Raw genomic sequence first — 71,047 nt, forward strand, 5'->3', positions numbered from 1 at the left:
GGCGCATGCTGGTGGTGAAGGGCGTGTCGACGGCGGAGATGGCCCCGGAGGCGTCCAATCCAGATGACCGGCAGCGGTGGCGGCCTGTGACATCTCTGGTCAGTAGACCGCGGGCTTCGGGAGGCGCGATGCTCACCGGCTGGGGGTGGTGCTCGCTGGCTGGGACGGCGCGCACCGGTGGTGGCGCCGCTGCAGGTGGGGCGGCGCGTGGCCGCGGGAGTAGGCGGGATCCGGCGAGGGGGCGGCATTGGGATGCGGAGCCAGGGAAGAGGCCATGGCGGAGCGGGAGATCAGCGGGGATGGGATCTAGGGAAGTTGGCGAACGGGGGCTGGTGGTGGTTGTTCGGGAGTTCGGCAAGATCCCATCGGGCCCTGTATAGGCGCGGTGTGATCCAAATAATTATTCTATGATTAGAATAGTGTTGTCCTATATACCCCCTTCTTCCATCTATATAGAGTTTAATGTGTTTTTTAAGACCGTCTTTGACTATTGACAAGATTAATAGTACATGACATGCATAATGTAAAAATAATATCCTTGAAAGCTCCTTTTACACACGAATTTAACGGTGTGCTTTGTGTAAGTTGCATGTCATATATTATTGCTCTAATATTTGGTCAAAGTTAGCCTCAAAAAACACGATGGAAGGAGGGAGTACATAATATATATATATAGTGTTACTATTCATCACCCAAGGTGCAGAATAAGTTATTTTCACCCCGAGGTAATCTTACGATCATTTCATAATTAAATTACGTTTGGAATTCAAATAGTTACATTCCTATTGATTCACTACGTAAAATTTGACATAAGAAAATAAAAATATAGGTCCTAAGACAAGAAAATTTGCAGTTTATGTGTATTTTAAACTATGTTTTTACGTTTGTAATTTTACATAATATAAAATATTTTTTACGGCGATTATATATTTTCTTACGGTCTCTTTTTGCGTCAGAAATAAGACAAAACTTATGGAACGTAAAATTACGGTGCATTGATGGTAAAATAGAAGGGGGTGAAGAATAACTATTCCTCACCCAGGGTGACGAATAGCGCGACCCTATATGTATATATATACAATTTCGTCAGACACCAATTTTCATCATGCATTTAAATTCCTCAATATCTTATGATCATGCATGATTGGATTCCAAAATATAGGGGAGATCTCCACAATTCCAACATGCCATGTGCATTTGCAATTCAAAGCAAATTCTTCATATGCACATCTTCAGGGGGAGTTTCTCAATATCTTATAACCAATTTCTTCATACTCAGTACTTACACTTTCATTATTTACTCCCATTGAAAACCTAACCAATTTGTCATTAATCACCAAAAAAGGGAAGACTGTAAGTGCATCAAGTTCCCCCTTAGTGGTTTTGGAGTATTGAAGACAAATGGGTTGAGAGACTAATGTGTTTGTGAGTATACATAGGAGTTAAAGTCCCTGAAGATTTGTTTTAACCCATGGAAGACAACCCCCAAAAATGTATTTCTTCAAATGAAGAACTTGGTGATGAAACTCGTACGACCTTTGAGGAAATTGACGTGAAGACTGAAGCTTGAAGACTTTTGTTTTCGTAGTTTCTTTCTTCTTATTTTGAGTCATAGGAAAAACAATATTGTTAAAGGGGGTCTAGGTGAATCATATTCACATTTCCAAAGTGTTGATCAAACTTATACATACACAAGCTGCTTCGAGTGAAGCCTTTGAAAATCTCCGGAACAACTCACGAATACTCACGAATTTGTTAGCGACAGTGACGAAGTTCATCTAGTCGTTGACGAATTTGGTCAGGCTGAGGAGTTAGGATGTCGCCACTGCGATATGCCTATCATGAGGAAATTGAGTGCCCCGGCGAAATTGAGAGTTCAATTTTCCGACTATTGCTGCGCCGCGTGCCAACTGTCGAGTGGATCCTTATCCTCACAGTGGCCATGTTTGAGAAGGGCATTTATGACAATTCATGTCGGGTTGCCCCTGGCTATAAATAGCCGCCCACCACAACCACTTGTTGGTTTGCTACTCTAGAGAGAACTTTACACTTGTCATTTGAGAGCAACCCATCCTCTGACGACTTTGAGAGAATCCTAAACGAGAGAAAACCTAACTAGAGACAAAGTGATTGAGCATCACTGAAGAGATTGATCTATGTGATCCGACGCCTGTTACCTTTGAAGATTGTCATTCTTCCAGATGATTAGGCGTCGTGTTCTTAGCACCCAAGAGTCATTGTGGTGTGCCGGTGAACAAGTCTGTGAAGGTTTTGGAAGTCTACCTTGAAGACTTACCACGAGTGATTTGGCGAGGTCTAAGCGACCTTGACTCAAGAGGAATACAGTAAGGACTAATTGTCCTCTGAGTTCGTCTCAGCCGCCTCAACCAGACGTACAGTTGATACAACAACTGGAACTGGTCTACCAAATTGTTGTGTCTTCACGGAGCCTACCTGCTTTCAAATTCCTCATCCCTACCCTTATTTATTCCGCTGCTGAAGAATTTGTGATCTACCCTCTGACGAATTTGAACTGAAGACTTTCATCATGCTACCTTTCATTTCTTCAATTCATCCTCTTCATGCTTGTATGCTCATATGATTGCATGTTATTCACCTATATGTATCTTGTATGCATGCTTTCCGCTTCTGTGATGAACTAGTAGCCTTGTGTTTCTATTTCTTCACACTCTGTTCTTTGTCAAATTCTTCAGAGTTTAACGAATTTCTAAAAATCTCCCATTCACCCCACTCCGGGAGCAAACCCGCGCTTTCACAACCTAAGCTCTTTCCACACTCGGTGTCACCAACTGAAACTGTTCAAAAATTCTGAACGAACTTCAGTAGGCAACAGAAGGTTGGCAAGTTGTAGCCTATTGAGAGACTTGCATTGATTGAGGGCCTCCCATACGAGCAATGTTCGATCGATCAAGTCTCACATCAATCACTCGGGTTCAGTAATTCAAAGGGCTCGCTCAGGTTCAGTAATGCAAAGGGATCGCTCGAACACACGCAAACCACCCCTACATTGCTCGGGACCAACCACCCACCGTATACCCCACGAGGCGGAGAAATCCCCCAAAAATTCTTGCCGCCACTTCTACCATGATTTTTTACGTCATGGAAGGCCTAAAGAACTCCATGTAGGTGCGCCACCAGCCCGCCCAAGACGAAAAGCCCATTTTCTGTCATAGTTTTTAGTCATAGAAGTAGGTGCCCACCACATCAATGATGATACATGTTCTTGTCACTATTATCGTCATGGAAGTGTCACTTCCATGACAAAAAGTATTTTCTTTCGGACCAAAATGTCATAGACGTGTCTTTTTCTTGTAGTGTATACTTCCACATCCAACTTGGAGAGTGCTACAATAACTCACAACACTTGGGGATTATCAGTACCGTATAGGCATTGTTCTGGACCCATAGTCCAAAGAAAACCACTCACAAGTGATCATGGCAGTATAAAGGTTGATGTAGATGACGACCATGATGAATTTCCCCTCCAACAGAGTATCGGTGACCTCCAGATTGGATCGCGGTGGAACATAGAGGCACGGCGGAGGAAAAATTCCTTGATAATTAATATAGGGTTATCGAAGCAATATAAAGACGTAGGAAGAAAGAGGCGGTGGAATGGAGTCCACTAGGGCCCATGCAGACACACCTGGCTATGCCGGCTAGCCACGATGGGCCCTCATGCCCCCCCCAAGCAGTGCCAGGTGCCCTAGGATGATTCCCGACTCATTTTTTGCATTCTCTCGATTCTATAGCTCCGTAGAATTGATTTTTCTGAAAAGTCCAAAAACATCATAAAACAACAATTGACATTTGGCACTAAATTAATAGGCTAGTCCACAAAAAAATAAAAATTGGTACCAAGACTATGCTAAAGTAATATAATTATAGCACGAAACAAGCAAATTATACGCTATAACGTATCACATGAACCTAAGGCAGGCCTTGCATGCCCATGAACACGTCCCGCTAAGAGTACACATCTGGACGAGTAAGTACCCCAAACAGGTAACCCTAAAAAACTATAGGAAAGGACGACACTTGGATTTCTATGCAAGGCAAAGTCCAAGACGTGCGGAACCAAGAGATCGAGGCAAAGGAAGGTCAAACCGACCAAGACTAGCTATAAATACCAAAATGACCAAGACGGCTGAATCGAAGCCCTAGTTTTGCCTAGAATAGATTCGATCTATGATGCTCTGTATAGTTCGAGCACCTCGAAACCCAGCGACTCCATATCGAAGTCCCCAGATCCACACTTTGCAATCATTGTTTTATTGTTCCTTGATATAACTGTAGACAACCAGGACTGGAGTGGTTACTTGCATCGCATGGGCTCGAACATGGGTAAAATCACTCCACTTTATCTATCCGATAACCTAAGATTACATCCTATTCTCGTACAAATCCACATACATTATTATAGTATTGTTTGGGTACTTGCAAAAGACCTTCCATAGGACCAGCTAGAGGTGGAGGTGAAGGTCGATGCCGAGGAAGAGGAGGTTGTGGCACAGAATACTGCAATTGCCGTTGACGAGGCCCGTCGGAGGGAGCTTGACACCATCCTTGTCGAGCTAGAGGCTAAGATTGTCGAGGAGGAGGCTACCAAGACCACTAAGAGGAGCAATAACATCACGGTAATTTCCTCCCTCGACTTCCACAATGACGAGAAACCCCAATAATCCATGGATGATCCCCCACAGAGTTCGTAGGGAGGAAGTTTATACCATGGAAACCCCAATAATCCATGGATGATCCCCCACAGAGTTCGTAGGGAGGAAGTTTATACCATGGAAACCCCAATAATCCATGGATGATCCCCCACAGAGTTCGTAGGGAGGAAGTTTATACCATGGAAACTATGAAGAAGCGCAAGAGACACCTCGTCGTGTTCTAGATGAATAAGTATAAGAAGTAGCAGTTTATGTTTAATTATGAGTTCCACAATGACGAGAAACCCCAATAATCCATGGATGATCCCCCACAGAGTTCGTAGGGAGGAAGTTTATACCATGGAAACTATGAAGAAGCGCAAGAGACACCTCATCGTGTTCTAGATGAATAAGTATAAGAAGTAGCAGTTTATGTTTAATTATGAGTTTATCGAGTCGTCAGATTATGTACAGTACTATGACATTGAATAAGTTAATGGAGTTTATGCCATGTTTGTGTTTGAAATGAAGTTCACATTGTAAAACAAGTTTTGAGAGTTAAGATTGAAGCTGGGTTAGATACCATCCTCCAATGCCTCAGATTTTTTGGGAGTTCAATTTTAGTTGTGTGTTATTAGGAGTTGCCAAATTAAGTGATGAATTAGACTTGTGAAAGTGCCAGTTTACACCCGAGCTCATATGCTCTTGCTATGAACAATCCAAAAGTTATTATTTCTGTTTTTTTGTCAAGAAACATTGGTTAGTTTCCTACATACATGCAAATTTCATGATGGTACCAACATTTGTAATGATTTGGACAAAAAAATCAGTGCTAAAAAATGCTTACAAAACCACTTTTGGAGCATCGATTTTTTTATTTTTCACCTAGAGCACCACGATTGTTTTCTTCTCACAAAACTTTGCACATAGATAAAACAGTGAACAATGTTTGCTGACAGTAATTTTTTTCAGTTTTTTTGACTTCTTTTGATGATTTTTTGAATTTTATTATTCATCCAAGTACATCTAAACCCGAGAGCTGAAAATCCATGTCGTTAGACATGCTTTTAAGGCGGGAGATTGGTGTCGCAGAATAGATCGTTCCCCGCAACAGCCGCAAAGTCTCAAAACTAAGGTCGGGCAACAGTAGTAAATAGCCTTTACGCTCAGTGATTCCCGCATCTCGCCCGCCCGGGCCCAGGAGCAGCGCCGAATCGCCACCGTTTGGATCCGAGCCGGGCAGGCAATTACGAGCCCACGACGTAGAAGCCGAAGGCTCTGAAACCTGTCTGCTTGGGCTGGTTTGGTGGTACGCGATGCGGCACCAGGTTTGGTGAGGTGTGAAGGCTACAGGTGTCGCTACACGCCACCAACCGAGTGACCGACCATGCATGCGGCAGGCTATAAGAGAGGGCCCACCGGCTCGGTCGGACCGCACAATGCGATCTCTCTCTCTCTTGCAGCGACGCCCCTGCTTGCTCTTTTCGTTTCCCTCCCTTTCTGTCCCTTGCTCACCTCTCTCTCTCCCCCGCACCGCACAGATCCGGGGTGGAGAGGAGGGGACTGGGACCCTAGGAGGAAGCGACGCTCCGTACTTCTCACCAAAGGTCTCTGCACGAGCACCGACGCGGGGGGACGCGCATCGCGAGGTCGTACATGGCCGATCTGCTCTGGCTCCACCAGTGAAGTAAGTGCACATCGCCTGCGGGCTTGGTTTCCTTTTGTGTTTTGCTCTTTCGTTCACTTGTTTCCATTTCACAGTTTTTATGTTATTATTAGGGTGGATTGTCGGATGCATCCAGCTCCGTAGGACGGCAGGAGACTGCAGAGCTTGCAGGATTGGGTCTGGTTTGGCTCGGAGGTGTAAGAAACAGGTAATGCTACAATTTTAGTGACGGGTTAATGCTTTGTGATCCAGCGCATGCTTATAAGATTATTGCCATGTTTATGCCCATTTACTCCTGGAGATAATAGTCTGTGGCCGTGACCATGTTTTGATAGCCGATCAGATGCTTTGGTACGTTGCTTTCGCCCAAGCGCGTCTTTGACGAAATCATTAGCTAGTCCCCTGAGAGGATGATGTTCCATCCCCATGGAGCAGTGGCGAATCCAGGACGAAATTGGAGGATGGGCTCAAAGTTAACGGCGAAAAAAACCGAAACAATCGCTTGAAGAAAAACAACATCATCTCGTAATTCCCTTTTTCAAATAAGCTAAGATTTTCCCAGATTTCTACTAGAGACATGTAGTGTTCACTGGGATTTTTGTGGAATTTATGAAAAAGAATTATAGTTTGAACCAAATTTTGAATCTGCCTAGCTAAATAGCCTTGGGACAATGTTACGGTAGTATTATGGAAAATTTCAGTAAAGACTACAATTTCCTTGTCCAAATATGCTCAAACTTTCACAGAATACTACTAAAAACATGTAATAGTATTTACTGGAAATTTTCTGCAACGTGGTCCGCCGCCGGCCGCCCCAACGTCGACCAACGCTAGGTCTGGAGCCCTGGACCTGGAGCGTGAGCAGTGCGTGTGGCGTGTCCAGAAGCCTGGATGCGTGCATTATGTGCTTCGTTGCTTTGGTTGGGCAGTCCTGCGTGTGGGCTGTTGCCTATTGTTTCGCTGATAGGCTAAGCAGAGAAGAGTAGTAGTATAGTAAAAAAAATTGGAGGGTAGGCTAGAGCCCTATGAAGCTCACCTACTAGACTCGCCACTGCCATGGAGATACCAATTTTTATGGGTTGAAATGGGACATATTTTCTTCCTCAAAACTTAGCCTCGAGTCTATCTCTTTAGGCTCGAGTCTATCTCCTTATCACACGCGGCAAACATACCGAAGCGAGAGTTGAAGAAGGCGCCATGCGATACCACGTGTTTCCTAAAAAACTTAGTGTTTAAGCAAAGCCGCGTTATACGACGCTTACTAACCGAATAGCCGGGACATGGCGTGTGGGCGGTGCCATATGTTGCTACCGTTTTTGAAAAATAAGCACACAAATGGATCGCGATACCAAGCGATGAGTGAAACAGTCACGGGCTATAAGGTTCTTCCACAAAGAGCTTAGCCTCGAAGCAATGTCGCCATGCGGTATCACAAGTTTCCTCAAAAACTTACTGTTTAAGCAAAGCTGCACTATGCGACATATTACTAACCGTATAGACGGGACATGGCGTGTGGGTGGTGCCATATGTTGCTAGCATTTCTAAAAAACAAGCACACATGGATCACAATGCCGAGCAATGAGACACGGGTTATAAGGCGCTTCCACAAAAAGCTTAACGTTGAAACAATGTCGCCACACGGCACCACATTTATATATGCTAAAAAAACTTAGTGTTTAAGCAAAATCGCGCCACGCGACGCGTTACTAACCGTATTGCTGGCATGGCATGTGGGTGGTGCCATATGTTGCTAGCGTTTCTAAAAAACAAGTATACACGTGGATCGCAATGCCGAGCAGTGAGTAAAAAGTTATAAGATGCTTTCACAAAAAGCTTAACGTCGAAGCAATGTCGCCACACAAACCTCATGCCCCTAAGTGAATAATGGCTCTAGGCATGCCAACATTGACATTTTTCACCAAGCGTTTCTTGAATGCTTAACACTAAAGCAAGTCCTCTTCACACTTTTTCCTCGAAAAGGAGGATAGATCTCCAGCCTCTGCATAAACGCTTAACCAATGTCGCCAAGCGTTTCTTGAAGGCGACAACTTACTCTCGAATCTATCTACTTGGCACATGTGATAAACATGCCGAGGCGAGAGTTGAAGAAGGCGCCACATGGTTAGTCATGAAGCCACCGCCAGGGGTGAGGGGAGCCCCCCTCCCTGGTTGAAATTGTTTTACATATACCCTTGAGATTTCCTTAAAAAATTACATATATACCCTTTAAATTTATATTTGCCCCCCTAAAGCTTGGTAAATTGTGTTTGCCCCCCCCCCCCCCTTCTTGGATCCTGGCTCTGTCCCTGCAGACAGTACCATGCGTTTCCTAAAAAAACTTAGTGTTTAAGCAAAGCCGTGCTATGGACGTGTTATTAACCGAATAGTCAGAACATGGCATGTGGGTGGTGCCATATGTTGTTAGCATGTCTAAAAACAAGCACACACATGGATCACGATACCAACCAATGAGTGAAATAGGCATGGGTTATAAGGTGCTTCCACAATAAGCTGAGCATCAAATCAATGCCGCCACACAAGCCTCATGCCCTAAGCGAGTAATGGCACTAGGCATGCCAACACTTAACTTGGTGCCGAGTGTTTCTTGAATGCTTAACACTAAAGCAAAGTCCTCTTTGCAGTTCTTTTCCCGAAAAGGAGGATAGACCTCCGACCTATTCATAAAGGCTTACCCAATGTTGCCAAGCGTTTTTGAAGGCGAAAACTTAGACTCAAATCTACGTCCTTAGCACACGTTGCAAACATGTCGAGGTGAGAGTTGAAGATGGTACCACGTGATACCATGTACTTTCATTGGCTTTGGAATAATAGGGTAATTCAAAATAGCGGCCAAAACCTTGGGAACATCTAAGTGTTTAAGCAAAGCCACGCTATGGGACACACGTTAATAACTGGATAGTTGGAATATTTCATTGGCTTTGGAATAATAGAGTAATTTGGATAGCAGCCAAAACATTGGGAACATCTAAGTTAATGACCAATAGGTTTGGATGGCATGCGGGTAGTGCCATATGTTGCTAGCATTTCTAACAAAAGAAGCACACACATGGATCACGATGCCGAGCGAGAGTGAAAAAGTCACGTGTTATATGATGCTTCCACAAAAAGCTTAACGTCGAAGCAATGTCGTCACACAAGCTTGTATTGTTCCATCCCATTGAAATCTTTGCTAGTCCTTGAGAAGATCATGTTCCATCCCATTGAAATACTCCCTCCGTCCCAAAATTCTTGTCTTAAATTTGTCTAAATACGGATGTATCAAGTCACGTTTTAGTATCAGATACACCATATTTAGACAAATTTAAGACAAGAATTTTAGGACGGAGGGAGAACCAACTTTGATGGTTTGAAATGGGACATATATTTCCTAAATAAGAAGGTTGAAGGAGATAAGATGAAAATGCTGAGTTACTCTCGAATCTATGTCCTTAGTACACGCAGAAAACATGCCGATGCGAGAGTTGAAGAAGTTACCACGTAGTACTACGTGTTTCCGCAAAAACTTAGTGTTTAAGCAAAGCCGCACGATCATTGTACTGTTTACTTACACTGCGATCATTGCTCTTTTGGACATTATATAACCTTTTTGCATGGTGTCTTTGTAAATCTTTTTTACAGATGAACACTAAGTTTTTGAGGAAAAAATAGCTAGCATGGACGAGGGCAAGTTTCAGGCATCTCAGATGAATTCACCCATTGAGCTGGGGACAAACAATGAAGCTGGTCCGGCTGAAGGTACTGGCTTCAGTAGAAAAGAAGACAAAATACCTAAGAGGAAAAAGCACAGGCCCAAGGTAGTCAAAGAGAAAAAAATAACCAAAATACAGAAGTATACAACTGCAAAGCCTGCCAAGGAGAAGGAGACTCGCTCAACTGGCAAGAGGAAATATGTCCGCAAAAAGGGACTAAACGCAACAACGAACCAACCTCCAGCAGAAGATTCTGATATGCAGAACAGAGCTGAAAAAATAAAAGCAAGGAGAAGCTTGAAGTTCAATGAGGATGATCGGCGAAAAAATGCTGATCTAGCATCACAAGCCCAGGTTACTGAAGCGTCTTTCAATCCAGAGGATCCTCGGTCATCAATATATGCAGCTAAAAGAACTCATGCGCGGGTGGCATGTCATTGGGGGGGCACCAGCAGCTCAATAAATGCCAACCCCAAAGCTTTTACAAGAGAAGCTGTGACAATGGACGGATTTTCTGTGCAGGGCGATGGTTCGAGCTTTGCTACCAATCAGAACAACCATAATGAAGCTTCTTTTGGTCTTCATAATTCTTACGATTTTCCCCATATTCCTGCACCAGTAGGTAATCAGAGAGAGCATAGTGCTGTCAATGGCCCTATGGTTTCTTTAGACACAAGCTTTGTGCACTCAAATAGTTCAAGGACAATCCATAATGACCCCCATTCCAGCAGTTCTCGAGGATCTTATCTTACTGAAACTTGCCAACAGATGAGACCAGAGTCTCAAAAGAATCAGCAGTTTGGAGCTGTGGGCGAGTTTTCTTCCTCGTCAGCGCATCTTCCCAGTAAGTGGAATACAAATGAAGTTTCAGCAACAAACTCTGGAGCTTTTACCTTGGCTGATGTCCAGAGGTCGTTGGCCCTTGATAAATCACGATGTCACCAACGAATGATTAGCTCTGGGATCTCTGAACTCATCAGGGTCCAACAACATAACCAACCTACCCTGTCCCTGTGTGACACCAGTGACACAGTTTTTGTTGCTTCGCCTGACAAACAGTCCAGATACATAAATTCTCTTGGAGGAAACAATGTACTACCAAATACGTAATATCCAGACGATGGGAAGCCATCAACTTCAGACTTTGGAAGTCGAACCTACTCTGCATTACTCCATTGACGAAGATTGTAGTATTGCTTTACCTGGCAAACAGCCAAGATACTCGACTGCAGAGCACACACAATTGCCCAGTGGTACTGAGAATCCATTTATAGAAAATTATATCCCCAGTGGTGGTATTCATCAACTCCAGTACTTCGAAAAACGCATGGTTAACGGGCCAGAATCAGTTCCAGAAACACATGGCGCGTCTGCTTATGATGATGCTGTGAACAACTACTGCATTGCTATTCATGGCGAGCAGATCACACACACAGGAATTGAAGCTGTTGGGAAACCAGTAAGTAAATCAACAAGAGCTAAACGCCGTTTGCTAGATGCTTCTGGAGAAAACAAAGAAGCAAACCCTACCAAAAAGCCAAAGAGCGGCCGTCCAAGAAAGGAAGAAAGCAATGGGAAGCCAAAAGGCAGAGGCACAAGGAAAGAAACTGTTCGTCCTGCAAAACGTTTATCGTCAAAAGGCAAATGCACCGACAATGAGCCTATTTCTTGTGGCTCTGAACTTTCTGCAGGAACTACTACTAAGGCGGCAACGTCGGAGTCTAAAAGAAGTATGGAGAGACCAAGCATTTTGGAGATCTCTGACCGTGATAATTATAGAAGCATCGGTTCCGAGCATATTGATGGAGCCATTACTGAACTTATAGCACTATCAGCTGATCCTTTAGACGCCGAAATTGAAATTTTCAACCTTTTATACATTAGCAAATCAGATAAAGTTATGGCAGCTGCTTGTAATAAAGGCACATCTGATGCGCTCGTACCATTTCAGAGAAATGGAAATAAAAAACGTTCTCGACCCAGGGTGGACATCGATCCAGTAACCTCTTTGATGTGGAACTTACTAATTGCACCAAATATGAGTGATGATGCTGGAGGCATGGACAAGGATAAAGAGAAGTTGCTTGATGAGGAAAGAAGAGTGTTCCGGGGGAGAATCGATGCATTTATTGCTCGCATGCACCTAGTTCAGGGTATGAATTCTGTTTCAACATCAAATTTGTAGTGCGTTCTCTTTGGTATATACTACTCCCTATGGTCACATAAAAGTTCGTTACCTCCTTGAGCATGCAACTTGTTTTTATTTAGGTCCTAAAATATTTAGATTGATCTCATCTCATCATAGCATAGTTTTTTCGTAGAAAGTAACACGCGACAGATATGTGTTTATATCGTGATAATGGTCTAAATTGCATTTGTGAGACTGATCCTGAAAAAAAAATGAAGTAGTTAGGGTTTGCATCCGAAAAGAAGATCAGTTGATTGCATTTGAACAGTGCTTCTGAATTTTAGTTAAGAAAACAATGCTTCAGAATGTTACATGGACCACCATCATGCACCATCCCAATATATGAATGGAAGAGATGGCTCTTTCTTATTGTTACAAGACTATGGTTACATGTGTGTTAGGTTACAGTTCAGATGCGTTTTTGGCTTGCACAATAAACTTCAATACTGGATCTCTTTACAGGGGATAGACGATTCTCTCCTTGGAAAGGATCAGTTGTTGACTCGGTTGTGGGTGTATATCTTACTCAGAATGTTGCCGACCATCTTTCTAGGTGAAAGCAAACTTCTAGCCTATTTAATTTATTGAGAATTAAATTCTAGCCTATCTGGAATAAGTATACTGCTTCTAATTCGCATGTTATTGTTTCAACATTAGTCTAACTGCCATTATTTAAAAAAAATCCAGTTCTGCTTTCATGGCGGTTGCTGCGAAATTTCCAGTCAAACCAGAAGGCCCGGAGGGATCTACAGCAGAGATGTCTCTGTTAGAGTTATAATATAAGTCATGTACCCCTTTGTATTTATCTCGTTGTATGAGGGGTTTCCTGCATATGTTCCACACATGTACATGTATATATATATCGGCCTATGGCCTCATGGGAATACAAGTTGCATATTCCTAACATGGTATTAGAGCTAGGTTAATTTTTTCGCACGCTGCAACTCGTGCATTCGATCCCTCCTCTCCAGATCTTTGCTGCCGCTCTCGATCGAAGCAGAGTGCCTAGCCAGATCGAAGCAGCCGGCCGCAGGGGGCGATCTCCCTCCTCTCCCGATCGGACTCCATCGATCTCCCGCGGACGCCCGTCGCTTCCAGCCGACTGGTTCCGCTCGTGACCGAGCCAGCTGCCAAGATCCTGTAGCCGGGTCCCGATCGACGGGCCGGCCTCGATCTCCCTCCGCTCCCTCTCCCGCAGACGCCCGTCGCTCGCGTCCTCTCCAGCGGACGCCCGATCCGGCGCCGGCCCGCTCAGGTCGCTGGTGGTCTCGCCTCGCTCGCCCCCGCCCGCCTCTCTCTCCCACTCGCAGCTGCTCCATAGCCAGCGCCTGATCCGCCGGCCTCGATCTCCCAGCAGCGCTGCTCTCCCACTCGAAAGCTGCTCCATAGCCAGCGCCTGATCCTGATCTGGTTGTTCTCATCGGATCTACAAAAAAAAATGTCTGCTGCATCGGGTTTTGTTGCTGTCCCTCGCTGTCCGGTGATCTTTGATGGTACTAACTACACCGAGTTCACTGGCTTCATGCGCATTCACATGCGTGGCATTCGTCTTTGGGGTGTTCTTTCTGGCGAGGTCTGCTGTCCGCCACGTCCAGTTCCTCCGGTGGCCCCTACTCCGCCAACTCCATCGGTTCTTCCTACGGATGCTAATCAGGCCGCCAAGGATGCGGCTAAGGTTGCTGATGAGGCTGCTGATCGTGCTTATGATGAGAGGGTTTTGGCTTATGAGGAGGCTCTTCAGTTGTATCATGGTGCTCTGTCTGCTTACACCCAGTGGCTTGATGATGATGCTCGTGCTGCAGCTGTTCTCACTGCTAGTGTTCTGCCTCAGTTTGCTTCTGAATTTCTGGGTCTTTCTACTGTCTTTGAGATGTGGATCCGTCTTCGTGAGCGCTATCAGCCCTCTGGTGATGCCCTATACCTCTCTGTGATCCGTCAGGAGCATGCTCTTCAGCAGGGTGACTCTACTGTTGATGACTTCTATGCACAGAGTTCTGCTATCTGGCGTCAGCTTGATTCTCTCCGTAGTGCTGGGTGTCGTACCTGCCCCTGTTGCCAGGCTGTCCAGGCCAATTTGGAGTTTCATCGCGTCTATGAGTTCTTGTCTCGGCTCCGTAAGGAGTTTGAGCCCCGGCGTGCTCAGTTGTTTGCTCGTGGCCGTATTTCTCTCATGGAGGCGCTTTCTGAGATTCGTGTAGAGGAGACTCGCTTACGTGGTGCTGGTTTGCTGGAGGTTCCCTCTGTGCTTGCTACTCGTGCTCCATCGACCACTTCTCGCTCTAGTGCTCCGCCGCTCTTGCCCACTCCTTCTGGAGGCTCAGGTCGCCCCCGTCCACACTGCGCCTATTGCAACAATGATGGTCATCTTGAGTCTCAGTGCTACACGAAGAAGAAACACCTGCGCAAGGCTCAATCATCATCTTCAGGGACTTCGTCGTCTACCTCGACAGCTTCAGCCATTGCTTTGACTGAGCAGGATATTCTGAGACTTAAGCGTCTGCTCGCGGCTTCAGGTTCTTCCTCGACGGGTACTGCCGGTTCTGTGACTGATGCTTCCCGCACTGAGCAATCACCCTCTACACAGTCAGGTACATCCCCATGGGTTCTGGACTCTGGAGCTTCTTTTCATATGTCTTCTCATTCCTCCACTTTGTCCTCTCTTCGATCACTGGATTCTCCTATTCATGTCTTCACTGCTGATGGTACTCCACTTTCTGTTGCTAGTAGAGGCAATCTTACTACTCCTTCTTATTTTGTTCCTGATGTTGCTCATGTTCCTCGACTTACCATGAATTTGTTTTCTGCTGGTCAACTTACGGATTCTGGTTGTCGCGTCATCCTCGACGTTGACTCTTGTTCTGTCCAGGACCGTCACACGCACACTCTGGTTGGGGCTGGCCCTCGCCGCCGTGATTCTCAGGGTCTTTGGGAGTTGGACTGGCTTCATGTTCCTTCTGCTGCCACCACCATTGCCAGTTCTTCCGCTTCTGTTGCCTCCGTCACTAGTTCCTTCCAGCAGTGGCATCATCGACTTGGTCATCTGTGTGGTTCTCGGTTGTCTTCTTTAGTTCGTCGAGGCCTTCTGGGGTCTGTCTCAGGAGATGTCTCTTTAGAGTGTCAGGGTTGTCGTCTTGGCAAGCAGATTCAGTTACCATATTCACATAGTGAGTCAGTGTCTAAGCGTCCTTTCGATTTAGTCCATTCTGATGTATGGGGTCCGGCCCCTTTCGCTTCGAAAGGTGTTCATAAATACTATATTATTTTCATAGATGATTTCTCTCGTTACACATGGCTTTATTTCATGACTTCTCGTTCTGAGGTGTTGTCTATTTATAAGCGTTTTGCTGCCATGGTTCATACTCAGTTCTCTTCACCCATTCGTGTTTTTCGTGCTGACTCCGCTGGCGAGTATATCTCTAAGATGTTGCGTGGTGTTCTTGCTGAGCACGGGACTCTCTCTCAATTCTCTTGTCCTGGTGCTCATGCTCAGAATGGTGTGGCTGAGCGAAAGCATCGACATCTTCTTGAGACGGCTCGTGCATTGATGATTGCTGCCTCTCTCCCGCCTCATTTTTGGGCTGAGGCCGTCTCCACATCCACCTATCTTATCAATCTACAGCCTTCCGCTGCTCTACAGGGTGGTGTTCCTTTCGAGCGACTTTTTGATCGTTCTCCCGATTATTCGATGCTTCGCTTGTTTGGTTGTGTTTGCTATGTTCTTCTTGCCCCTCGCGAACGCACCAAACTGACCGCTCAGTCTGTTGAGTGTGTTTTCTTAGGCTACAGTGATGAGCATAAGGGCTATCGTTGTTGGGATCCTATTGGTCGTCGGATGCGTATCTCTCGAGATGTGACTTTTGAAGAGTCTCGTCCCTTCTACCCACGCCCATCTTCCTCGACTTTTTCAGTGCAGGATATCTCTTTCCTCACTTTTCCTGACTCACCTATCACCCCCGCCGACACTGTACCTCTCCGTTCCACTTCCTCTCCTTCTCCACATCTTGTTGACTTGCAGCCACCATCCTCCCCGGTCTCCTCGCCTCGCATGTCGCCGGATTCTCCACCTTCATCTCCGGTGACTTCCTCTCCCAGTTTGTCACCGGATTCTACACCTTCATCTCCGGTGACTTCTTCGTCGTCACCCCCTGATTCTACCTTGCCGATTCCTTCTTCTATTATTCCATCTCTTCCTCAGCATTACACTCGTCGTCCACGACCAGTTGATGTCTCTGTGGATGGGTCGTCATCTTCCTCTCAGCCTACTTATGGCTTGCGTTCTCGTCCTCGTCCGCCTGTTGATCGCTTTGGATTTCCCACCGCTGGTGCTGCTGTTCTTGAGCCGACTTCTTACCGTCAGGCTGTTGTTCATCCTGAATGGCAGTTTGCGATGGCAGAGGAGATTGCTGCTCTTGAACGCACTGGTACTTGGGATCTTGTTTCTCTTCCTCCCGGAGTCCGTCCGATCACTTGTAAGTGGGTCTACAAGGTTAAGACTCGCTCTGATGGTTCTCTTGAGCGTCACAAAGCTCGTCTTGTGGCTCGTGGTTTTCAGCAGGAGCATGGTCGTGATTATGATGAGACTTTTGCTCCTGTGGCTCATATGACCACTGTTCGTACCCTTCTTGCCGTTGCCTCTGCACGCCACTGGTCTGTATCTCAGCTTGATGTTAAGAATGCCTTTCTTAATGGTGAGCTGCGTGAGGAGGTGTACATGCAGCCACCACCTGGGTATTCTGTTCCTGATGGCATGGTATGTCGTCTTCGTCGCTCTCTCTATGGCCTTAAGCAAGCCCCCCGCGCCTGGTTTGAGCGCTTTGCCTCTGTGATCACTGCTGCTGGTTTTTTAGCAAGTGCTCATGATCCCGCATTGTTTATTCACCTTTCTCCTCGTGGTCGGACTCTTCTTCTTCTTTATGTTGATGACATGATCATCACGGGGGATGACCCCGAGTATATTGCCTTTGTCAAGGCCCGTCTTAGTGAGCAGTTTCTTATGTCTGATCTTGGACCTCTTCGCTACTTTCTTGGGATTGAAGTCTCTTCTACCTCTGATGGCTTTTTTATATCCCAGGAAAAGTATATCCAGGATCTTCTTGCTCGTGCTGCTCTTACTGACGAGCGCGTTGTTGAGACTCCTATGGAGCTCAATGTTCACCTCCGTGCTACTGATGGTGATCCTCTTCCTGATCCGACGCGTTATCGTCATCTTGTTGGCAGTCTTGTCTATCTAGCTGTCACTCGTCCGGACATCTCTTATCCGGTTCATATTCTGAGTCAGTTTGTCTCTGCCCCCACCTCGGTTCACTATAGTCATCTCCTTCGTGTTCTTCGATATCTTCGAGGCACGATCTCTCACCGTCTATTCTTTCCTCGCTCCAGTTCTTTACAGCTCCAGGCCTATTCGGATGCTACGTGGGCTAGTGATCCTTCCGATCGCCGTTCACTTTCTGCTTACTGTGTTTTTCTTGGTGGTTCTCTCATTGCCTGGAAGACGAAGAAACAGCTTGCAGTTTCCCGTTCGAGTGCCGAGGCTGAGTTGCGAGCAATGGCTCTTTTGACGGCAGAGGTGACTTGGTTACGGTGGTTACTTCAGGATTTTGGTGTTTCTGTCACTACACCGACTCTGCTTCTATCTGACAGTACAGGTGCTATCAGCATTGCACGCGATCCTGTGAAGCATGAGCTCACCAAGCATATTGGTGTTGATGCTTTCTATGTGCGCGCTGCTGTGCAGGATCAGGTTATTGCTCTTCAGTATGTGCCTTCCGAGTTACAGTTGGTGGATTTCCTGACAAAGGCTCAGACTAGAGCACAACATGGCTTTTATCTCTCCAAACTCAGTGTTGTTCATCCACCATGAGTTTGAGGGGGGGTGTTAGAGTTATAATATAAGTCATGTACCCCTTTGTATTTATCTCGTTGTATGAGGGGTTTCCTGCATATGTTCCACACCTGTACATGTATATATATATCGGCCTATGGCCTCATGGGAATACAAGTTGCATATTCCTAACAGTCTCATATGCCTCCTGGACAGAATGATAGCTGTTCTGGACTATTTGGTGATTCTTTCAAGCTGAAAGGGAAGTTCTCTGTTGAAGAGATACTTAATACCGAGTTTCATGAAGGAAGTAACAGTAACGAATTGATTGGAAGTTTTTCTGGAGATGGATTCAACTTTGCAGCAGGAGAATGTTCTGTTCCATATAGGGAGTCCCTAATTGACCTCCATGAAAATAGGCAATCAAAATTTGTTGTCCCAGAAAGTGGCATTGCAAGCGTGATAGAAGCTGAAGTACCAATGGAGGATGCTATTTCTTCACAAAATTCTTCTGTTTCTTCTCAACATTCGCCAGATTACCCTTTTCACAGAACTGATCCAATGGGGTTCAGTTTGTTGCCATACTTCCCAGAAAAGGACCACATGGTGATAAATTTACCCAATAGGATGACAAGTTCAACTGGACATGCAGAGCATCCACCAATGCAAGATTTCCAGAACATGCATAATGATATGGTCGGATCATCAGAATATGGAGTTAATCTTCTTCCAGTCCCAGGTGTGAATAAAGATGTGTTGTTTGATCTAAACAGAACTTATCAGGCTTACGCCTCCTATCTCCAGAATGGCCATGTGGATTCGACGAGTGTTCCTTTTGTCAGCCATCTGGACAATTCATTCTGCACAGGCCTTGATAGCATGTTTCATCCAAATATTACACAACCTGAGGATAGTTTTTATCAGTTACCATCTGCTTCTAGCATGTCCAACAGAAATAAAACCAGAGAGGCTGATTGTTCAAGCAATGTTCTATATTGTATGGACGAGTCACTAGTCCAGCAGAAGTCCCATTTTCCTACCGAGCCTTCGCAAAATGAGAATTTTTCACCAATAATGAAACAAAACTTTCAGCCATTAATTAGTTCAGTGGATGAGTCACTTTCTAAAGAACAGTTATTTTGTGAATACAAATTTTCAAGCAAGGACATTGAAGTTCCATTTGCGCAACAGCAAGAGTGTTCAAATTCGCAAGAGGTATACAGAACAAGGGCAAAGCAAATGGACGGTCAGTCAGGATGCAGCCAACCCCAACTGGAAAACATTATCAGACTTCAGGCAGAAACATGTGAAAATTATTGTTCTTCAAACTTGTGTGAAAACCTGAATGCTCATTCACAGGTCTCACAGGGAGTTGCAGATCCCATAAGGAAATCAAAAGTTAGTCAAAAAGGTTCATCGGAAGTTCCTACAGATGAATCAAAAGGAAAGACGGTGTGTGGGCCTACAGAGAAAACTTATGATTGGGAAAAAATACGAAAAGAATTGTTCGCCAATAATGGAGATAAACCAAGAAGTCCTAATGCAAAAGATTCGGTTGATTGGGAAGCAGTACGGCAAGCAGATGTGAAAGCCATATCTGAAACCATTAGAGAGCGAGGACTGAACAATATGCTAGCAGGCCGAATAAAAGTAAGTCTGGTATAAGGAAGCTTTTTGACAAAATGACAGGGCTGAAAACTCTAGCCAGTCAAACATGTCCACATTTCAACTGTGGTACATGTTTGATTTACAATATTAAATTTGCCCATTTTAATCTTGGTCATTCGCTGTGCAGGAATTTCTAAATCGATTGGTGAGAGACCATGGAAGCATTGATCTTGAATGGCTGAGAGATCTCGAACCAGAAACAGCAAAGTAAGTAACCAGTTACATTTTAAGAAAACTATCAGACCTATTGACCGACGAAAAAGGCTTTCCCCCCTCTTTATATTACAAAGCAACCACCAAGCAAAACAAGGTCACACCAGCAGTACAGGAGCAGTTCAAACAAAACACAAACTAGTCTAGTTCCGAAGAAGAGTGCAAGGTTAGCTGGGGGCACAGCACAACAACCCCAACAAAGAAATAGAGCAACAAGCTAATCCGGCTCCGGCGGTGGTGGCGGGGACGGGAGGCGATGGAGCGAAGCTCGGCAATGATCCTGTCAATGTTGTTGCGAGCACACCGCTTACTGAGCGGTCTCCATAGCTGTAAGAAACCACATAATTTGTAATATCGCGTCAGTAGCGCGTCGCGGAATCATCAGTCAATCACAAGCTTATTACGGATGGTCCATAATGTCCAAGCTAGAGCGCTAATTACTACCACCCACATTGTGGGTCGTTGACTAGCGGCATGTTACGCACTTCAAGGAACATATCTGGGAGGTTGCCATGGCACCATCCGCCACCAATCCCCTCCTGAAGGGTACTCCACAGGAAGATCGCTGCCGGACATGTGAAAAAAGATGTGACTGGAGTCTTCCGGGACATCACATAGTGGGCAATTTCCATCGCTGGGGCCACTTCTCTTTCGAACCTCGGTACTCGAGGGTAACCAACCTCGCGCCAATTTCCAAAGGAAGATTTTGATCTTCATCGACACTTTCATCTCCCAAAGGAGATTAAGTTCCGCCAGACCCGGCGTGGCTGCAATGGCCTTATATAAGGACTTAGAGGAGAATTGTCCACTCGGCTCGAGATGCCAAGAGATGGTGTCACTCTCAAGCGAGGGGGTGTGTAGCGCCACACACTCAATCAGCTCCTCCCATTGGTCCCGTTCCGCCGTACCAAAAGTACGTCTAAGCGTGAGGTTGGCAAGGTTACCAAGGGCATCTTCTACCGAGATATGAGGTCTCGCACAAATGCCGAAAAGCAGCGCAAAGCGTACCGCGAAAGGTCTGGTACCCGACCAACGGTCCAACCAAAACAGGGTACCAACCCCGGATCCTACCGAGATAGAAGATCCTATACGGAGGACCGGGAGTAGTTGGATTATCGCTTGCCAGAACTGGGACCCTCCAGACCGTGGGGCAAACGCCAATGGTTGGCCACGCAAATATTTTGCGTGTAGGATGTCTAACCACAACCCGCTCTCGCCCGCGGCTATTCTCCACAACCATTTGGAGAGAAGGGTGATGTTCATCCGTTTGGATGAAATAACCCCCAAGCCACCTTGGTCCTTTGGTTTACAAATCTCCGACCACTTGACCATGTGGTACTTTTGTTTATCGCCATTGCCGGCCCAAAAGAACCTAGATTGGTATTTGGCAATGTCGTGATGAAGGGATTCCGGGAAGCTATAGAATCCCATAAGGGTACGCAAAAGGCTTGTTTTAGTTTCATAAATTATTCTTATAGCCACATGGGATAGATAATGCACTTGTTTTCAAGCATTCTTTCCACGAATACGCAAAAGGCTTGCATCTCATTGCCCTAAAACAAAGGAGAGTTTTGCATATCTCGTGGTTCGTCGATTGAACCATGCACCCAGTCACAACACAATGTGATTACTCCCTGGGCATGATTAACATCACACCCCTTGCACCAGCTAGCTCTGCGCCTCTGGTCCCAAGCACGAGCTGCCAGGCTCTTAAGCCTGACGAAGCTGAATATCGACACTTAGAACTGAAGACAGTATATAGAGGTGTAATGTTTCACCTCTGAGTGATGAAGCCTGCGTCGTCCAATCTGCATCTTACGGTTCCTGGCGCCACTTACCGCTTCCTACCAGCTTCGGCAATATCAACCACAGGTGGTCCATCCTACGGCTCACCGAAGCCCAGCCGTCACTGTTAATTTATCCGACAACGGGCTTGCTCATTTACTGTTTCCCCCTCTTTTGCTTGCTGTCCTGTAAGGCTATAAGAACAACCATTCTGGATCTGAGACGATCATCTCTTGTAACTGGGTTAAAACCCTAAGCCGCTGTGTTCCGGCTGGCCTCATATGTACCTCAGATCTTGCCCAGATTGAGTGCTTTATCCTGCCAAAGTAGCTACTTTCTACTGAAATTCCTCTTAAACTGTAACTCATCGACAGTTCAGCTAGTCTAAACCTGTCACGAGCCTCGTCCTGAATCTTGCACAGCTGCTGCGGGATGCCTCATCGTGCAGCACTGAGAGTGCAGATGTTCCGCTGCTTCCAGGCACCAGGCTGCAATCATGATGAGCGATGTTGTGCCCTTCCTCTGAGCAGCAATACAGACAAGACTGAGGAGGCCCACCATGATTGGAAGTAGACACCCGGCTGCCGTAGTGGTGCCATAGTTTTGGCACAAGACTAGGCAATCGACCAAAAGATGCTAAACAAGATAACTTCAGTCAGTGGTGCCTGTTTGTTTTTTCGTTCTTTTCTTGGGCTTGTTGAGCTATGCCCTCAGCAGAATCTGTTGTACTGCTGTGTGTGTGTGTGTGTGTGTGTGTGTGCGTGTTGTGTGCAGCGTGAACCTTGTTAAACTTTGTTGGACCTTGGCTCTAGTGGTTGCTTTATTTATAAAGCAGGGCGAAAGCCTTTTTTGGTAAACAAGATAACTTCATAGTAAAGTAATAGAAGTGCACATAGTATATAAGATGGCAGAATCTTATGTGACGATGCTAATACTGAGATATTTTTTATAAGTCAATTTGATCCCAAGATATTCAACTAAGTAGTAACCGAGTGTCGGAAAATTCCGAGTGCTATGTGCGATTTGCATGTCTCAAACATGCTTGTCATACAGGCCTGTCTATTAGCAATAGCTAAATATTTTTTTCTTAATTACGTTTGACCATTGCATTTTCTTAACCTGTCAGAACCTTTGTTTCACCCTTTCAGGGAGTTCCTTCTAAGCATTAGAGGGCTTGGACTCAAAAGTACTGAGTGTGTTCGCCTTTTGACACTAGGTCATGTAGCTTTTCCGGTATGTTCGGTCCTTACCTTGAGAAGCTTCTCCCAGTTACACTCTTATTCAGAGAATCTTTATGTTTAATCCCTTAGGTGGACACAAATGTTGCTCGGATATGTGTCAGGCTTGGCTGGGTGCCTCTTCAACCTCTGCCTGACTCTCTTCAACTGCACCTATTGAAACTGTATGTTTCTTATTCCCTTGAGTTAGCTTGATCACAGGGAGCATATACATATATACCGGTTAATTTGTCTGACATATATCATCTTCTTCCATCGAAGTTATCCCGTGCTGGACCACATACAGAAATATCTTTGGCCTCGACTATGCAAGCTTGATCAGTTTACTTTGTAAGTCAAATTAAGCATTTCAGAAAACAAATATTCTTAGCTTCCAACATTTAGTAACACCTCTCAGTATGCAGGTACGAGCTTCACTACCAAATGATAACTTTTGGAAAGGTGACAGGCGCGAGACAGTGCATCTATCTAATGATCTAACAGGAATTTGAGTTAATATGAACTGATGGACTGTTTTCTTCCTCTTTCAGATTTTCTGTACCAAAAGTAAGCCTAACTGCAATGCATGCCCCATGAGAGCTGAGTGTAAGCACTTCGCTAGTGCATTTGCAAGGTAATCTCTTAAATTGCATGATATCCTTGTTACTTCAGCTATTAACCAGCTACACAATATTTTTTAGACCTTAGATCATGGAGTATATATGAAGGATGATATTCTCTATCTATTGCAATTCACAATTGTAGCTCTAGACTATGTGTATGATACGAGCAACCTTGGCACAACTATACACGACCTGATTATTTTCTAATCATAAGATATAGTTACATTTATACTGGAGTGTAAATCAGTTCTCCCTAGTTTAAAATTTGATTGAAATTATCGGGCTAGCATTAATGAAAAGCTCATACCTATTCGATTTTCTGTTCACGCACTTACCTGTTCTACTAGCTTGATATTCAAATGGTGAGTTTTATGTGAATTTTGAGATTTCGTGGAATCCAAATTGTATTTTGCTGACATGTCACTAACAATAATGTGTGTAATACAGTGCAAGGCTTTTGCTTACTGGTCCTGAGGAGAAGAGTTCGGTTGCATCAGAAAATTTAAAGGTCGCAGAGATGTGCCACCAAACATACATAGACCCGAGACCAGAGGGTCATTTTGAGTGGAATGCAAACCATCACGGCCATGTTGCTTCTGGTAATCATCAGCCAATTGTGGAGGAACCATCAAGCCCCGATCCTGAACCAGAAATTGCAGCACAAGAAGCTTCAGTACAGGATCTTTTCACTGACGACCCTGATGAAATTCCTACCATCAATCTTAACATGGAGGAGTTTAAACAAAACTTGAGGAGTTATATGCAAGCAAATAACATTGATACTGAAGACACTGACATGTCAAAGGCCTTGGTCGCTATAAGTCCCGAAGCTGCATCTATTCCAACTCGCAAGCTCAAGAACGTCAGTCGCCTGAGGAGTGTACACAAAGTGTATGAATTTTTCCTTGATATTAAACTAATTAGAATATCTCAGAGTTCCTTTGTAATATCTGCATCACTCAGGATGGAGAACACACACATCTATCTATGTATAATTTCATTTGTTTGCAGCTTATTGTTTTGACTTATTTAATTTAATTTGTTTGCAGCTATGAACTGCCGGATTGGCACCCTATTCTGAAAGGAGTAAGTTCCGAGCAGATAGCAACTTAGGCACTTTTTTTTATTAATCAAGTATGCGTTAAAGCCAGGGTTTTGCTTACATATTTGCAGTTCGACAAAAGAGAGCCAGACGATCACTGTCGATATCATCTTTATGTTTGGACCCGAGGCAAGAGCATGCACTTGAAACTTTATCCTAGTTACATGTTAATAATGCTGGAAATTTAAACAGGTGAAACAGCACAATCAGCTGATGCACCAAAGACATTCTGTAACTTCGACGAAACCAGTAAACTATGTGGAAGTTCAACATGCTTTAGCGGCAACAGTGCACGGGAAATTCAGGCTCAGAAAGTCAGAACAACAATTCTGGCAAGTTCCTAATAGGTTTTCTAAATGAGTTACTCGCAGAAAAACCTTTTTAAACATGATGATAAATTTATGTGCATATATATAATATCCATAAAGCAAAAATAATCACTGTGTGACAAATTCAAGCAGATACCATGCCGGACAGCAATGAGAGGAAGCTTTCCGCTTAATGGGACATATTTTCAAGTTAATGAGGTGAGCATAATTTTTTTGTAGTCACGACTGCCAGTAATAGAAAGTTAAGATTTTGGTCATGGGATTTATATGTGGTACAAATTTTGTGATGTAGTTGTTTGCTGACCATCAGTCAAGCACAAATCCAATTGATGTACCGGGAGCATGGATACGGGGCCTCCGAAGACGAATGGTTTACTTTGGAACGTCAGTTCCGACAATATTTAGAGGTCTCTCTCTCTCCCACAACTTGTGGCCTTCTAGATCAGGGTCTAGTACATAAACTGAGCCTTCAATTTGTCTCATATCTGCATTGACAAAGTCCTGTCCATGGCTTCATGCATCACTGTGTCTGACATACACAACCTTATGCCCCCAGTAGCCCTGACTTGTAGCACCTCCCGAGCATCACTGTCCATCTTCATTGGCTTGACATCCTGCATAACTTGGGAGCAAGCTTATTGTTAGAAAACCCATGGCACAAAGTCGATCATCAGAGGACAAGCAATCACAACAAGACTCCGAATTTGTTAACGGTTCAACGCGACCGTCTATGGGCTCTCCTCCCCATGTACAAAATCAACATAGTACAATCAACCAAAGGCCCTGTTGCATAGTCCATCAAACAACGCCTCCTACCATCACCCACAGCTAGTTCAGTCATCCTTGTGACAGGACCATCCCCCTCATGATTTGTGTCTAGCCTACCAGCTTCGCCTAGTCTATTTTGGCTTTTTTTTTTCAGCAAACCTGCTTCCATTTGCTAGATGTGGCTAGAAACAGGACCAACAAGGGATTACAACCCACAGAAATTACTCAGGGGATACACAAGGAAAAAAGAGAGTAAAACAGACCTGGAGAAAACTCTCGAAAGAGTGTGCCACGTGAAGAGGTCCTTTTGCGGATGCCACGGTGCCTTCTCGGTTGCACACGTACTCATCATGCTTCTTGGCCACTAACCAAGGACATGCCTGCCACAGACAAACACAGTCACTGCCCGCCACCAGTAAACGAAGAACACCGGGATTGGGGCAATGGGACCTCCGGGTGATCTCACAACCATAGATCTGGAGGTTGGGGCTGAAGAATAAAAAAAAATCCAGTTTTTGCTTGTGCTTCAACAACATCGAGAGAACCCTTGAATGGGCAGTTCTCTCTGATTGGGCTGAGCCTTGTACTATTCATGGTGGGCCAAGTGCACAGGAGACTTTCTTCTTCTTTTCTTTTATGTTTTCTAATTTTCTCTGGTCACTGATTGGCTTTTGTAAAACATGTAACTAGTCACATAAATAACAATGCATTATATGGCACTGCCACAAAAAGTTTGGGAGGCATTTGAAAAGCTTTGGAATTTTTTTATAATTTTAATAGTGATTAAAATATTGTTTTGTCCCCTGTTTTAATTGTTTTAGGGCATCTAAATATTATATAAAATGTTGGTTTTGTTTTTTTATAACTGCTTTGGGATTATTTTCAATATCATGAACTATTTTGTATAATTAACTTAAGAAGTAATTATTTGACTTTATTTTAATTTTAAATTTCAAATCGGATTTGAATCAACGCGAGATTAACAACAGTGACAGCGGTGACATGGCATACTAGCATGTGATTACTGCAGCTGAACTACCGGGGTGTTACAAAACACCTCTTCAGAGTCGATGTTGGTGCGCTGCACGTAGCCCTCTGCGATGAGCCAAGCCTTGTACTTTATCACCTCCTCGGTGGTGTTCCTTTTCTGGTTGAACGCCCACTTCAGACTGATAGGTCGGTGACCTGCGGGCAGATCACAGACGGACCAAGTCCCGTTAGCTTCAATTGAAGCCACCTTGTCCATCATCGCAGCCCGCCAAGCAGCATGGAGCTCGGCCTTGGCAAATGCCGCCGGCTCGTCCTCCGGCATAAGAAGGAGCTCTACCTCCCCTGGGTTGGCCGCACCCTGATCAAGCAAGTCGATGACCCAGCGGTAGCGGTGCGCGGAATCAGGGTCGTCAGCGTCGTCGAACATCGTTGTATCATACGGCAGCGGCATAGCGAACTCCACTTCCTGTGCCGGCGGGTTTATGGAGTTTTCGCTGCCATGGCAGCAGTTCTAGGTGTCGAGGAAGCGCCCACTGGAGCGGTTGTCATGGCAGTGTTTTTGCTTGTTGCCGCAGATGGTCCTGGTGCTGCCATGGCAGTGTTTACGCCTGGCGCTGCCGTCGCACCTACATCCATGATGAAGTCGATGGTGAACGTGCCGCCGACGCGGTCCTTCTCCTGGCTCCAGCTCCAATTCGCGTCCTCGTCGAACCACGTCGCGAGAGACATACACGCGGCGGTTGGTGGGGTTGTACACCCGATAAGCTTTGGAGCCCGGCTCGTACCCGATGAACACCATGGGCATGCTCCGGTCGTCCAGCTTCTTGAGGTTTGGCCACACCGTCTCGACATGCGCGACGCGGCTGAAGACGTGCATGTGTTCCACCTCGGGCTTCTTGCCATGCGAGGCCTCGTAGGGCATCATCGCTTTGACGCTTCAAGTGTGCGCGTGGTTGAGGATGTACATGGCGGTGGTCACCGAATCTTCCCAAAAGTAGTCCGACATGTCCTTTGCCTTCATCATGTCGCGCGCCATCCCAACCACGGTCTCACAGGGTTGTCGTCGCCGCCGGGGACGACCTTGACCTTCTCTTCGTTGAGGAAGACCACACTGCGAGCCTGCACGGGGTCGCCCAAATTAGCTGCCATGGCATGGTTTTCGGCACTGCCCTGGTAGCCGAATTCGCTGTCGCTGCGCGGGGGGGGGGGAGGAATCGCTGGCATGCCAGAGATCTCCACGACCTTAGCCAGCAACAGATCAGGATCGGCGTCGGCATTGACCTGAGCGCAGATCGGGATCGGCGTCGTCGTCGACCCGCCAGAGGACGATCCATGTCGGCATCAGGAGGGCGCTACTCGAGGTCGCCTACTGCACCACCACTTCGCCGCCACGGCGGCGGGTCCTGTGATGCCGCATGGAGGCGGTGGCGTACCGATCCCGGCTGCCGGAGCGTGTGACATGACTTTGATGCCACTTGTAGCCGCAAATGGAGATGAACACGGCAAGCGAGAGAGAAAGATTTTGTGCTGCACATCCTACCGGGTTGTGCCATCCCACGACCGAGCACACGCCCACGGCGCCCTAAAACTTCACCATGGATCGCACATAGCGCATCTCGCGGCTTCACTCCACCTAAAACCCCGAGAAATAGCTAACTAGATTATTCCAACAGGGTGTGGTCTTCCTTGTTCGGTTTCAAGATCATTGGATCCACCTCCTTGATAGCTTGAGTTAATCTTCCGTACAGAAGTCCCTGGCTGCAGAAGGACGTGTGAGATTAATTTGCTGAGATGCTCAAACTGTGCCTTGGGCATGTTGTCTCTATCAATGGGACCAAAGTTATCCATTTTTCCTAAATAAATTAACATATAACTAACCTTGTATGTGCTATTAACTACGGCACCAATGTTGGAATGAAATGAAGATCTATATTGGTGTTAAGATCCAAATCCTAGTGGGAACTGCAATGCTGTTAGGATCACCAAATTTAAAGGCCTTACATGGACGGATATAATGTTTGTATTCTCCATGGTTTTGTGTGGTGTGTAATCTAATTGAAATAATCACAGTTTTCCCGCAAAAAAGGAAATGGGACATCATAACTTTGTAGCACAGGTCTTTAGACTTTGTCTACCATGCCTGTCTGAACTTTATATAATGACTGAAACTGCTCTGTTACCGAAAAAGGCTTTCGCCCCGCTTTATAGATAAAGCCCAACATCCAAACAAAGTTCGGCCACAACACACACACGCACAAGTCTGACCACGACAAGAAGTCAAAGGGTTAATGCTGAGGGCACAATTCAACAAGCCCTGAAAAGCAGAACAAAAGGCACGCACACACAGGGTGCTGCACATCATCTAGTCTGGCTCCGGAGGAGGCGGGGGGAGCGGGGGCGCCAAGCTGAAGGCCATCAATCGAAGGTCGGCGATGAGGTTGTTGATGACGTCCCGGTCCTGTGGTCGGCTAAGCGGCCGCCAGAGCTGCAAGTAACCACACATTTTAAAAATGGCGTCAGTAGCACGTCGAAGAGGGACCTTCTGAATGACAAGCTTATTGCGGACGGTCCAAAGCGTCCAAGCGAGGACCCCAACGCAGAGCCATCTGAGATGGCGGTAGCGCGGGGGGGAAGCATGGATTTCAGCAAGCAGGTCAGGGAAGATGGTGTTACACCGCTGACCCCCAACTGTCTCGCGGAAGCAGGACCAGAGGAACTGGGCCGTAGGACACGCGAAGAAGATGTGGTTAGCATCCTCCACCGTGTCGCACAAGGGGCACATCCCGTTCCCAGGTCCATTACGCTTACGGACCTCCACGCCAGTTGGGAGGCGGCCGCGAATCCATTGCCATAAGAAGATCCGGATCTTCAAGGGCAGGCGGATATCCCAGATCAAACTAAAGGGTTCGGGTGCCGTCGAGGGGGCGATGGCCGCGTAGAGTGATTTGGTGGAAAAGCAGCCAGAAGGCTCCAGCCGCCAAGACGTTATATCCGGGGAGCCAACGCCATCCATAGGGAGGAGGGCAATGTCCTGCATAAGGGTGTCCCAGGCAGCCACTTCTGGAGGCCCGAAGGGGCGTCGGAAGGCGAGGCACCCTAAGTCAATAAGGGCCGCCTCGACAGAGATACAAGGGTCAACTGCAATTGAGAAGAGCGCAGGGAATCGCGCGGCCAAGGGGGAGTCCCCAAGCCATCGGTCCAGCCAGAACAGTGTCGAAGATCCCGTACCAACCGCTATGGAGGTGCCAATACGAAGCACCGGAAGTAGCTGGACGACGGCCTGCCAGAACTGGGAGCCGCCCGAGCGCTGACAGAAGGCAAGGGGCTGTCCACGAAGATATTTGTTCCGAATGATGGTGAGCCAGAGACCTCCGTCGCCATTGGCAATGCACCAGAGCCAGCGGGTCAGGAGGGCTATGTTCATGCGGCGGGAGGACAGGATCCCAAGACCTCCCTGATCCTTGGGTTTGCAGATATCCGGCCAGCTAACCATATGGTACTTCTGCTTATCCCCCTCGCCAGCCCAGAAGAATCTGGATTGGTACTTGGCGATCTCCTGATGGAGGGTCTCATGGAGGCTATAGAAGCTCATGAGGAACCATAGAAGGCTAGCGAGCGAAGAGTTGATAAGGATCACCCGAGCAACCTTTGACAGCCAACGCCCTTTCCAGGGTTCAACACGGTGTTGCATACGGGTCACCGTGGGGCGGAGGTCCGCCACGGTGAGGCGCGAGTCACTGATGGGGATCCCCAAGTATGTCGTGGGGAAAGAACCCAACCTACAATTAAGGCGGTCCGCTATGGATTGTGCTTCCTCAGGGAGGTACCCGAGCACCATCACTTCGCTCTTATCGAAGTTAATGGTTAGGCCCGACATCTGTTGGAAGCACAGGAGGAGGAACTTGTGGTTAGCGATGTCATGGGTGGAGCCCTCCACCATAATAATGGTATCGTCCGCATATTGGAGGAGGGAGACCCCTCCCCCTCCGACGAGGTGAGGAACGATGCCATGAATATGGCCAGCATCCTTGGCCTTATCAAGGATGGATGCCAGGGCATCAACCACCATGTTGAACAAAAAGGGGGAGAAAGGATCACCCTGACGAACCCCACAGAGGGTGGGGAAGTAGGGTCCAATGTCCCCGTTGATGTTCACAGCAGTCCGCCCGCAGGAGACAAGTTGCATGACCCTAGTCACCCAACGATCGTCGAAGCCCTTGCGAAGCAACACTTCCCGCAAGAAGGGCCAGTGGACCGTGTCGTAGGCCTTATGAAAGTCAAGCTTCAGAAACACCGCCCGATGGTGTCTCTGCCGGACCTCATGAAGGACTTCGTGGAATACCAGAACCCCATCAAGAATAAATCGGCCTTGAATGAAGGCGGATTGATTCGGGTGGGTAATGGCATCCGCGAGCAGGGTCACCCTATTGGCGTACCCTTTAGCCAAGATCCGGAAAATCACATTGATCACAGTGATTGGCCGAAATTGGCGGATGTCGGAGGCGTCCGGGACCTTGGGGATGAGGGTCACGATGCCATAGTTAAGGCGCCCAAGATCCATAGAGCCTGAGAAGAATTCCTCAAACAGAGCCATGACCTCTGGCTTGATGGTCTGCCAGAACGTCTTAAAAAACGTTACTGGCAGGTCATCCGGCCCCGGGGCCGAGGCAGGGTTCATCCCTTTAATAGCCTGGAGAACCTCATCCTCGGCGAAGGGGGCCACTAAAGCGGCGTTGGCCGCATCAGAGACCAATTGCGCACCCGACCAAATGTCGGGGGCAAGACTAGCCCCACCCCGAGGGGTGGGGGTAAATAGGGCCTTGTAAAAGCCATCCACATGGGAGCAGATGGCCGCGGGGCGGACGAGAGGGGTCTCTCCATCCCAGAGGTAGTGGATGGAGTTGCAGCGTCGGCGGCCGTTCGCCACCGCCTGAAAATATGCAGTGTTGGCATCTCCCCGGAGTACCCATCGCTGGGTACCACGCAGACGCCAGTAGGCCTCTTCATCAGTGTAGATGGTTGAAAGCTGGTCTTCAAGGTCATATCGCAACATCCACTCATCTGGAGAGATTCCAGATGTGTCGGCACGGGCATCCAGAGCTTGAATCGCCAGCAGAAGGGCCTTTTTCCGTTCTCGGAGATCCCGGCCAAGGTTTGCACCCCACTCTTTCATGAATTGGCGGGCAAGCTTGGCACAAAAGTGCCACGAGTCAACAACCGACATGGTGCGATGCGGGGAAGAATGGGCAGAGATCCAGCGGGCAGCCACAGCCTCCTGGAAGCCGGCCTGGTTGAGCCAGAAGAGCTCAAACCGGAAGCGTGGCGAGGAGGGGGGGGCGCTCATCCGCGGTGGAGAGGAGGAGAGGGACATGGTCAGAGCCGATCCTGGTAATCGCCCGAAGCGAGGCTAGGGGGCAGCGTAATTCCCATTCCGGGGAAACTAGGACGCGATCCAAAACGGATCGCGTCGGGTCAGCCTGACGGTTTGTCCAAGTGAACCGGGCACCCGTCCGGTCCAGTTCGCGGAGACCTAGCTCCGCGATCCAGTCATTGAATAACTGCATCCGGCAGTATTCGACTTGGTGGGTAGAAACCTTTTTGTAGCCATGGGGCGGGAAATTTTATACTGGGTATATGACTAAGTGGGGAACTGTGTGAGAAACTGGACCGTGTTATGTTTTATCTGCCAAACTGTTTTGGAAGATATTTTTTGCCAACCAAGCACTAACTGTTGCTTCTTTTTGCCAGGTTTAACGACTGAAGAGATACAACAATGCTTTTGGACAGGTACCCATTTATCTTCCTGCTTTAATGCTATATGGTTGCAAGGACGAGAGCTAGTATTTAGTTCTGTACTACTACTAATTAGTTAGAAAAAAAATCTGGTAATATCACTGTTTATTAGGCACCGTAATACCTGGTTTGATGTGTTCCATTATTCTAGAAGCCCAGTAGTAGGTCAACTTGATTGGGTAGCTCCTTTAGGATTCCATTTGGACTTTGACAAATTTAGTAGAAGTAGCAAACAAGGTAGAATGTAGTTGTGAGCAAGGGGAAATCAAAGACCTCCAAGCACATTTATTTCTTCTTTTGAAAAGGAGGATAACCCTTGGCCTCTGGATTAATTGATGCATAGAGCCATCAACCTCCAAGCATATGCATGAAGCTGATGGAGAAAGGCAAAGGAAGGAGATGAACTTCTTGTTCATTCTTGCTTGTGCTCTGTTGTGAATTCTATCTCCTTATATACAGTTGTTATTACAACTAAAGATAGGATCCAACTCTCCCTTCTCTCAATAATCCTAGCGGCGACGACACTGTCGCCTCCTCCCCTCCCCCATCCTCACACACCGGCAACACTGTCTCCTCCTCCCCTCCCACATCCTCACACACCTGCTGCCACAGGTGGCCGATGACATCAGCAAAACCAACCATGATGCAGCCTACGATGCGACATTATACCGAGCCCACACAGACGCAATGACCGGGGCCGACTACGAGGAGTGTGATGACCTCCCGTTGATGAGGCATGGCTACCCGGTAGAGCATCCGTCGACAGCGACGATGCTCCATCCTGCGGAGCGGGCGAGACTGAGTGGTCGTGACACCTTTCCTCCTCCGTCCGGTTCGGCTATGGCCCTTCGACGACGGCGGGTCTTCGCTTAGAGGCATGGGTTCAGCACTCGGGATGGAGGCAGGGACGAGCCGCAATGTGTCCAGTGACCAGTCCCACACACGACAGGCTTTGGACTGCGATGCACCAGCCGGATGGAGGGAGGCCGTTGTCGTTCGGTGCACGGGCAGCGACTTAGGCACAAGGAGGCTCCCAGTCCCTGTGGCAACATCCATCGTTGATATGGCAGGGGTGTACCGGACGCTCCCCATCAGCATTTGGCACGACGACATTTGTCAAGATAGTTCACTCAGAGGATGCTGCGGCAATGACTGTGGGGTCGTGGTGGATGCTGCATGTCAGTTCACGCCGGTGTGGAGCGGCAGAGGCCACATCTGCCCCGCGTCATGGGTAGTGAGCTAAAGTGGGAAGACGTCCCACCTGTCCGCTAGCATCACTCCTGCCTGGAGTGGAGTACTGGCTGATGTGACTCTTGGAAGATCCGTCATCAAGATGTTGATTGGAGCACTGTTTTATTTCCAGGGTGAAAACCTTGTCCTAGCCTTTATTGCTCAGGATGAACAGAGACTCACTTGGGTTGTTACCTTGTTAAAGGTGTTGTCCCCTTCCTGATGTGTTGGCCTTCATTGGTTGGTCTTAGCCTTTTGGCCACTTTGAGCAGTATATATATAGGTGGGGATCCTCTCCCACGTGATTCCTCAAAACAAAAAACAAAAATTGTCCTCACTGGAACATGGGTAGTTCTTTTGACTAGCAACTTGTACTTAATCATAGCTGACCAAGGATGACCTAAACGGTAGTGCCATCGTTCCAAAGATTGTTTGATGGCATTGAACACACGCTTGCTTGTGTTGGACGAAGTGGGTCTACGAGGATAGAGCTCCTTCTATTATCATAAGCAAGACGACTAGTAGACAAAAGACTTTTTCTACCTTGTGGGACATGAAGGACGTTTTAAAGATGAAGTGATGTGTGATTCAAAATGCGTGAATAACCAACATGATTAAAGTCCATACCTGGTAGTGTGGACTTGTTCATTGCAATTGTATCGTCTACAACTTGTCGAGGTCGTTGGTGATGTAGGTTGTGGCTCCCGTGTCCATGTCCAGACGCCGTATGAGGTTGTGTCGACCCGACACTCTTTTCTTCTTCACCTTGGTATGAGGAGCCATACCTTTTCCAGCATTTCCACGTGGTGTGGCCTGTCTTGCCTCAAGTCTGGCATGTTGGCTTGGGGGTTATTATTCTTGTTGGCAAAGCCCCTGCCCCCATTGTTTCCCTTGGGTTCTTGTTGCCGCCGAAGCCTCTGTGACCGTGGTCAGCGCCACTACCGCGTCCTTGTCCTCCTCCATGCCGGCTATTGGCCTGGCCGCCATGCGAGGCCAGCTTTGACGGAGGACTAAGAACCTCCACTGCGCAAGTCCATACACGTCTCGAAGCTTAAGAGCTAAGTGTACAACTTGCTAAGAGCATCTACAACCGAAGTTGACAAATCCATATTTAGCCACGGATTACGCGTAGTGATTGTCATGGAGAATGATGTCTACGCGCAAGAACAATATCTGCTCATCCAGGAAGCGATGTCGAAAAAACCCTTCACTTTATGTGAAGTAGTCTGTATATAGAAGCCATGCGTCGGCAATCCTATCCCGGGAAATAATCCTTTAGCCTTTTATGAACCCTTGAAATTCAGTACGAGTGCATTCGCTTTGGTTGCAACGCACTGACACCCCCCGACCCCATAGTCATCTTCACATCCTCTCCAATCTGGAGGCATCATAGATCTTCCGCGCTTCCACTTCTTGGTTGCTGGGCAACCACAACTCTTGCCGCTTCTAGATATACCCATGGCTTGATGGGAATCTATTGCGGAATATGCCCCGCTGGTCCTCAATTGGATCTTGAAGCGACGTCGACGAGATTGTTTTGTGCACTAGGGGCTCCTTGGGAGAGCTTGGGTCCGCAACATTCATGGGTCCCTTGGCCCTGTTGCCTTGGTCCAATATGTGGGGCTCTGGCGACATCTCAGTCACGTGCAGCTCTCCGACCAGTCCAACGAGCTGAGATGGTTATGGACTAACTCCGGTCAGCACTCTGCCAAGTCCTGCTACCTAGCTCTTTTTTTGACGCGTCAACGGCAGGCTTACGCCTGCCTGAACCTTTATTAACCACCGTCAAAGTGTTACAAGCATAGGGAACAGAAATACAGGGGGTTTTGGGGAAGGGAAAAAGGAAAAGGAAAAGATTACATTATGCCATGGGACTACATTCTCCCGGCTAGATGGAACAACATGGAGCCCCAGTCACGGAGCATAATTTGCCTCTGTGGTGTCCTGCAACGATGGGACCAAAGTCGAAGATCGTCGGCTGCCGAACTAGCAATAGTGTGGGGCTGGAGTTGTATGTTTCGGAAAACCTTGGCGTTTCGTCTCTTCCAAATGTTCCAGAGAACGGCCATCATAACTGTCGATCATGTCTTGTTGTTGAAATCACCCTCCCAAGCATGTAGTAGTCCATGCGGTGTATGATGGCAAAGGCTGTTTAGTTCTGCCCAGAGCGAAGCTAGGTGTCGGCATTGAAAAAGAAGGTGATCAATGGTTTCACATTGGTTGCAGAAGGGGCAGTCGGCGTTGGTGGCAATGCCCCGTCTGAAGCGCATAGCATTCGTGAACAAGCGGTCCTTGTTGGCGAGCCAGACAAAAATTCGGCATTTATTCGGTGCGTAATTTCTCCAAATGGCCGACACAAGGTTGTCATTGGGCCGCGACTTCCAAACCGCTTGGTAGGCCAGCTTAGTGGTTAACAGTTTGCCTGCCTCCCTCAAAATTCTTCTGTCAGCATCCTGCAAATTCACGTTTACCGAAGCCAGAACATTGCGTAGATCAGCAAGCTCGCACTCAGCCGTGTGAGACAGGCTAGGGGTCAGGTCCAAGGTTAGGTTGTTCGAGCCCAGAGCACGAGTCACCGGAGTGTGGACCCGATTGGAGTGAGAGAACAGAGCCGGGAAAAGTTGTGCTAGGGTTTGGGTGGTGCTAGGGAGCCAAAGGTCGAGCCAGAATGAGGTAGTAGCGCCGTTGCCAAGTTGCACCCGAGTGTTTGAACGAAAGAAATCAAGGCCTTTCATGATATCCCGCCAGATAGGGGTAGAATGACTATCGTCCGTACCCACGTCATGGGTGCCAGACCATCCGTATTTGGAGACAAGGTAGGAAGGCTGTCGTGAAGCCGCACCGTCGTGTAGCTTGGAAATGTGTTTGAGGAGGAGGCAAACATTCATTTGCGTTAGAGATAGGAAGCCGAGGCCTCCATTAGTGAAAGGAGCGCACACGATGTCCCAAGCCACTTTGCAGTTACCCCGGGTGACCGTGTCTTGGCCCGTCTAGAAGAAGGCTCGACAGCGTTTCTCAATCTCTTGCACAGTGCCGGCGGGAAGAAGAAGAACGCTCATAGCATAGATTGGCAGGGCCCGGAGAACGGAGCGGACGAGAATTGCCTGCCTGGCCAAGGACAAAAGAAGTCCCCGCCAGCCGGCCAAACGTCGGTCGACCTTATCGATGATAAAGAAAAAATCCTCTAGAGTGAGTTTGTGGGTGGAGAGAGGCAATCCTAAGTAAGATTGCGGAAAGGAAGCGACCGGGCATCCAAGAATGGCCGCAAGGTTGTTAGAGAGCTCCGGGTCGACGTGAATAGGTGTGAAGGTGCTTTTGTGGAAATTGATGGTAAGGCCGGTGGCCTCGGAGAACTGAAGTAGGATTTGCTTGAGGGTCCGCAGCTGCGCTGCATCTAGAGGAAGGATAATAAGAGTGTTGTCAGCATATTGCAAGACGGTGCAAGGGATATCGTCCACAATTGGATGGGAAAGAAGGCCATTTGCGGAGGCCTGGAGAATTAGGCGCTTGAGGACATCAGCTACAATAATGAAAAGATAGGGGGAGAAAGGGTCACCCTGCCGCAGGCCTTGCCGACACGGGAACCAAGGGCCCGGCTTGTCGTTCAGTAACACGGCCGAGGTAACGAAGAGTTTAGGTGGTCGACCCAACGGCACCAGGACGGTGGAAAACCTTTTGCGCGTAAGATCGCGGCAAGGGCGACCCAAGACACAGAGTCGAAAGCCTTGTGGAAATCTAGCTTGATGACGATTGCAGGGATGCGCCGTTTAAAACAAGTTTGGACAATGTCCGCAGCATGAACAAAGTTTTCGGCGATCCCACAGCCCCGAATAAAACCTGTTTGCTCATCATGGATGAGGTGGTCGATTAGAGGCTGGGCCCGAAAGGCGAGACACTTAGACGCAAGCTTGACGGAGCAGTTTTGAAGGGACACTGGGCGATAGTTTTCTGGCTTAGCGGCATCGGACTTCTTTGGAAGGAGCACAATGTGGGCTGTGTTCAAACGCATAAGGTCTCCTGAGCCAGCATGAAAGTCATTAAGCAAATTGAGAAGATCCAATTTAACAAGATCCCAGTTGCACTTGTAAAAAGAAGGGCCAAAACCATCCGGCCCTGGGCTTGCATCGTCCTTCATGGCCCAAAGAGCAGCCTTAATTTCCTCCAAGGTAAAAGGAGCAGAGAGGTTGGAAGCCTGAGCGGAAGTAATTGAGTTCGGGAGAAGTAGACTATCGAGATCAAAGGAAAAGGAGACCGGATGGCTTTCGCCAATCAGGTTCTTAAAGAAGTTCAAAAGAACAGCCTCCTTGTCACAATGCGCAGTGAAGGTAGTGCCATTGTTTTCAAGGGATTTGATTTGGTTTTTACGATGTCTGACCGAGGCACAAATATGAAGGTATGCCGAGTTTTCGTCACCGAAGACGCAATCCTTAACCTTTGCTCGTTGCCTCCAGTAGGCTGCAATGGCAGCATTATGGCGGTGCAGCGAAATCTTGACGGCAAGCCGAAGATCGGATTCGAGAGACGACAACGTCCTGGCCTCTTCCAGCTTGTCCAGGAAGTTGATAGTGGTATGGCAGTTTAAGGCTAAGATCCTAGGCGATCTTCTGTTGGACAACCACTTTTTTGCCATATCCCTGGTACACTTTAATTTGAGGGAAAGAGTTCCAGCAGATCCAAGGTGGGCATGCTGAGGACCGACGCTCCCCCAATTTGCGGCCACCCGTTCCTTGAATAAAGGGACATTGAGGAGAGAGCGGTCAAGGCGGAAAACCGAAGATCTGGGGATGGAAGTGGCTGCCGTTAGCCGGATGGGGATGTGATCGGAGGTTGTCTTAGCCAGAGAAGAAAGACAAAAGAAATCCGGAAATTTTGAGGCCCAGTCCACGCTTGCCAGAGCCCGATCAAGCCGGACAAGAATGGGCACCTCCTGCTGGTTTGACCAAATAAAGCGTCTGTCGAGGAGAGGTAGACCCTGAAGTCGGAGAGTGTTAATAGTTGAGGCAAAAAGGTTTGCCTCCAGCATATTGAAATGCGTTGTTCCATCCCAGACCCCAACTGGCGCCTCTGTTGGAAAACCTTGGCTCCCCTGCAGGTCAAGGTGTTCTCCTGGCTGGCCGTTCTCGATCGTTTGTGAACGAATGGACCGACTGGGCCCACCCCACGAGCAGATGGGCTCCTTCTGCGATCAAGTGCCTGAAACCATGTACCACCTCATGATCAGATGCCCTTTCTCGCACCAAATTTTGCATGAGGTTCTTGGTTGGTGTCGATCAATGACATCGCCCCCATGTCCGACAACCCCCTTTGTGGACTGGTAGGCGTCTTTGTGCTCCCAAGCGCCGACCACCCTGCGCTGAGGTTTATCCTCGATCGTCATACTCACGTCCTGGCACCTTTGGAAGCACCGCAACGGATGTATCTTCGACAAATCTTGGCCCTCCGTCGCTCACCGGTTGCAGATTATCCAGGACACACACACACACACACTGTTGGGCTAGAGCTGACGCCACTGGAATTGGCACCATCATCCCGGAGAGATAGATCACCTTGTGTCAGGCTGAGCATCCCCCTCTTTGCTCCGGGCATCACTCTCACGCCTAGCAGTGTATGTGTTGTGTGATGTAACCTAACCTATACTTTCATCTACTTTTCTATCAATGGAATGATATGCAAGCTTTGCATATTCATGAAAACAAAAAAATGATACAGAAGGAAGGATTCAGTTTATATATCCACCACAACAAACAGGTTTTAGAAGCTCTATCTACATCATAAAAAAAGCTCTATGTACAAATACCTCCAAGTCGATCCCTTAACAACCATGAGTTGATCTTCAAGCTTGGTATTAGGCTCGAGTTCTACTCAAATAAAGCTTGCGATGGTTCGAGCTTGGCTTCATAAAGTCCAATAACAAACGAAAACCGAAGTTCACTCACTTGAAATTGAGCAAGCTGGATTAGACTCGAGCTCAGCTTGACAAAATGATAAAAAGGTCAATGTTTACTCATATGAGTGCTCGGTGTCTCGACTATCTCTTGACATTATGTTGTTGTAGATGTTGGATGTACTTGGCATCGTCTTGAAGACTCTTGATACTAAATATATTTCCCTTTATCACAAAATATGAAAAAAAATAGGTTTAGCTCGATAAAGCTCGAGTAGGCTTTGCTCGACAAAGTTGTGGAAACTACATGAATATGCGTGGAAGCAATCCTTGTGGTGCTATTTGAGCTCGAGCTTGTTAGACTCATGAGCTCGAGTCCATCTCGTTTGAGGCTCGAGCCGATCTTGAATAGCTTGTCTAGCTTGGGTTTCTTTTACAACCTTACTAACTTCAAGAATATAGAGTTTGAGCTTGACAATGTTAGATTTCACGCTGAGGAATCAGGGCCAGTGTCACCCACATTTTCCCCTAAAATATGAAGTTGTTCACCTTATAGTGGTCTTATTTCCTTTTTTTTCCGAAAAGGAGGTAGAAACCCCTGGCCTCTGCATCAGTACGATGCACCCTATAGCAGTCTTATTTCCCCAATAAACTCTTATCATTTGGAGCATATGTTTTCATATCACATACTTTGAGACAGTACATCTACTTTTCCTAACGTGGTTAGTGTATATGTATTATCCCATATTCACACTTGCCAACAAATATTTTATATTTCATGAGTATTATCCAGTGAATGTTCTTTATCGTCAGTATATATGGTGACTAGTATTGTCAACATAGCTCAATAAAATTAGCTAGTTAGAATCAGTGCTTCCTTTTCTTCAATGAATGATATCCTATAGTATAGTACTCTATTGGATTGGAACTTTGCATTCACCAACAGTAACACCAAAATGAAAATGCGGTCATTGTTTCTATTGGTTGTTATATATGAAAATTCATTTTCTGAATTTGCAGTATCAGACAAAACTCACCACTTAACTAGTGTATAGTAGACAACGACCCAGGCTTCATGGCAATTTTTCATGTTATATCATGTAATTTGAATCATGAAATAGGGCCTTGATTCAACCAGTGTCTATCCGTCCTCTAAGAAATTTAAGTTGCAGCTATTTCGCCTCATTAAGACATCCATACAGTCAGTGCACTCGTAAATAAATCTGTATATCTAGGATTTATTACTTTGGCACTCATGCTCAGAAATGCTTACAAAGTCTTTTTGGAGCATCATTTTTATTCTAGAGCATTAGGAATGTTTTTTCTTCATGAATTATTGCATTCAGAATGTTTTGAATTTTGTTTCTATTTGTTTGATTTTACTGTTCATGAGGGTGCCTGTGAGCTCGTGATCAGAAACTCCATGTCTCTTTTGGTGTTCTTTTGAATTCGTTATCTTCATGCTTGTGATAGCAGTATAGTACAACATTTTCAAGTTCACCATTTAGTAACTAGTAGTAATAACTTGTGTTATACTCCCTCCGTCCGAAAATACTTGTCATCAAAATGGATAAAAAGGGGTGTATCTAGAACTAAAATACATCTAGATACATCCCCTTTTATTCATCTTGATGACAAGTATTTCCGGACGGAGGGAGTATGAGCTAGAACGTGCTTATGCAGAGGGATTTACCTTTTGTTTATTTTTGCAGGGGTTGTATGCGTGAGGGGCTTTGACAGGAGACAGAGGGCACCAAGACCGCGGCGTTGGACACGGAGGCGAGTCTGAGATTTGACATGTGCGAGTGGGAGGGTGGCCTTTTCATCTTGACCCCCGGTCAGATTAGACGAACTTCGAACTAGATATGGGGATGCCGCGACGAGCGGTAGCGAGTTGTAGATTCACCGGCGAGGCACAGACAGGAGCTCGCCGGAGGCAGGAGCATCTGGAGGAGAAAGAAGACGGGCCAGGTAAGAAGATGAAATGTGCCCGGGGGATCGGTTGGGGAAGAAGACGGGTCGGGGATGAGACTCCCCGTCCGGATTCATGATGGCGGCGTCGGTCTTTTTTTCGAGAGTACGTACCATATAAAAGGCAGAAAAATATTTACAAGACGCTAGCGTAGAATGCGAACATTCCAGCCAGCCAACTCTATACAGACGGACTAAGGCTACTCTCTCACAAAACGCTGAAGACCTCCTACTCCTACCCCTGCATTCATGAGATCCTTCATCTCCTGCCCGATTTAGCCTAACAATTGTGTAGGGTTTATGAATTGCCTCGTCCTGTTAAACACCCTGTCATTTCTTTGCTTCCACAATGCTCAAGTCGTGACGATAACCAGGGTGTCAAAACCACGCCGCTTTGCACACCTGAAATGGCCCCTCGCCCGAAGCCACCATTCCATCAATGTATCTTGGGGCTCCGGCGTCCTGAATCGGATGTTGAGCTCTTGAAAACCTAGATACCACACCTCCCTTGCTTAAACACATTGGATCAGGATGTGCTTGATATTGTCTTGGTCCTGGAGGCAAGTGAAGCAAGGAGAGGGATGATCTTGCAATCCATGTCTGGCGCGACGATCCGAGGTCCATGAACGCAGCTGCACGGCCAACCAGGCAAAGATTTTGCACCTGAGGGGTGCCCAGCTCCGCCAAACACACTTCACAAAGGGGACCCTCTCCAAGCCATCACACAACCTTTGATAGGTAGATCTCGCCGTATATACTCCAGATTTGTCGCAGGGCCACGAGAAGGTGTCTGGCATCTGCGCGGACCTCTGCACAGTTCCAATCGCGTGCCCCAGGTGCATGAGTTGGAGTTGGGCCGTGAAGGAAACGTTGCCATGTATATCCTGGAGCCATCTATTGTTGGTCAGGGCCTCTTGAACCGTCCTCCTGTTGCGCGTGCGAGTATCCACTCCGCTAACAATCAGCGGTGCGATATCAATGATCGCAAACCCGTGAATCCATCTATCCCTCCAGAATAGCACGCGGCTTCCATCGCCCACCTTGATCAACACAAGGCTGTCAAACACCTGCCTTGCCGACTGGTCATCGGTCATGGGGATACCTTGCCACGGTCTGCCAGGGTCTGTTCTACGGAGCCATTCCCAGCGGACTTGCAGCGCAAAAGCTTGTAATTGCAGGTTCTTCACGCCCAGGCCACCAAATTGGGTCGGTCGACAAATGGAGTTCCAAGCGACCTGACAGTGCCCTCCGCTAACCTTCTCTTTTCCTTTCCAGAAGAATGCTCTCATCCAACTATTGATCTCATCGAGAACCCATATCGGCGCTTCCATCACCATTAAATGGTGGACAGGCCTAGCTGTCGCGACAGACTTGACCAGAACTAGCCTGCCAGCCCGCTGGATTAGCCCTCTCTGCCACGCGGGCACGAAGCGCTTTTCCTAATCTAGAAGGGGTTGCCATTGCGCCCTGGTGAGTTGCCGGATCGCCAGTTGCATTCCAAGATATCTACAGGGGAACTCACCCGCCTGACATTGCAGCACGTCCGCCACCCTCTGCTGATCTTGCTCATCCCCTCTGATGAGAATGGCGGAGGATTTGGCGTAATTGACCTTAAGGCCGGACGCCTCGCCGAAGATTTGGAGAGCGTTCCGAACAAAACTCAAGTCCTGCGCCGAAGGCCTGATGAACAAGACCACATCGTCGGCATAAATCGACAGACGCTGCAGAGCCGTGACTCCCGTGAGCGCACTGATAATGCCATCTGATTCTGCTTTGTTGATGATGCTGGTTAATACATCCATCGCGATCACGAATAACAGGGGCGAGATGGGATCTCCCTGCCTTAAGCCCTTGGCGTGCACAAAACTCCTTCCGGGGACCCCGTTCACCACGACCTTGGTGCTTGCCGAGTTGAGCAGCGCAGCCACCCAGCCAATCCACTTGTTGCCGAATCCTTTCGCGCGAAGGACGTCAAAGAGGAAAGGCCACACCAAGGAATCAAAGGCGCGCGAAATATCCAATTTTAGGAACACTCTGGGATCACGGTGGGCATGAATTCTCCTTGCGAGTTGGCGCACGAGCAGGAAATTATCATGTAAGCTCCTGCCAAGGATGAAGGCGGGCTGATTGGCCGCAACAATATCCTTCATCCTCTTCCTAGCTCTGCTCGCGAGCATCTTGGCGAACAGTTTGGCAACGCTGTGAGGCAAACTGATTGGGTGGAAGTCACCAACCTCTTGCGCATCCGGCTTTTTCGGGATGAGAACGATGTGGGCGCGATTAAGCTTGCTGAATCCTCTGCTATCCCCAACGAATAGCTTGAGCATCACGGCCATGATGTCCTGTTTGATGATTGGCCAAGCACGGTGGTAGAAGGCCCCAATAAATCCGTCCGGTCCCGGTGCACGATCCGCGGGTAGTTCTTTTATGGTGTTCCAGACTTCTTCCTCCGTGAACATCTGCTCGAGATCTTGAAGATCAACAACAGGAATCCCTAGAAAGTCAAGGTTCAAGCCAGATTCCCTCGCACGTGCACGTCCCAGCAGTCCTTCGTAAGCTTCAGTGAAGATCTCCTCCTTCCGATCTTGATCAGTGTAAATAACGCCATTGTGCCTGACATGAGCGATGAAATTCTTTGATCTACGTCCGTTTGCCACAGCTTGGAATAGTTTGGTGTTCGCATCCCCCTCCTTGATCCATCGGATCCTAGATCTCTGTCTCTCGATAGTTCGCTCCAGGGAAGCGAGACCTAGTAGCGCATGCTTGAGGGTGCGTCTGAGCCATAGCTCTTCCAGGGAAAGCAACCTGGTTTCCTGAACTCTGTCCAGCCTCGCGATAACCCAGTTCGCCACTGCTATCTGGATCTTAATGTTCCCTGTTTTGCGCTGACCCCGGGCCTGAAGGGTCGTACCCGTGTTCCTGAGCAGAGCATCCAGGCGCTTAAATGGGTCCACGATCCCCTCGTCGCAAGACCAGGCCTCCCTGACAGCCTCCTCAAATCCATCCAGCTTAGTCCAATAGAGCTCAAAACAGAAACGCTTCTTGGAACAGAACGACACACTCATGGAGAGGTGAAGGGGCGCGTGATCCGAGATGTTAGTCAAAAGGGCCTGGAGCAGGCAGTCCGAAAAACTGAGCTCCCAATCGACGGAAACCAGCACTCTGTCGATCTTCATCATGGTCGGCAAATCTCGTTCGTTAGACCAAGTAAAACTCCTTCTGTGCATGTAAAGCTCCTTGAGCTCGTGAGCATCAACAAAACCTCTGAACCGCTGCATCATTCTCCTATTGAGATTGGCATTACTTTTCTTGGAAGCATGAAGAATCATGTTAAAGTCGCCGAGGACCATCCATGGCCCCTGACAGGCTAGTCTCCTGGCCCTCAGCTCCTCAAGAAACGCCATTTTAAGCTCATCTCCTCGTGGCCCGTAAACCACAGTGATCCACCAATTGGTACCGTCCTTGCTATGAACCATGCCACTAAGGGAGTTGGTGTCATGCACTAGTGCATCCACATCCATCACCATTCTGTCCCATGCAAGTAAAATCCCACCACGAGTCTCAGACGCCGGCAAGTAATCGAAGCCGTCGAAGGACGGACCTAAACATTGGAGAACCACAAATTGATCCAGTACATCTAGCTTAGTTTCCTGGAGGCACACCAAGTTCACCTTGGCTGCCTGCACAAACTTCCTAACCGCCGCCCTCTTTGCAGGACAGTTCAGCCCGCGCACGTTCCAACTTAGTATTTGCAGGTTTATATCCATATAGAACTAAGCGACAAACTCCAGGACCCACCAAGCGCTTAATGCACACGCACCGCCGAGGCCGAACCCTTCTCCAGAACATCCATGGGCAGCACCTCTTTCCCAAAGAGAGCCGCGATGACCCGAACGTGCTGATACCGAAGCGGTGAGTCGAAGATTTTCTGCAGCTCGTTAACAACCATGTCGTCCACGTCCAAGTCATCCGGGACGAGTCCCAACGCTCTCATGAGAACATTTTCCGCCTGGCTGGCCTTGTTGCTCTTGTGCTCCGACAGTTTCTTGCTGCCACAGGTGCAGCGTCGAGGGGTGAACGGCTCAGCCTCCGCCTGAAGGTTGGATGCTTGGACTTCCTTGAGAAGGGGTGGGGCCAGTTTCTTCACAAGGCTAGAGCAAAACCATTTTAACTTAGAGTAGGCAGCTGATTCCTGGGCGGACATGCCATCGAGTTCACCAGGAAGAGCGATCTGCATGTCCGAAACCTCTCCTAGGGCCTGCCTGGGAGGCAGCTCGTCATTGTGCATGTCAACGGCAGAAACAAACTCCATGATTGGGCCAAGCCGTGCCGGGATCGACGCCCCACTCACTGATAGGCCAGCGTCCACACCCCCATGCACGCCAATCACCGGGCTACACTCGTCTGCCCCAACGCCCATGCCAGCCGAGGGAATAAGCTTGTCGGGATCCAATGATGGGATCGGAACTGGCGCAGGATTCTCTGCATCCAATGAGACACCAACCTCCGTGGCCACAAGTGGGCCACACGAATCCAGTTGCAGCTCGGATCCGGCAGGGACAACATCGTCCACTTCCCCTGTCTCCCGCACAGGCAGAGCCGCCTCGGGATCCTTCTCGACCGTGGGGTCCGCGCCCAACTGCGAGTCAGTCAAAAGAGCCTCCTGGCCCATCTGATCCTCCTTGCTCACCATGCGTGGCACCTGCCCCAAAGCGGCCTGGTCCGCTTGATCTCTCGCAGGGGCTGTCACGGACTCGACAGCCTGCACCTCTGCCGCCATAATAATTGGTGCGACACCAGATCCCATGGCCGGGCCCATACCCTGGTCCATCGCTATAGGGGCAGCCGCCACCAACTCCTTTGAGGCGATGCGAACCAGGCCAACCACAGTCTCCATGCCAGGGACAAGTGGCGATCTGACCACAGTCTCCATGACAGGGACAGGTGGTGAACTGGCTGGCAGCCTCGCAACGGGCGACTCCACCATGGTGGCGCGGCCTGCGGGGTCTACCCCCAAAGCGAGGCTCATGGGCGGCAGACGCCAGCTGGACGGCCACACTTTGCCCACCAATGCCTGCGCGTAGGAACGGCCTGAGCCAGCGCCGGCGGCATCGCCGCCCATCCGCGCTGATCCGCGGGAGTCACGCATGCCTCTCGTCCAGGGCAGGACCTGAAGCTCGCCGCCGGCAAACGAGTCGTCTGAGTCGTCAGGCAGACCACTCTGCCCACTGCCATCCAAGCTCGCCGGCCGGCACCAATTCTTTGGTGGTGTAAAATCTCTCATGCGCCCAATGTGCACCAAGGTGGGGTACTCTAACAAACGGTGGCAAGCCTGCCAGCGGCCCGCCGGATGCTCAGCCTCCTCGTCCGGCTCCGGAATCCACAGGCGCTTCTCCACAGGAACAAGGTCCGGATCATGACACCACGCCCGAAGCTTGAACAGCGACAAGTCCTCCCGACTGGCTGTCTCCGGCGCAAGATTGATGATGTCGCATGACGAACCCAGGATTTTGTCCGCCGTCTCCCAATCCCAAGCATGGGACGGGATGCCCTCGATCATGATGTCAACCAGCACCCTCATCACTCTGGCCGTGGCCTAGGCTTGCCTGATCCAAGGCCGGAAGAAGAGCTCGAACCCCTGGTGCCTCACCGAGTCGGCGCCCGTGGCGGTGTTGCGGAACTCCGGGGTGGCGAAAACTATCAGAAAGTCCTCTGGATGGAAACGATGCACCGAAAACGTGTGCCTGGGGATACTGAGCTGCGCAGCGATGGCCTCTGCTGCCTCCACGCAGGACACTGGTGGCCTTGCACCTCCAACGTACGCCGCCGCTGCCAGCCTAAGTCTAGCCTCCATGTCGTCCATGACCTGAGAGCGCCTGAGGATGCAGATGTTCTCCCCCGCCCCCACCGGCAGCATGGGAGGCGCGGGGCGCACCACAGGAACACTTTGCGAGAACCGTGCCGGCGGCGCCGACAACGCGTTCTTCCAAGGATCCAGCGGAGCACACCCAGCACCAAACGCCGGCGGGGATCCGACATCCATCCGCGCAACTTTAGCCGCCACGGCGCGGCGCAGCTCCTCGACCGGGGTGGGACTGCGAGGCCTCTTGTACTGGCCAGAAGAATGGCCCTCCAGGTTGCAGCGGATGCAAAGCGGCGGAAAGGTGCAGCCTTGCTTGCGGTGGCCGCCCCTGAAGCATTGATGGCACGGGTACTGACTGCGCTCCGAGGAAGAGGAAGCAGGCGGGCAGGGGGGACCCTGGACGCGCCGCTGCGCCTTGCGCCTCCGCCAGAGAGCCTTGTGGGAGGCCTTGCCCCGGTTCCAGCCGGCCCCGACACCGACAACCTAGCCGAAGCGGGGCCGTCCGAGGAGGAGCGCGCGCACGGAGAGCCCGAAAGGCCAAGGACAGAGACCACCGGGCGAGGGCAGGGGAACGCAGACGAGACGGACTCCGGACTTCCAGATCTCACCGCCATGAGAGCGGGCGGCATGCGACCGAACAGGAGAGGTGGCCGCCGGGATCGGAGTGGTCACCGGCGCGAGGGTGGTGGACGCCGGGGCCGGGGTGGCCGACGGCGGAGCGCGGGGGTGGGGGAGGGGAGGGAGAAGAGTCTCGGTCTTCACTTACGAAGTTATGAGCTGACCTGATATCTTGGGCGTTCAACACACGCAACTTTGCCAGGTGGGCCTGACCTGCATGGACATACTGACGTCTTCATTGTTAGACTAAGGCCAACTCCACCGCGCGACCCCAAACGGACGTCCGTTTTGTCCGGATTCTGTCCGTTTGGGTAGGGCGATGGGTTCGTGTCCGGGCCTGTCCTGGGATGTGGTGGCCGTGCACCCAGCGAGCGGACGCATCCCGGCCACATCCTGTCCGCATACATTTTTCTTTGCAAGTCCTTAACTTCTTTTCATCATTCATTTTCGGTACATAAAAATACATCATCACATTTTGACTAGTAAAGCAAGACAAAAAAATTAAGAACAACAAGAATACATTTTAGAAGATACCCAACTTCCATAACTGCCCCCTTGAGTTGGGTTAGGGCCTTATCGATGCACTCATTGTTGATCTGTGGAGGAGGCTCGATCTGGCATCCTCCTTTCTTCTTCAAGCCAGATGTAGATGTTGCTTCCTCACACCTAGTCTCGTGTCTAGCCTCTAATCTAGCAACAAGTGCACTTGTCTCATCTACAGCCTCTATGCTAGCTAAAAGTGCACGAACATGTACTAAATTTCGCTCTATCAATATATCGATGTACTCTTCTTCCCAATACCAAAACTTGCATCCATGCTACACAATAAAATTTGTAGTTAGCACAACTAGTCAAAACTAGAGCACAAACCGAAGCTAAAAAGAGCACATACCCCATCGTTTAAGCACTTGATGAACACCCATCCGGGATGTTCCGGCGTTGTAGACACGCGGCGCACGACCATCCTTGGGCAGTGGTTGCACTTAATGAGTGGCAACGGTGCGCCGACGAGCTTTTGGGCAAGCACCGAGCCCGGCCGATCGCCATTCGTGTATCTGCCGGCGGACCACTGACGGTGCAGATCCGAGCGGCTGGAGGAGGAGCCACTGCCTGCATGTGGCCTTGCTGCCCTACCAGGGCCTTCCGGCGAGGTGTCCGGCCAGTCCATGGCGCGGCCCGCCTCCCACAGCCGGGCGAGCTCAAGACCGACCGGATCCGCCCCAAATCCGGCCGGCGGGTGCGCAAACCAGGTGGCCGTGGTTGGGTAGCTCGGCGGCGCCGAGGGGAAGGGGAAGGGCGAGCGCGTGTCTGAACTGCAAGGCTGCAATGGCAGCGGCGGCGGCAGCGAGGGGAAGAGTGGGGAAGAGTGGAGTGGGGTGCGGCTGAAGGGAGGGAGGCGGATAGAAAAAGGCCCGCCCTGTGCCACTGACGGGCGGGCCAGGGGAGGACACGCGTAGACGGCCCGCGCATCCGCGTGGTGTCCGTTTCACCCCAAAAGCGGCGCAAACTTGGGCTGCAAATGGGTCTAAAGCAGACACAAAACGGACAAAAGTCCGTTTGCTCCCGCGTGCTGGGCCGCCTCGTTTGTCCGTTTTACCCCAAATGGACGGGGGTGAACGGGATAGGGTCACGCGGTGGAGTTGGCCTAATCTCAGCCGTAGATTGGGTAATGGGAGCTGCTGGAGGCGTCTCTGCCCAAACACCTCGCCACGCGCCTCGTTTACATATTCTCATGATGCATCTATGTCGACGCCATCTTCAGGGCATCGATGTCTTCGATGGCTGGTGCTACACCGCCGCCGCCGCCCCGACCACCACAAGCAATGCCTTGAACCAAGCCTAGTCCTGATGTTTCCTTCGCCGGATTAATATCCGGCCATTTCACCTCCTCGGTTCAATTACTAAACGGTATAATAGAGCGGCATATGGCCCCTTACAGCGATTTGAGATCGTACACCGTCGGATCTACCCACGAACGCACCAGATCTTTCTATGTTATCCCACAGCTACCACTCTCCCACACTAGCCCGCGTGAGCCTGCGCGAGATGTCCGGCTAACATACCTGAGCCACTGCTCCACAAATCGTCCTATGCGCTCTCTCGTACACCGGGCCGTGGCCCAATAATAATCTCGTGCACTAGTCTCGTGTGACTTTACTCTCCCCCAAAACTCTTGTTCGTGCGACTCCAGTTCAGTTAGATCAGATCAAAGGTGGGGGGTTTATGGTGGTCTCTTTCAATTCCCTCGCAGTCGGTGGGAGCGCAGCGACTTACCCGTGGAGCCAAGGAGAGGCAAACAACATGTGGGCATGAGGAGGCGGTGGATAACTTACCCGCTGGTTCAGAGGAGAGGGCTGGAGCAGAGCAGAGGCAAAGATGATGGTGGGCGCAGTGGTGGTGGCGAGCTACCGGCCGTGGCTCCTGTGCGAGGAGGTCTTTTACACCACCTGTTTTGTTTTTCGGCTGCAAGCCTCGAACAACATTTCGAGCTCCAGTTTCCGCAAATCAGTCCATGTCAAATTGGTATGCTCCTGCATGCGGTCCTGTCACTATCAATTTCCTGTAGCTGCTACAGTTCCAGCATTGAGGTAACTAAGTGTCTTGTTGAGGAACTTCGGACGGCAAGCTGAACAATTGCCGCCTCTGGTTCAGACTTGTTACAGTCCCTGCCACCCTGGCCCCACCTGCATCTACCACTACGGGCCAGGTCGTATCTTCAGCGGCTGGACGGGAACGACCAAGACGTGAAGCCAAGCCCAACAGCAAGTTTCCGATCCACACTTGGGTGACATCGCGTAGGGTTAAGTAGGACTCGAGCCCTCCTGCGTGAGGTGTGGAGAAAGTATTCGGCTGGCGACGACACTCTTCTCTCGCTCGATCCCCTTCTTCCTTAGAACCCTAGATTGATTTGGGACTTGTATCCTCTATTCCTATGTGTGCTGTTAAGATTCGAGTGGGAGCATAAAAAATGGTATCAGAGCCCATCCGATCCACCCCCAAATTTTTCTCCACCCTCCTCAATTTGGCTGGCCGATTCCCATCGATCATCCAGCCACGAAAAGGCAAGGCCACGATGATGGAGGAGCACACCAAGGCAATCGCCGATCTGACCGCGGCAATCGCGGCCCTCACCACCAAAATCGAAGACATCCACCCCATCGTCCACGAGTTGTAGGGATAGCGCCCCCTGATCGAGCAGTCCGTGGAGGAGATCCGATCGAAGGTGGGTCACTTGCGGACTCAGATCGACAAGGTCGCCACTACCCTGCCATCAGACAAGGCCACGACGACCGCTCCACCACCCCCTCCCCTGCGGCTCAGCGAGCTGCCCGCCGTTGCTTCCCCAACTCGCGGACGGGTTGCGGCCCCGGCTTCTATCACCGATGGCCGACGCGTCCCATCTGTGCACCATCGACACTCTAGCTCGTGGTGACACTGGTCACAGGCCCGATGGCCACGTCATCTTCACTGATCTTCGAGGGAAATCGTCAGGGGAGATCCGCACCCCTCGATTACCTCCGGCCACTGGTACGTCCGACTTCTATCACCATGGCGAGTAGTCGTTTTCCGGGGACCATGGGTACCTCCGCATGCCACCACCACTGCGGTTCAATTTTCCCCTGTTTGATGGGATGAACCCCAGAGCATGGCGCCTCAAATGTGAGGCGTATTTCTGGGTATGCACGCTTAGTCCAGACACTTGGGTCGGTTGTGCTGCCATGTATTTCACAGATGGAGCTCTTACTTGGTTGCAATCTTCCCAAGCACACTTGCACTATCAGGATTCGGGAGAGTTTGCTACTGCCATATGTACGCAGTTTGGTAAGGAGGAATTTTAGTATCTTATTAGACAGTTTAACAGGCTGAAACAAACGGGCACAGTCACCGAGTATGCTGAGAAATTTACACAAATTATGCATAACCTATTAGCTCACCACACTTCTTGGGATCCTGCATTTTTTGTTACCCAGTTTATGGAGGGGTTACATCGAGATATTCGTGTCGCTGTTGTTCTTCATCGCCCACGAAATTTGGATACTGCTGTGATCTTGCTTGTTTATAGGAATAGGTGGTGGACACATTCCGGCAGGACGAACGACGTCCTTCGGTGCCTCTCTCCACGCCAGTGGGAGGACGGGCGATCCCTCGCATGGTGTTGCCGCTGCCTGCCCCACCAATGAAGGTCGGCATCGCTTCGAGCGAGTTGCGCCAAGACGATTGCCGCACCCTGGACACTTCCCGACCACCGGCCAACGACGACAAGCTAACGGCGCTGCGGGCCTACCGCCGTGCCAAGGGCCTGTGCTTCACTTGTGGCGAACGGTGGGGGCACGACCATCGTTGTGCCCCTACTGTGCAGCTTCATGTGGTCGAAAGAACTGATCGAGATGCTTCAACAAACACCGATCGAGCCAGCTCAAGTGGAGGTGACTGCTAGTGAAGCGGATTGTTGTGTCCTGTAGCGAGAAGCTGTCGAAGAGGCAGAATCACCGACAACAATGCGTCTGCATGGTTGGGTGCAACAGCGGGAAGTTCTCATGCTGGTGAACTCAGGATCTTCACATAGTTTTGTAAGCTCGTCTTTGGCTCAACACCTACAGGGAGTGCAGCCAGCCAAGCGTGCCATTTCGGTGCGGGTGGCCAATGGTGGGGTTCTTCATTGCAATCAGGAAATACCAGCATGCACCTGGCGTTCTCAGGGAGTCGATTTCGAGATAGATCTGAAGGTTTTGCCTCTTGGTTGTTATGGTGTGATATTGGGTATCGACTGGCTGGTGTGCCATAGTCCAATGAAAGTACATCGGCTCCAGAAGACCATGGACTTCGAGTACAAGGGCACCCAGGTGCATCTCAGTGGGGTGAGGGTGGATATCACTCACTGTGATCTGATCTCGAGGGAGGAATTGCATTGTTTGTTGAACCAAGAGGCAGTAGTTCGAGTTGTGCAACTCTGTTCAACCACGGAAGACATGGGACAACCACCCATTCCAGCAGCCATTAGTGAACTCATTGAGCAGTATGGCGTGCTATTTGAGGAACCACGAGGATTGCCACTACAACGGGCCTTTGATCACGCCATTCCTTTGGTGCCGGGGGCACGACCTGTCAACCTGCGCCCTTACCGATACAGCCCGATGCAAAAGGATGAGATAGAGCGGGAAGTGGCTAACATGCTAGCCCAAGGCATTATTCAGCCAAGTGTGAGTCCTTTTGCCTCTCCGGTCTTATTGGTTCAGAAGAAAGATCTTACTTGGCGCTTCTGTGTGGATTACTGACACCTCAATGCAATCACAGTCAAGAACTGTTATCATCTGCCGGTTATTGATGAGTTGCTCGACGAGCTAGCAGCAGCTCGGGTGTTCACCAGTCTGGACTTGCGGGCAGGCTACCACCAAATTCGGATGCGACCCGAGGACGAGCACAAGACGGCGTTCAAAACACACCATGGCCACTTCGAGTTCAAAGTCCTGTCGTATGGCGTTACCGGTGGGCCACCAACCTTTCAAGGGGGCATGAGCATGGTCCTGGCACCCTTACTTCGTCATGGAGTGCTCGTTTTCATTGATGATATCCTTGTTTATAGTGAAGACTTGGACTCACACATTCGGCTGCTCCGTAAGTTTTTCAGTTGCTGCATGAGCAGCAGTTGAAGATCAATACAACAAGTGCACTTTTGCCAGCTCAAAACTACTCTATCTAGGCCATGAAATCAGCGACAATGGGGTGCACACCGACGAGAAGAACATTGCAGCAGTGCAAAGGTGGCTGGTACCCACCAATGTGAAGGAAGTGAGGGGTTTTCTCGGCTTGGTGGGGTACTATCGCAAGTTCGTCCATGGTTTCGCTATTACCTCCCAGCCGCTCACAAATCTGCTTAAGAAAGGGATAGTTTTTCGCTGGACTGAATTGGAAAATGGCGCATTCCGGGCTCTGGAACAGGCTTTGGTTACTGCGCCAGTGCTGGCCCTGCCAAATTTCTCTAAAACATTTGAGCTGGAAACAGATGCTTCAAATTTGGGTATTGGGGTGGTCTTGATGCAAGAAAAGCACCCACTCGGTTTCCTGAGCCGTGCGCTCGGGCCGCGCAACCGCATGCTCTCGACATATGAGAAGGAAGGGCTGGCGATTCTTTTGGCTATCGATCACTAGTGCCCGTATCTTCAACATGATGAGTTCATTATCCATACAGATCAACGAAGCCTCATTCATTTGGAGGATCAAAGGCTGTCTACTCCATGGCAGTAGAAAGTTATGGTCAAGCTACTGGGGTTGCGGTATCGCATCGTCTACAAGCGAGGTTTGGACAACCGAGCGGCTGATTCTCTCTCTCGCCTTCCTGGTCCTCCACAGGGAGACCTCGCGACCATCACCGCAGCAGTGCCAGCTTGGCTGGAAGCAGTCCAACTTGGTTATCAAGACGACCCATCCACACAGTGCCTATTGTCCAGATTGGCGACAAACCAGGACGCCCAGGATGGGTATCAGCTATGCGATGGCATCATTAAGCAACATGGCCGAGTGTGGCTGGGTGACAACGTGCCCCTGCAAAAGCAAGTGCTAGAGGCTCTGCATACTTGAGCAATTAGGGGCCATTCGGGATTCAATGCAACTTACCGACGCGTCCGACGGTTGTTCACCTGGCCGGGACTCAAACACCATGTCAAAATGTTTGTAGAGGCATGCCATACTTGCAAACAGGCCAAGCCGGAACGGGTCTGCTACCCAGGCCTTCTCGAGCCTCTTCCAGTACCAACCCAAGCTTGGCAAATGATCACGATGGATTTTGTCGAAGGCCTTCTGCGTTCCTCGGGATTCAACTCCATCTTGGTGGTAGTCGACAAGTTTCCCGGTATGCACACTTCGTTGCTTTGTCTCACCCATTCACATCTTTTCAAGTGGCGCAGGCCTTCATGTCTAACATCTACAAGCTGCATGGGTTGCCCGAGTCGATCGTCTCAGATCGCGACTCGGTCTTCACCAGTACCCTGTGGAAGGAGCTTTTTTCGTCTCACCCACACCAAGCTTCGCATGAGCACGTCATGACACCCACAGACAGATGGGCAAATGGAGCAGGTTAACCAATGCCTGTAAATCTTCCTTCGCTGCTTCGTCAATGCTTGCCCTACCAAGTGGCAGGCATGGCTAGCCCTCGTTGAGTTTTGGTACAACACATCACCACACTCGGCATTGGGGATGACTCCGTTTAAAGTTCTCTACGGACACGCTCCCCGTTTCTTCGGCATTGTCGACCCCGTGGCTTGCTCGTCACCAGACCTTGCGGAGTGGCTGCAAGACATGGCTCAAATGGAGGCGCTGATCCGGCAACATCTTCTGCGAGCTCGACAACAAATGAAGGAGTCTGCTGACAAGCGTCGTTCCGACCGCGTCTTCGCCGTCAATGACTGGGTGTTCCTGAAGCTGCAACCGTATGTGCAGCGTTCGATGACCACCCGCACCAACCAAAAGTTGGCCTTCAAGTACTTTGGGCCTTACAAGATTCTGCAGCGCGTGGGAGCAGTGGCCTACAAGCTTCAACTGCCGGACTCCAACACAGTGCATCAGGCATTCCACGTCTCCCAGCTTCGTCAAGCCTTACCACCCACTGAGCATGCCCTCGAGCTACTACCAGTAGCGGCAGCGGCAAGCCCAATCCCGGAAGAGATCCTGCAGCACCGAGTCATTCGGCGCGGAAGCACCAGCGCATCGCAGGTGCGCATGCGCTGGACAGACCAACCACTGGAACTGGCAACCTGGGAGGACGCCACGGAGCTCCAACACCATTTCCCAGAGGCGCCAGCTTGGGGGCAAGCTGTGTCTCGAGGGGGAGGGGATGTTACAGTCCCTGCCACCCTGGCCCCACCTGCAGCTACCACTACGGGCCAGGCTGTATCTTCAGCGGCTGGACGGGAATGACCAAGACGTGAAGCCAAGCCCAACAGCAAGTTTTCGGCCCACACTTGGGTGACAGCGCGTAGGGTTAAGTAGGACTCGAGCCCTCCCGCGTGAGGTGTGGAGAAAGTATTCGGCTGGCGGCGGCACTCTTCTCTCGCTCGATCCCCTTCTTCCTTAGAACCCTAGATCGATTTGGGACTTGTATCCTCTATTCCTATGTGTGCTGTTAAGATTCGAGTGGGAGCATAACAAGACTACTAGAAACGCATAGGCAAATATTAGCACAGCTTGAGGAATTATGCTCACACGGTCACACCCCTTCTTATCTCCCCCTGTGCTCTCTAATTATCACTTAACAGAGTAATATTATTACTGCATGCCAAGTGTTTTGTTATCACAAAGTTGTTGACATTTACGTGCGCGCACACACACACAAAAAGGTTCTGAACTGATCCAGGTACATATGCAAATTCCATGTGTCGCATGAAAATTGTCAAGCATGCTTGTGACACTAACACAAACATCTACAAAAATTTCAATATTTTATTTTATTTTATTGTTCACGCGGAAGAAAATGACTCCCGGAGCCAAAACACCTCCCCGCATTGTTATGCCTTATGAAGTAGATAGACATATGACATTCTTATCTCTAAACGTACTTTTTATGCTATAGTTATTGAGGATTCAGATTAAGGATTGACACCATTTGGCTGCTATAGACTAAGCGTACTGTTCCAACCCTTTTCTCTGTCCTCAACATATTAGGTAACTTTTCTTTTCAGCAATTCGGTACTCAGGCAAGCTAGCCTTGATACTTCTTTCATTTTGGTGTATCTTGTTGTAATGCGCAGATTCTACCGAGGTGTGGAAATTCCAGACTACGTGATTAAAACGAGACATATCATATGTGGTATTTTTTTTTGCTTATACTGAAATTTGAAAGTACTACCTCCACCATTGCATTAAAAATAAAAGGAAACATGGCAAACAGAAAAAGCCAAAATCCGCCTTCTGTGCAAGCATAACAAGTTTTTCTATACATGTAGAAAATGCAAACAGAAGTTATATTAATCCAAAATTTTCAGGCTACAAAAGATCTTACCATCTGATTGTAGAAATGGACGGGTGCAGCAACGCACGCCATCATGGTCTAGTGAGAGCTTGAAATATGAGGGGCTTCGGGGCTAGGGAGCGTTGGAACCTGCTTAAAGAGTATATTAGCGCTAATAATATATCAAATTTAATTTGTCTGCAAGCGACCAATAAGGAGTCGTTTTCCCATTCTGATCTTGCTTCTTTGGCTGGGGATGGTACTTCCGGTTGGAATTGGCTCCCTGCTATTGGTCGGTCTGGTGATATTCTTTTAGGGGCCGATCTGGATGTTTTTGACTTGGTTTCGTTTGACTCGGGCTCTAACTTTGCTAGTTTGGTGTAGTACCATAGGGTTTTGGATAAAAACTAGGAATTTATTGGGGTTTATGGTCCGGCCGACCACTCTTTCTCTCGGTCCTTCTTGTTGGAGCTGTTTGCTAAGTTGGATTCTGTTACAGCCTTTCCCGCTTGGTGGTGACTTTAATCTCATTGGATTTCCATGGGATAAAAACAATTCCAACTTTTCGTGGTCTAGAGCTGAGGGTTTGAATGACTTTGTCTTCAACTATGCGCTTCGTGAGCTTTTTTTCATAGATCTGGGGCACGAATTACGTGGTCAAATCATCAGCTGGACCCGGTTCGCTCAGTTCTTGATAGGGTGTTCTCGTCTCCTAATTGGGATATTCTTTTCCCTCGTTCTTCTCTTGCTGCGGAATCTGCCATTGGCAGTGATCATACCCCCCCTCCTTCTGGACTCTGGCTTGGCCTCCCTGACCTATTCCCGCCCGTTCAGGTTTGATGCCTCCTGGTTTCTCATTGAGGGTTTCCCACAGTTGGTTTCTGCTAAGATCCTAGGTTTGTTTGGGTTGTCGCACGGCTCCTTTGGACCGATTGATGATTGGCGTTTCCTTTCCTCCAACCTCAGTCGGTTTTTGGAAGGGTGGAGCTGGAATCGTGTGGCGGATGCTCGTAAGGAAAAAAAGATAGGCTCTTATCTGGTGTTAAGACGCTTGATGCGACTGCTGACTCGGTTGGTATGGATGCGGAGGGTTGGGCGCATAGATGTGAACTTGAAAGTGCTCTTTTAGGCTTACATAAACAGGAGGAGGTGTATTGGCAACAACGCGGTCATATTTTCCGATCGCTAAGGGCCGTTGTAGGCGTTGTTCTATCCTTAGTTGTGTATCAACGGAGAGGTTGTGGCCGATCCTGAGATCATTAAAGAGATGTCTTTTCCTTCTTCTCTGATCTTCTAGCGGCCAAATGCCTGGCGGATGTGCGTATCGCTCAGGATTCCTCTTGCCACAGACGAAATTGACTTGGTGGTATCCTCGTCCAACTCCAGTTCTGCTCCTGGACCTGATGGCTTCTCTATCGCTTTCTTCAAGAAAATTTGGCTGGTTCTTAGGCATCTCGTCTATGCTATTATTTCTGGTTTCTGTTTGGGTACTATTAGGGCATATCTCCCTCTAAAGTGGTCTTGGTGTTTGCTGACAATGCGTTTGCGGACTAATCGTTTGCATTGAGCATTTCAGATATTCATTCATTGGAACAAGATGATTCATTCCCCTCAGAGCTCAAAGTGAAGACGGTGTAGGTCTCCTTCATTTCGGTTTTGGTGGACTTGAGTCGTAGGAGATACCGTACTATCAAGAGGGGGCCCGTATCGAAACGAGTCGGTGGAATTTGCACGTACACATCTCTTTTGCTCTCATCCCTCCTTCCTACATTCGTGGTGTATCCATGTTATCGTGGAAGTGGCATAGAAGAGGTGCCAACGGTAGTACCGTGGCCCAGAGCGGCAGTACTGCCTAGCGCCGCAGGCGGTAGTATCGTTGTTTCAGCGCAGTAGTACCGCCCATGAACATAGGCGGCAGTACCGCTCCGGTTCCACGCTAGTACCGCCTCGACTCGAGACCGGTGTTTCTCGTTTCGAGTTCAGTGGCAGTAGCAGTGACAGTAGGAGTGGTAGTACCACACCTACCACCGCTACTAGTGCCGCTCAATGGCCCTCTCCTCTATCCCTTCCCCCTTAGGCACTATGCGTGGTTCCAGCGGTAGTACCGCTGGGTCGAGCGGCAGTACCGCTGCGGCCAGCAGTAGTACCGCTCCCTAGAGCGGTAGTACCGCTCGCTGTGGACTGAATGAGGGGATAACGGTTGGATTGTTTCCCCCACTATATAAGGGGGTCTTCTTCCCCAAGAAGACCTACCTCTTTTCCCCAAGCTCCATTGTTGCTCCAAAGCTCATTTTCGCCCGATCTCTCTCCCTAGCCAATTGAACTTGTTGATTTTCTATGGAATGGTTGCGAAGGCCCCGATCTACATTTCCACCAAGCGAAATTTGATTCCCACCACCAATCCCTTGCGGATCTTGTTACTCTTGAGTGTTTGAGCACCCTAGATGGTTGAGTTCACCCCGGAGCCACATTCCATTATGGTTAAGCTCTGTGGTTCATTGGGAGCCTCCAATTCGGTTGTGGAGAGAGCTCCAACCTTGTTTGTAAAGGTCCGGTTGCCGCCTTCAAGGGCACCACTAGTGGAATCACGACATCTTGCATTGTGTGAGGGGGTGACGAGAGTACGATGACCCTAGTATCTTCTTGGGGAGCATTGTGCCTCCACACCGCTCCAACGGAGACATACTTCCCCTCAAAGGGAAGGAAGTTCGTTAACACATCCTCATCTCAACCGGCTCCACTTGTGGTTATCTCTTACCTTTACTTTGTGCATGCTATTGTTGTGTTGTATCCTTTGCTTGCACTTGTTGTTGTTGTTACCATCATATAGGTTGCTCACCTAGTTGCACATCTAGACAACCTTTGTTGCTAACCCTAATTTGTTAAGAAAAGTTAAAATTTGGTAGTTGCCTATTCACCCCCTCTAGTCAACCATATTGATCTTTTCAATTGGTATCAGAGCCTCATCTCTTTATTAAGGGCTTCACCACCCAAAGAGTATGCTTGACACCAAGGAGGAAATGCCCGAGGCCGTGGAGTTGACTTCGATCACACGAGATGACTTAAATGAAGCTATGGCTTCACTTAAGACATCTATGATGACCGAAGTCAAGTCTATGTTTAAAGAATTGCTTGAGGGGATGAAATCCACTGCTGGTCCCTTGCTTGTGATTAATCCCACGACATCGGAGACAGAGGCCAATTCCGCCAAGGAAGCGGCTAAAGGTATCATGTTCCTTCCCCTCATGACAAGAATGGGATGGACCGGTCCCTATGTGGCACCCCGGCTCAAAGAGACCGGAACACCCCATATTCTAGCCCAGAGATCAAGTCTTCTGGAATACGGCATGTTTTGCATAGAACAAATCCGCTCCTTATTACAATCCATATGGATACAAGGATTTCGATATAATAGGGAATTACATCGGCACGGCGACACTACGCATGCTCAGGTTGCTCTATGCTAGCAGTAGAACAACTCATAGCAGCGGAATAACTTCTAGCAGCGAAATAACGACGATAGTGACAGACTCCACTCCGCAGGGACTCTGGCTGGAACGCTTATCCTAGCTCGCCAACAAGGGATCCATCGCAAACAAGTAAGCAAACAAAGCATGACCTGCAAACTAGCATGAGACGTCAGGTCAGTACATTGAATGTACTTGCAAGCTCACAACAACCAAAGCAATCAGGGCAAACAATAGCAATGGCATTTATAGGTTAAACAAGGATGAGCATGATACTACTAGGACAACATGGCATGAGCATAAGAACATGATACCACTGGAACAAGATCAGCATGGCATGAACATACTACTCGAGACATGAACAATGATGATACTAGCATGCAACATGCTACAAATATCACTTACTCTGTTCGGGGTTACCAGGTAACCACCAAATATATGCCACTCTTACTTACCATCATGGTCACGGGATCACTTCAATCATTATCAAGAATACCATCAGGATCTCATCATTATCAAGAATACCATTGGGATCCTCACAAGATCACCTCATCAATATCAAGAATACCATCGTGATCCTCCCGTAACCACATAAAGATCAACCAACTTCTTTCCTCATCAAACCGGGGTTGTTTATTAGTCAGGTTATTATTACTGTTGACTCATAGTGTGACCTACTATGAACTGGGCCCTTATCCGCGGGCACGACTATCGATAGATTATACACACTCTGCAGAGGTTAGCACATTGTACCCACACTACAGAACCCAAGGCCTCGTGCTCCCATTCGGGTGGACCAACGACGTTCTTGTTGGGGATCGTAGCAGAAATTTAAAATTTTCTACGCATCACCAAGATCAATCTATGGAGTAATCTAGCAACGAGGGGAAGGGGAGTGCATCTACATACCCTTGTAGATCGCTAAGCGGAAGCATTGCAAGAACGCGGATGAAGGAGTCATACTCGTAGCGATTCTGATCGTAGTTGATTCCGATCTAAGCGCCGAACAATGGCGCCTCTGCGTTCAACACACGTGCAACCCGGCGACGTCTCCTACGCCTTGATCCAGCAAGGGGAGAAGGAGAGGTTGGGGAAGACTCCGTCCAGCAGCAGCACGACGGCGTGGTGGTGGTGGAGGAGCGTGGGACTCCAGCAGGGCTTCGCCAAGCATTACGAGAGACGAGGAGGGAGAGGGGTAGGGCTGCGCCAACAGGGAGATCGAATCGTGTGCTGGGCTGCCCCTTTGCCTCCACTATATATAGGGGGAGAGGGAGGGCTGCATCCCCACCTAGGGTTCCCACCCCAAGGGGTGCGGCAGCCCTAGATCCCATCTAGGGTGGCGGCCACAAGGGGGAGAGGGGGAGGCGCACCTGGGGTGGGCCTTAGGGCCCATCTGCCCTAGGGTTTGCCCCCTTCCCCTCTAGGAGGCGCCTTGGGCCTTGGTGGGAGGCGCCCCAGCCCATCTAGGGGCTGGTCCCTTCCCACTATTGGCCCATGTAGGCCTCCGTGGCTGGTGGCCCCACATGGTGGACCCCCGGACCCCTCCGGTGGTCCCGGTACACTACAGGTGATGCCTGGAACACTTCCGGTGGCCAAAACCATACTTCCTATATATCAATCTTTACCTCCGGACCATTCCGGAACTCCTCGTGATGTCCGGGATCTCATCCGGGACTCTGAACAACATTCGGTAACCGCGTACATACTTTCCCTATAACCCTAGCGTCATCGAACCTTAAGTGTGTAGACCCTACGGGTTCGGGAGTCATGCAGACATGGCCGAGACAACTCTCTGGTCAATAACCAACAGCGGGATCTGGATACCCATGTTGGCTCCCACATGCTCCATGATGATCTCATCGGATGAACCACGATGTCAAGGATTCAATCAATCCCGTATACAATTCCCTTTGTCTATCGGTACGATACTTGCCCGAGATTCGATCGTCGGTATCCCGATACCTTGTTCAATCTCGTTACCGGCAAGTCTCTTTACTCGTTCCGTAACACATCATCCCGTGATCAACTCCTTGGTCACATTGTGCACATTATGATGATGTCCTACCGAGTGGGCCCAGAGATACCTCTCCGTTACACAGAGTGACAAATCCCAGTCTCGATTCGTGCCAACCCAACAGACACTTTCGGAGATACCCGTAGTGTACCTTTATAGCCACCCAGTTACATTGTGACGTTTGGCACACCCAAAGCACTCCTACCGTATCCGGGAGTTGCACAATCTCATGGTCTAAGGAAATGATACTTGACATTAGAAAAGCTTTAACAAACGAACTACAAAATCTTGTGCTAGGCTTAGGATTGGGTCTTGTCCATCACATCATTCTCCTAATGATGTGATCCCGTTATCAACGACATCCAATGTCCATGGTCAGGAAACCGTAACCATCTATTGATCAATGAGCTAGTCAACTAGAGGCTTACTAGGGACATGGTGTTGTCTATGTATCCACACATGTATCTGAGTTTCCTATCAATACAATTCTAGCATGGATAATAAACGATTATCATGAACAATTAAATATAATAATAATAACTAATTTATTATTGCCTCTAGGGCATATTTCCAACAGTCTCCCACTTGCACTAGAGTCAATAATCTAGTTCACATCGCCATGTGATTAACACTCACATGTCTCATCGCCATGTGACAAACATCCAAAGAGTTTACTAGACTGAATAATCTAGTTCACATCACTATGTGATTAACACTCAATGAATTCTAGGTTTGATCATGTTATGCTTGTGAGAGAGGTTGTAGTCAACGGGTCTTGCCATATTCAGATCCCTATGTATTTCGCAAAACTTTATATCGTAGATGCTGCTACCACGTTCCACTTGGAGCTATTCCAAATTATTGCTCCATTATACGTATCCGGTATCTCTACTCAGAGCTATCCGGATAGGTGTTAAGCTTGCATCGACGTAACTCTTTATGTCGAACTCTTTATCACCTCCATAACCGAGAAACATTTCCTTATTAGGATAATTTTGACTGCTATCTGGTGATCCACTCCTAGATCACCTTTGTACCCTCTTGCCAGACATGTGGCAAGGCACACATCAGGTGCGGTACTCAGCATGGCATACCGTACAGAGCCTATGACAAAAGCATAGGGGACGACCTTCGTCCTTCCTCTTTCTTCTGTCGTGGTCAATCTTCAAGTCTTACTCAACTTCACACCTTACAACTCAGGTAAGAACCCCTTCTTTGACTGATCTATTTTGAACTCCTTCAAAATCATGTCAAGGTATGCGTTCTTTGAAAGTATCATCAGACGTCTTGATCTATCTCTATAGATCTTGATGCCCAATATGTAAGCAGCTTTATCCAGGTCTTCCTTTGAAAAACACTCTTCAAACAACCGTTTATGCTTTCTAGAAATTCTAAATTATTTCGAATCAACAATATGTCATCCACATATACTTATCAGAAATGTTGTAGTGCTCCCACTCACTTTCTTGTAAATACAAGTTTCTAGCAAACATTGTATAAACCTAAAAGCTTTGATCACTCCATCAAAGCATATATTCTGACTCCGAGATGCTTGCTCTAGTCCATAGAAGGATTGCTGGAGCCAGCATACCTTTTAGCATCCTTAGGATCGACAAAACCTTTTATTGTATCACATACAACTTTTCTTACGAAGACTGGTAAGAAAACTTGTTTTGACATCCATCTGTCAGATTTCATAATCGAAAAATACAACTAATGCTAACATGATTCCGACGGACTTAAGCATCGCTACGGGTGAGAAATTATCATCGTAGTCAACTCCTTGAACTTGTGAAAAGATTCTTTCCCACAAGTCGAGCTTCATAGAGGGTAACATTACCGCCCACGTCCGTCTTCTTCTTAAAGATCCATTTATCTCAATGGCTTGCTGATCATCGGGCAAGTCCACCAAAGTCCATACTTTGTTCTGATACATGGATCCTATCTCGGATTTCATGGCTTCTAACCATTTGTCGGAATATGGGCCCACCATCGCTTCTCCATAGCTCGTAGGTTCATTGTTGTCTAACAACATGATATCTAAGATAGGATTACCGTACCACTCAGGAGTAGTACATATCCTTGTCGACCTATTGTAACATCCCAAATTTTCAATTTGGAATGTTATACATAGATCATCCATGCATATCATGATTTATTGCATTTCCGTTCCGCAATCCTCGAAATCCTAGGCAACTCAAGGACCCACGGAGAGAGTTGGGGATTTTCCGGTTTTCATATTTGATTTTTATCAAATAATGAAACGAGGATTTTGATTTTATAATTTTTCTCTCCGAGAAATATTTCATATTAAATCAAATGAGTGGAGATAATATGACTTCTCCAAAATAATTGAAATATCGGAGGAAAAATATTAAAATCATTTATTGGATTTTATTTGGTTTTATTCGGATTTTATTTGCATTAGAAAAATTGCACATTTTCAAAATTGCATTTTAGGGCCAAGAAATGTTCAACTCGTCCTAAATATTTTATTTAGACGGTGAAAATTTATTTTGGCATTTTTAGATTTTTATTTATTTTTTTAGGATTTTATTTCGGTCGGCGAAATTATTTATAAAAAAAAGGGTTCCCGCGCCGACTGGGGCTAAGGCCCAGCCGCGCCAGCCCGCCGTGCCAGGCCGCCACCGCCGCCTCCTGCGCGCGCGCGCGCCGCCGCCGCCACTCGGACCGGAGTCCGAGTTGGACTCCGCCTCCGCCGCGCCTTGCCCCCTCCTCCAAGTCGCCGTCCCCGCCCCTTTATATACGCCGCCACCCCGCCCCAACACCACCACCACCGCCGCCCGCGCCGCCTAGCTGCCGCCGCCTGCCGCCAGCACCGCCGCCGCCCCGCCGCTGCCTCGCCTCGCCGGACCTCCCCGCCGGAGGTAGCCGCCGCGCCCCGCCACCGGTTTTTTTATAAAGACCGTTCGGTTTTTTTAGAAACCCTAGATCTGTTTTTTTTGGATTCGCCGATTTTTTTGGTTCTTCTAGTTAGCGGACGTTCGTCCGAACGTTCGTTTTAACTAACGGTTCTTCGCCCGTTAGATACAGCTAACGAACGCTCGTTCGTTAGTCCGTTTAGCAGTTTTCTTTTATCGGATTTATTCCGCGATTTTTCTGATCGCGATTTCTGATCCGATCTTAGTTTCTGTTTTTCTTTTCGCTCGTTTATCGGAATCAGGCGATTCAAGCGCCTGGAGTTTCGCCTCGAAACCCTCTTTCCGTTTAACCAACTCAAACAAGTTTTTGTTACTGTAAAATTTGACCTAGTTTCAGATTAGTAAACGAAGCTTCTTTCTTTCGCCGTTTGAGTTTCGTTGCTCCGTTTGTTTTGATTCTTTTTGCGTACCGGAGTTCTTAAGTTGAACTTTAACCTCTCTTATTTGAGTTTTGCTTGTGCATCGTTGCTTGTTACTTATGTATGTTATTGTTTGCTTGCGATAGAATTCCCGGAGTGCGAAGCGTGTTACTACGAGTCTCTAGGATTCGCGGATCGTCAGCAAGGCAAGTAACACTTTGATCATATCCCAGTATTTCCCAGTTTTTATGCATTAGTTCCAATCCTCAAACATTGCATGATTAGGATGTCATTAACTTGTGGGTTGGGAAGTAGTTGCTGAGGTAGAACCTATTGCCCTGTTATATTCAAACCCTTGGGAGTTACTTCTACGTATTGCTTATATTGCTATGCTATGCTCGTAGACGTGGTTTGGGTTTGAGTGAAATTCATGTCAGGTGTGAGATTGTTAATTAATGGTTCAACTTAAGGTGGCAACTTAATCAAACAACTGGGTGGATTGAAGCACCCGGGGAACCCAGTGTCGTCTGTTTTTTTGGAAATCCCGGGGTATCCGTGTGATCTTCCTATGGACCGCCACCCAGGCTCAAAGGGAACTGAGATGATTCATGCTAGAAACTTCCGTGTGTAGCCACAAGCTATTATGGGCTCTAGCATAGTTGAGTAAGTTACGTGAAGCTCTTGAAGAGGTAGATCAGCAGGTAGTGGGTTTTGTAGGTTTGGTATGGTCTACCCGGAGTTGAGAGTTAACGTTTCTGAAAGACTGTGTCTCGGTCATCCATTTCTCAAACACCCTGTAGTGCGAGAAATCCAACGGAGGCGATCGAGTCTTGTGGGGAAAAGTGCGCAAACCTCTGCAGAATGTACAATCTAATCATGGTTAGCCGTGTCCCCGGTTATGGACAATTCTTGAGTATCTAGTACTTGGGTTATCACATGTATCTCACCATGTTTAATTAATATTGTTGGGTTGTTAATCACTTTAATTGGGATTGAGTTGGGGGTACCTTCTCAATGATGTTTCAACCACCATGATAGTTAAATAAAAATCTATTCCTTTGTTGTAGGGAAAAATTGGCTTTTCGCAAAAACTGTAACCATAGAGCTTTCCACCAGCCATATATGCATGTAGTGATAGCATTATTCTGTTTCTGCTCTACTATGTTACATTGCCAGCATATTCCATGTGCTGACCCGTTTTCGGGCTGCAACATATTATGTTGCAGACTTTTCAGACGAGGAGTAAGGTTCGTTAGGTCGTTGCCGTGCAGCTCAGCTATGCCGTTGGAGTTGATGGACTCACCTTATCTTCCAAGCCTTCCGCAGTTATCGCATTAGATGGCCTTAAGCCATATTATTGTAATAAGTTCTCTTTGGAGACTTTTCGATGTAATAAGTGTGTGATTGCTACTTTTTTATAAATCCTCGAGTACTGTGTGTGTCAGCATTACCGATCTAGGGATGACACTGAAGCACAGAGACTTGACCATCTGAGGTCACGTCGCTACAAGATGGTATCAGAGCCCATGCTGAGTGTAGGACACGACCACTAAGATAAACCCTAGGTCACACTTTTCTACTCATTTCTGACTCCTCTCCATTTTCTACTCTTTAGGATGACGGAGAAGAAGAACAAGTTTGCACAACCGGATGAAGACACACCTTTTAGACGCCACTTGAAGGAAGTCACTAGGTACTTGAATATTGGAATACCAAGCTTCACCGGGACGTACAAAGCCACTTTACCAGAAGAAGAGCGCTGGATGATTCAAGTACAAGTTCCAGGAAGGACGTTCTCACCAACCTCTAAACTCATAGAATTTTCCTTCGACGCACCAACCTGGAGTTTAGGAAAGAGTATGGCAGCTCACATCACCATGGGACGCATTGGAGAAGTTTACAACATGGAGCTTAAGGACACTATTTACCAAATATGTGGGTGCCGAGATGAGCAATGGGAAGTAATCAGCACCAAGAAGGATAGATCCATTGCAGCTTTCATCCAGGAATTAAACCAGCACATCCGACGTTAGGAGAACCAGATGTGTGCGGACATGATGGACTTGAAGAAGGCGAAGACTAGGATCATCGAGTTGGAGGAAGAACTCAAGTTTACCCGCGATGGATATGAGGAGGAAATCAAGACACTACTGGAGAAGAATGACGACTTAGTCAAGAAGATTGGAGTATTCATGGGAGGACCAGCACCAATAGAAGAAGAAGAACCCAAGGAAATACGCCCCGAGGACTACATCATCATCGACGACACCGACTCTGACCCTAGTGATGATGACTTTGAAGATGAAGCTGGAGCAGACATCATGGAGTCTTCCACCGATCAAAATTTCTAGATGACCACCAACTATCACTAGTATTTCCCCATGTATATAGCAGTAGTGAGCACTTTTGCGATAGTTCTAGACCATTTGTATGCCCTTGCTTGCTTGATTGAGTGAAATGATTGTGTTTGTCTCATGTGCATATGGGTAGTGCTTTCTCATTAGACCCCTTTTCTATTCTAAATCTCTTCCATCTAAACCCATCAGATGCCTCCGAGACGTGACACCGGTTTTGCCTTCCCGCCGGAGCTCACCCAGTTGATCCAGCAGCAGAATGCCTTGATGCAATTGCTAGTTCAGAACCAGGGCAACAACAACAACAGCAACAACAACCCACTGCCAATGGATAACCTAGACCGTTTTCTAAGGTTATAGCCGCCGGTATTTTCCAGTAGCACCGAGCCTATAGTTGCTGATGATTGGCTACGCCGTATTGGAAGGGAGTTGACCACTGCAGGTTGCATAGATGGTGAGAGGGTGCGCTTTACCGCACATCAATTGGATGGAGCAGCAGCCTCATGGTGGGAGAATTACACGGCCATTTTTCCTATAGCCAATGTCACTTGGGACCAGTTTCAGCAAGCTTTCCGCACAGCCCATGTCTCCACTGGAGCTATGCAAATGAAGAAGCGGGAGTTTCGCAACCTACGCCAGGGGAACCGTACTGTGGCTCAGTACGTGGATGAGTTTAGCAAGTTATCACGCTATGCCCCTGATGATGTGGCCACAGATGCCGTGAAGCAGGAGAACTTTATGGAAGGGCTGAATGATGAGATGAGCATGCAGTTGATGGTAGCAACCTTCAACAACTACCAGGAGTTGGTACATAAGGCTCTTATGATTGAAGGGAAACAGCAGCAGATTGAGAGCCGCAAGAGAAAGTATGGACAAGGGAAGTATAACTCAGGAGCTCAGCAGAAGCCTCGCCTAACCCCGAACACGGGGGGACTTGTTCATAACCATGGAGGTCACAACCACACTGGAGGAGGATCACATAACCACAGTGGTGCTAAGAATGGGAACGGAGCTAACAACAATCAGAACCGCTCCAACCCGTCCACTCCCGCCAAAAGAGACTTAAGTTAGGTTACCTGTTTTAAGTGCGGGAAGACAGGGCACTATGCCAATGATTGCCCCGAAGGAAGGAATGGAAACGGAAATGGAAGCGCTGGGAAGAAGCCCAATCCATTCAACAAAGGACAAGTGAACCACGTTAACGTGGAGGAGGTTGAAGAGCAGCCGGACGCGGTAATAGGTAAGTTTTTGGTTAAGTCATTTACCGCTCTTGTTCTTTTCGATACTGGTGCATCGCATTCATACATATCAAGGGGATTCGCGGATAAGTTTAAACTACCCACCCAAACCCTTAGGACCCCTCTTTTAGTGAGTTAACCCAGAGCAGAATATATGGCTAGCCGATGGTGTGACCGGATACCCTTAACCATTGGCACACATGTGTTTCCGTCCGACCTAATTATCTTGGAGTCGCAAGGATTGGATGTGATATTGGGTATTGACTGGATGTCAAAGTATGGAGGAAGCATTAACTGTGCGAGTAAGTCGATTTATCTCACCACCTCGGAGGGAAAAAGGATTAAGTATGTGTCTAGGCATGTGCCTAAAAGGAGCCAAGTGAATGCCCTTACGAGAGTTATTCAGGAGGAAGTGCCGGTAGTAAAGGATTACCCAGATATTTTCCCAGAGGAGTTACCAGGCATGCCACCGGACAGAGATATTGAGTTCTTTGATAGAGGTGTTACCAGGAACAGGACCAATATCCAAGAGACCCTACCGGATGCCCGCGAATGATCTGGAGGAAATTAAGAACAGATCAAGGAGTTATTGGAGAAAGGATACACCCGAAGGAGTTCATCACCTTGGGGAGCCCCAGTACTTTTGGTTGAGAAGAAAGATAAATCCCTAAGGATGGTTGTTGATTATCGAGCCTTGAATGAAGTGACGATAAAGAACAAGTACCCACTACCGATGATCAACGATCTGTTTGATCAGTTCCAAGGAGCTAAAGTGTTCTCAAAGATCGATTTACGATCAGGGTATCATCAGTTGAAGATACGAGAGAAGGACATACCAAAGACGGCGTTCACAACGCGATATGGATTATACGAGTACACGGTCATGTCGTTTGGACTGACTAACGCCCCTGCCTATTTCATGAGCATGATGAACAAGGTGTTCATGGAGTATTTGGACAAGTTTGTTGTGGTGTTTATTGATGATATCATGGTATACTCGAAGAACGAGGAGGAGCACAAAGAGCATTTGCGTTTAGTTCTCGAGAAGCTCAGGGAACACCAGCTGTATGCTAAGTTTAGCAAATGCGAGTTTTGGCTGAAGGAAGTCGGATTCCTTGGACATGTTATATCAGGAGAAGGTATAGCAGTAGACCCCAGCAAGGTTCAATCAGTTACTGAATGGTTGGCACCCAACTCAGTTAGCGAGATCCACAGTTTTCTAGGACTTGCAGGATACTACCGGAGATTCATTGAGAATTTTTCCAAGATTGCAAAACCAATGACTGAGCTATTGAAGAAGGATACCAAGTTTAAATGGACAGAAGATTATGAAGCCAGTTTCCAGGAGTTGAAGAAACGTTTGACTACAGCCCCAGTGCTAGTACCTCCAGATATACATAAGGAGTTCCAAGTGTATTGCGACGCCTCTCGCTTAGGACTTGGATGTGTGCTTATGCAGGACGGAAGAGTTGTTTCGTATGCCTCACGACAACTAAAAACCTCATGAGTTGAATTATGCTACACATGATTTGGAGCTAGCAGCCGTAGTGCATGCGTTGAAGACTTGGAGACATTACCTTATTGGAAACCATTGTGATGTGTACACGGATCACAAGA

The 71,047-nt window shown here is 48.4% G+C and overlaps 2 protein-coding genes, 2 long non-coding RNA genes and 5 pseudogenes across 8 annotated transcripts; 6 read left to right on the forward strand and 3 right to left on the reverse strand.

The window, feature by feature from the left end:
- The first annotated feature begins 6,096 nt into the window (after positions 1-6,096).
- LOC147959913 (protein ROS1A-like) lies at positions 6,097-13,134 on the forward strand (annotated as a pseudogene). Its single transcript, XR_015612266.1, has 6 exons — positions 6,097-6,360; positions 6,453-6,547; positions 6,675-9,111; positions 9,979-12,202; positions 12,700-12,790; positions 12,925-13,134. The product of XR_015612266.1 is annotated as a protein ROS1A-like (transcript).
- A 94-nt stretch (positions 13,135-13,228) lies between these two features.
- LOC147959914 (uncharacterized) lies at positions 13,229-14,615 on the forward strand (annotated as a pseudogene).
- A 3,643-nt stretch (positions 14,616-18,258) lies between these two features.
- LOC125518904 (protein ROS1A-like) lies at positions 18,259-41,482 on the forward strand. Of its 2 annotated transcripts, XM_087537845.1 has the most exons (15): positions 18,259-19,708; positions 19,854-19,933; positions 22,873-22,957; positions 23,035-23,126; positions 23,224-23,292; positions 23,367-23,403; positions 23,493-23,575; positions 24,012-24,455; positions 24,614-24,650; positions 24,738-24,795; positions 24,859-24,998; positions 25,128-25,193; positions 25,288-25,402; positions 32,502-32,540; positions 41,373-41,482. In XM_087537845.1, the coding sequence occupies exons 1-15, from the start codon at positions 18,260-18,262 to the stop codon at positions 41,447-41,449; spliced, it is 2,871 nt and encodes a 956-aa protein (XP_087393971.1). In that variant the 5' UTR covers position 18,259; the 3' UTR covers positions 41,450-41,482. The 2 variants fall into 2 exon arrangements, with proteins under 2 accessions (XP_087393971.1, XP_087393970.1); XM_087537844.1 differs by lacking the exon at positions 25,288-25,402 and having other exon boundaries at positions 18,431-19,708; positions 41,373-41,418.
- LOC125528803 (uncharacterized) lies at positions 19,974-24,498 on the reverse strand. 2 transcript variants are annotated; one of them, XR_007292476.2, is made up of 3 exons: positions 24,361-24,498; positions 24,030-24,205; positions 19,974-20,266 (listed from the first exon to the last, which is right to left on the reverse strand). It is a non-coding gene; the product is annotated as an uncharacterized LOC125528803 (long non-coding RNA). The 2 variants fall into 2 exon arrangements; XR_015612269.1 differs by having other exon boundaries at positions 24,030-24,262.
- LOC147959915 (uncharacterized) lies at positions 25,233-41,616 on the reverse strand. 2 transcript variants are annotated; one of them, XR_015612268.1, is made up of 5 exons: positions 41,354-41,616; positions 39,574-39,885; positions 34,404-34,860; positions 26,027-26,143; positions 25,233-25,609 (listed from the first exon to the last, which is right to left on the reverse strand). It is a non-coding gene; the product is annotated as an uncharacterized LOC147959915 (long non-coding RNA). The 2 variants fall into 2 exon arrangements; XR_015612267.1 differs by lacking the exon at positions 34,404-34,860.
- A 3,820-nt stretch (positions 41,617-45,436) lies between these two features.
- On the reverse strand, positions 45,437-47,849 carry LOC147959916 (uncharacterized; annotated as a pseudogene).
- Positions 47,850-51,080: 3,231 nt separating this feature from the next.
- On the forward strand, positions 51,081-51,951 carry LOC147959917 (uncharacterized; annotated as a pseudogene).
- Positions 51,952-52,262: 311 nt separating this feature from the next.
- On the forward strand, positions 52,263-56,725 carry LOC147959918 (uncharacterized; annotated as a pseudogene).
- On the forward strand, positions 55,409-56,026 carry LOC147959919 (uncharacterized). The gene has a single exon (XM_087533036.1). It carries the CDS (start codon positions 55,409-55,411, stop codon positions 56,024-56,026), a length of 618 nt encoding a protein of 205 aa, XP_087389162.1.
- Positions 56,726-71,047: the final 14,322 nt, after the last annotated feature.

This window comes from Triticum urartu, chromosome 7A (genome assembly GCF_056163025.1).
Source record: "Triticum urartu cultivar PI428250 chromosome 7A, HENAU_Tu73, whole genome shotgun sequence".
Classification (NCBI taxonomy): domain Eukaryota; kingdom Viridiplantae; phylum Streptophyta; class Magnoliopsida; order Poales; family Poaceae; genus Triticum; species Triticum urartu.

Coding starts and splice junctions, on each gene's coding strand:
- LOC125518904 (XM_087537845.1), top strand. CDS start 18,260: ATGCCTCCTGGACAGAATGATAGCTGTTCTGGACTATTTGGTGATTCT. Junction 23,293..23,366: donor AAGCTTGATCAGTTTACTTT/GTAAGTCAAATT, acceptor CTCAGTATGCAG/GTACGAGCTTCACTACCAAA. Junction 24,796..24,858: donor TCTTTATGTTTGGACCCGAG/GCAAGAGCATGC, acceptor AAATTTAAACAG/GTGAAACAGCACAATCAGCT.
- LOC147959919 (XM_087533036.1), top strand. CDS start 55,409: ATGGCTCAAATGGAGGCGCTGATCCGGCAACATCTTCTGCGAGCTCGA.